This window comes from Entelurus aequoreus, linkage group LG16, assembly GCF_033978785.1.
Source record: "Entelurus aequoreus isolate RoL-2023_Sb linkage group LG16, RoL_Eaeq_v1.1, whole genome shotgun sequence".
Classification (NCBI taxonomy): domain Eukaryota; kingdom Metazoa; phylum Chordata; class Actinopteri; order Syngnathiformes; family Syngnathidae; genus Entelurus; species Entelurus aequoreus.
The window spans coordinates 19,300,554-19,372,642 of record NC_084746.1 but is presented as its reverse complement, the minus strand read 5'-3'; the positions used below and the strand labels follow the sequence as shown (position 1 = coordinate 19,372,642).

General features: G+C 40.8%; 2 protein-coding genes across 3 annotated transcripts in view; one reads left to right on the top strand and one right to left on the bottom strand.

Annotated features, from left to right (window-relative positions):
- LOC133631293 (uncharacterized) overlaps positions 1–155 on the top strand; it is a 3,997-nt gene extending 3,842 nt beyond the window's left edge. For both annotated transcript variants that reach the window (XM_062023473.1, XM_062023472.1), the window contains one exon: positions 1–155. This exon is cut by the window's left edge and continues 137 nt beyond it. In XM_062023473.1, the coding sequence (XP_061879457.1) occupies positions 1–15 (15 nt within the window). In that variant the 3' untranslated portion in view covers positions 16–155.
- Positions 156–11,764: 11,609 nt separating this feature from the next.
- LOC133631292 (polyamine-transporting ATPase 13A3-like) lies at positions 11,765–68,961 on the bottom strand. The gene is made up of 33 exons (XM_062023470.1): positions 68,911–68,961; positions 65,386–65,559; positions 63,066–63,184; positions 61,688–61,709; positions 61,605–61,626; positions 61,286–61,358; positions 61,109–61,192; positions 60,964–61,033; positions 60,729–60,863; positions 60,513–60,585; positions 60,284–60,415; positions 40,309–40,476; positions 40,074–40,231; positions 35,210–35,398; positions 35,006–35,067; positions 33,878–34,028; positions 32,595–32,672; positions 32,330–32,480; positions 32,082–32,202; positions 29,983–30,107; positions 29,741–29,898; positions 24,559–24,681; positions 24,408–24,487; positions 24,273–24,315; positions 24,020–24,129; positions 21,313–21,409; positions 18,969–19,041; positions 15,916–16,087; positions 15,370–15,527; positions 15,127–15,215; positions 14,935–15,015; positions 14,686–14,763; positions 11,765–12,174 (listed from the first exon to the last, which is right to left on the bottom strand). The coding sequence occupies exons 1-33, from the start codon at positions 68,959–68,961 to the stop codon at positions 11,995–11,997; spliced, it is 3,600 nt and encodes a 1,199-aa protein (XP_061879454.1). The 3' UTR covers positions 11,765–11,994.
- Between the last annotated feature and the right edge of the window lie 3,128 nt (positions 68,962–72,089).

The window sequence follows — 72,089 nt, the reverse complement described above, 5'->3', positions numbered from 1 at the left end:
TCTGGTGAGCAATAACTGACAAATACCGGATGGTCATTCTGTGCCACAAATTTTGGAAAAAATTCAAATTCACAAGCAATCACATATTTTCTTCAAACTTTGTCAATAACTTTTGTCATTAACTAAGGTCAATAGCTAATGTCAGGATTATGAGTAATGAGGATAAACACTGAAACATGTTAATTTTATACTGCTGTTTGTCAACAGCGCCTGAGATAATCCACAGCCTTAGCCTGCTGGAAACTATTAAGCACAACCAAGACCAGCTGATTGCGAAGGTAAACTTCTTAAGCCTTGAATAGGTCAATAATTCATAATGACATTGATTTTGATTCATTATTATTTTTTAAAGAAAGAAACAGCCTACATGGCAGCTTTGTGTGATTAGAGTAAACATTGCTACATTTTCTTGTTACATTTCACCTGTTTGCTCTTCAAATACCACTTTTAATGTTTTTTATTTATTTCGATCATATTTTTTAAAAATGTGCCCTGGGGCCATTAAAAAATGACCTGCAGGCCGCAAATGGCCCCCGGGCCGCACTTTGGACACCCCTGGCCTACATGAATACAAACATAGAATGATAGTACAAATATAATAAGAAAACAAGGTCAACCTCCCAAAGTTGGGTTATGGATATTTATTTATGTCCCCACCCCCAACCCCCCGCCGCCGTCATCCAACAGAGCCAAACAAGTACTCTGATCAAGGAACCAAATAACGATATTGTTTAAACATTTTGGATGTCTTGCACACCTATACCCTGTTCACAAATTCTTAGTTTACGCACCTTATTTTAACCACCTCCAGTAACTTTAAGTCATGTTTTTTTTTTCAAATGTAATCTCCTTAATACCTATCACATATTTTGTATTGTGTAAGCATACTTGGCTTTGGATGCTTCCTACCATAAACATAAACGTATCTGTCTTGTAATCTTGTTTGATTACAGGTGCTGTGAGTAAAAATGTGTTGACAAGGACAGCCACGGACGCTGAGGTCACCAAACACGTCATCTGGTGGTTCAACTTGGCGGGGGATCGGGCAACGAGGAGACGAGTCCCGCTTCCACCTCCTCAGGAGGAATAGAGATGTATATGTATAAATAAACAACCTTTTATTGGACTTCTTGTCATTCACCAGTTATTCATTTTCTGATATGTTAGCTGTGCATGGAGCAGCGTTTCCTTGAAGTTGTAGCCATCCATCCATCCATCTTCTTCCGCTTATCCGAGGTCGGGTCGCGGGGGCAGCAGCCTAAGCAGGGAAGCCCAGATTTTCCTCTCCCCAGCTACTTCGTCCAGCTCCTCCCGGGGGATCCCGAGGCGTTTCCAGGCCAGCCGGGAGACATAGTCGTCCCAACGTGTCCTGGGTCTTCCCCGTGGCCTCCTACCGGTTGGACGTGCCCTAAACACCTCCCGAGGGAGGCGTTCGGGTGGCCTGACCAGATGCCCGAACCACCTCATCTGGCTCCTCTCGATGTGGAGGAGCAGCGGCTTTACTTTGAGCTCCCCCCGGATGGCAGCGCTTCTCACCCTATCTCTAAGGGAGAGCCCCGCCACCCGGCGGAGGAAACTCATTTCGGCCGCCTGTACCCGTGATCTTGTCCTTTCGGTCATGACCCAAAGCTCATGACAATAGGTGAGGATGGGAACGTAGATCGACCGATAAATTGAGAGCTTTGCCTTCCGGCTCAGCTCCTTCTTCACCACAACGGACCTATACAGCGTCCGCATTACTGAAGACGCCGCACCGATTCGCCTGTCGATCTCACGATCCACTTTTCCCTCACTCGTGAACAAGACTCCTAGGTACTTGAACTCCTCCACTTGGGGCAGGGTCTCCTCCCCAACCCGGAGATGGCACTCCACCCTTTTCCGGGCAAGAACCATGGACTCGGACTTGGAGGTGCTGATTCTCATCCCAGTCGCTTCACACTCGGCTGCGAACCGATCCAGTGAGAGCTGAAGGTCCTGGCCAGATGAAGCCATCAGGACCACATCATCTGCAAAAAGCAGAGACCTAATCCTGCAGCCACCAAACCGGATCCCCTCAACGCCTTGACTGCGCCTAGAAATTCTGTCCATAAAAGTTATGAACAGAATCGGTGACAAAGGGCAGCCTTGGCAGAGTCTAACCCTCACTGGAAACGTGTCCGACTTACTGCCGGAAATGCGGACCAAGTTCTGACACTGATCGTACAGGGAGCGGACAGCCACAATCAGACAGTCCGATACCCCATACTCTCTGAGCTGTCCCCACAGGACCTCCCGAGGGACACGGTCGAATGCCTTCTCCAAGTCCACAAAGCACATGTAGACTGGTTGGGCAAACTCCCATGCACCCTCAAGGACCCTGCCGAGAGTATAGAGCTGGTCCACAGTTCCACGACCAGAACGAAAACCACACTGTTCCTCCTGAATCCGAGGTTCGACTATCCGGCGTAGCCTCCTCTCCAGTACACCCGAATAGACCTTACCGGGAAGGCTGAGGAGTGTGATCCCACGATAGTTGGAACACATCCTCCGGTTTCCCTTCTTAAAGAGAGGAACCACCACCCCGGTCTGCCAATCCAGAGGTACCGCCCCCGATGTCCACGCGATGCTGCAGAGTCTTGTCAACCAAGACAGCCCCACAGCATCCAGAGCCTTAAGGAACTCCGGGCGGATCTCATCCACCCCCGGGGCCTTGCCACCGAGGAGCTTTTTAACTACCTCAGCAACCTCAGCCCCAGAAATAGGAGAGCCCACCACAGATTCCCCAGGCACTGCTTCCTCATAGGAAGACGTGTCGGTGGGATTGAGGAGGTCTTCGAAGTATTCCCTCCACCGATCCACAACATCCGCAGTCGAGGTCAGCAGAACACCATCCGCACCATACACGGTGTTGACAGTGCACTGCTTCCCCTTCCTGAGGCGGCGGATGGTGGTCCAAAATCGCTTCGAAGCCGTCCAGAAGTCGTTTTCCATGGCCTCGCCGAACTCCTCCCATGTCCGAGTTTTTGCCTCCGCGACCGCTGAAGCCGCACACCGCTTGGCCTGTCGGTACCTGTCCACTGCCTCAGGAGTCCCATGAGCCAAAAGAACCCGATAGGACTCCTTCTTCAGCTTGACGGCATCCCTCACCGCCGGTGTCCACCAACGGGTTCTAGAATTACCGCCACGACAGGCACCAACTACCTTGCGGCCACAGCTCCAATCAGCCGCCTCGACAATAGAGGTGCGGAACATGGTCCACTCGGACTCAATGTCCAGCACCTCCCTCGTGACATGTTCAAAGTTCTTCCGGAGGTGGGAATTGAAACTCTCTCTGACAGGAGACTGTGCCAGACGTTCCCAGCAGACCCTAACAATGCGTTTGGGCCTGCCAGGTCTGTCCGGCATCCTCCCCCACCATCGCAGCCAACTCACCACCAGGTGGTGATCGGTAGAAAGCTCCGCCCCTCTCTTCACCCGAGTGTCCAAAACATGAGGCCGCAAATCCGATGACACAACTACAAAGTCGATCATGGAACTGCGGCCTAGGGTGTCCTGGTGCCAAGTGCACATATGGACACCCTTATGCTTGAACATGGTGTTCGTTATGGACAATCTGTGACGAGCACAAAAGTCCAATAACAAAACACCAGTCGGGTTCAGATCCGGGCGGCCATTCTTCCCAATCACACCTCTCCAGGTTTCACTGTCGTTGCCAACATGAGCGTTGAAGTCACCCAGTAGGACAAGGGAATCACCCGGGGGAGCACTCTCCAGTACTCCCTCGAGTGTATCCAAAAAGATTGGGTACTCTGAACTGCCGTTTGGTGCGTAAGTACAAACAACAGTCAGGACCCGTCCCCCCACCCGAAGGCGGAGGGAGGCTACCCTCTCGTCCACCGGGTTGAACTCCAACGTGCAGGCTCTGAGCCGGGGGGAAACAAGAATTGCTACCCCAGCTCGTCGCCTCTCACTGCGTGCAACGCTAGTGTGGAAGAGAGTCCAGCCCCTCCAGAGAGAACTGGTTCCAGAGCCCTTGCTGTGCGTCGAGGTGAGTCCGACTATATCCAGCCGGAACTTCTCTACCTCGCGCACAAGCTCAGGCTCCTTCCCCCCCAGCAAGGTGACGTTCCACGTCCCAAGAGCTAGCTTATGTAGCCGAGGATCGGACCGCCAAGTGCGCTGCCTTCGGCTGCTGCCCAGCTCACAATGCACCCGACCTCTATGGCCCCTCCCATGAGTGGTGAGCCCATTGGAGGGGGGACCCACGTTGCCTCTTCGGGCGGTGCCCGGCCGGGCCTGTCCCCATGGGGCCCAGGCGCTCGCCATCGTGCCCCAACTCCGGGCCTGGCTCCGGAGGGGGGCCCCGGTGACCCACGTCCGGGCGAGGGAAATCTGAATCCTTGTTGTTTCCTTTCCATAGAAGTCTTTGAGCTGCTCTTTGTCTGATCCCTCACCTAATAATAATAATAATAATAATGGATTAGATTTATATCGCGCTTTTTCTATTGTTAGATACTCAAAGCGCTCACAGAGAAGTGGGAACTCATCATTCATTCACACCTGGTGGTGGTAAGCTACATTTGTAGCCACAGCTGCCCTGGGGTAGACTGACGGAAGCGAGGCTGCCAGTTTGCGCCTACGGCCCCTCCGACCACCACCTACCATTCATTCATCATACATTTCACCGGTGTGAGCGGCACCGGGGGCAAAGGGTGAAGTGTCCTGCCCAATGACACAACGGCAGCGATTTTTGGATGGTAAGAGGCGGGGAGCGAACCTGCAACCCTCAGGTTTCTGGCCCGGTTGCTCTACCCACTACGCCACGCCGTCACCTAGGACCTGTTTGTCTTGGGAGACCCTACCAGGGGGCATGAAAGCCCCCGGACAACATAGCTCCTAGGATCATTGGGACACGCAAACTCCTCTACCACGGTAAGGTGGCAGCTCAGAGAGGAGAAGTTGTAGCCTGATAGATTTAATCTAATAAATTGTAGCCTAATAGATTAAATATGTATATTTACTTTTTAAATATATATTATATATATTTACTTTATAGAGTGAATTGACCATTTTCTGTTTCTGCCTATTGACAATATTGTTAGTTTAAAAATACAAGGCAATGCATATGTAAGCCTATATTGCTGTAGTAGGGCTTAGTGAATTTTTTAGTTTCCTATTTTATCCTACAGCAAGAACAGAAGGGATTTTGAAAATAAGATAAAGGGGTCCAAAACGGCCAGATGAGCCAGGGTTTTTATGAGTCCGTTGCTGGTCCGCGGCGGGAGGTTAGGCTTTGATCTTGGGTGCGGAGCGGATGCAGCGCGCCGTCACGGCGCACCCGCCGCGGAAATAAGGCTTTGATCATGGGTGCGGAGCGCATTCAGCGCGCCGCCACGGCGGATCCGCTACCTGCCGCCGTGACAGATACGTTCCTGAGTGCAAATGGACGCCGATGCTGGTCCGATTCGCGGTTCCGTTCCGGAAAGCGCGATACCTGCGCGGGGGATCCGCCGCGGAGTGTTTTTGCTGTGTGGGAAGACACACACTACATACACAGGCGTTTTTTTCTCTCAAGGAATTCTTAAATAAAATCATGTCTGAAGCCCAGAACACTCTACACATTTCCCCAGTTTTAGTTTAGAGATAAGGAAAGATTGGCCTGGCCCGCCAGGATCCCTCTTTATGTTTGTGAACTTTATAGTCCATACATTTAGAGTGATGTGATAATCAAACACTCTAGAAGTCTAGAATGAAAGAGTATATACGAGAATTGACAGAGTGTGTGTACCTTCAGTGCTGAATGATGAGCAGAGGCAGAGTTTGGAGCATCTTCTTTAGCTCGCTTTCCATTTTTAGGTGCCATTTGACGCCCGGTATCATGCTAATCAGCTGCCTGAAAGCGGGTGACTCCACTGTAGAAATAGCCTTTTTTGATTGAAACTTTTTGCATGTCTTCTAGCACACACCCTGCAATGTCTCTATCAATGTTGTCCTGGCTAGCAGTGCCTCGTTAAAATCCATCCGCTGTTGCTTAGGAGGTGAAGTGTGTCTCTCTTTACTAGCTTCGTCGAAGCATGTTGCTTTTGTAGCTGTTTCAGCAGATTTTAATTGCTGTTTTGGGCAGTAGATGGGATCTTTGATCCAAGACACAACTTACATTTAACTAAAATGTTATTTTCTTTGTGGTCGACAAAAGAAAAGTAGTGAGAATATCTCTATGTTAAGAAACTCGGCTTCGGCTTCGCCATGATGTTTTGGTAGTAAACACAGACACGCCCCCTCCCACACACACACATACACACACAGAGAAGCGCGCCTCTTCTCCGTCGCCTCCTCTGCAGCACTCCAATAAAACACACTCAGATCTTCTCAGTTTCTAGCCGATACTACATAAAAAATAACGTAAAATAACGCAGTAACGCATCTTGTAGTAACGGTATCTGAGTTACTGAATATAAAAAATAACGTGTTAGATTACTATTTACTGCCGAAAGTAACGGTGTTACGGTAAAGCGTTAAGTAACGTGTTAATAACGCGTTAGTCCCAACACTGGACACAACATCAAGATAGTAAATCGTAATAGTTACTAACAGTTATATTTTTACATCAAGCAATGTAACAAAAAGTATAACATCTCTATGACTAATTATTTACTTTGATTAGTATGTGTATTATAATCTTTGATTAGTATGTGTATTATAATCTTTGATAAATAAATGATAAATGGGTTATACTTGTATAGCGCTTTTCTACCTTCAAGGTACTCAAAGCGCTTTGACAGTATTTCCACATTCACCCATTCACACACACATTCACACACTGATGGCGGGAGCTGCCATGCAAGGCGCTAACCAGCAGCCATCAGGAGCAAGGGTGAAGTGTCTTGCCCAAGGACACAACGGACGTGACTAGGATGGTAGAAGGTGGGGATTGAACCCCAGTAACCAGCAACCCTCCGATTGCTGGCATGGCCACTCTACCAACTTCGCCACGCCGTCCCCATGTGTATTATAATCTTTGATCAATATGGGTATTATAATATTGGGATGTGAAACTGACCATGTCTGTTTTTAATTACACATCCTAAGAAACATGTTCTATAAAGTTAATTAATTGACTCATATTATGTTCAACATATGGTGAATGTTTATATCCAACTCGGAGAAAACAAACCACCAGGTTTAAGTAAATAATGGTTGAGAAAGAGCCTTAGTTGGACATTTGCATGTGGACTGGAATTAGTTCTCTCACGAGAAGAAGCAATAAAACCAGGCTTCGGAATGCAAAAGTTATAGCTTAGTTTGTGTGCTTTGGTGTGCCCTGTCTTTATGTCAGAGGTGTTCTCACATGCTTGCTGTCTCCAAAACAAGTCTCCTTCCCAGTCGCCTTCTTTGTACTGTCAGATCGCACCACTACTTGTCATGTACTTTATAAAAGAACATGAATAACAATACATAATTAATAAAGAAAATTACACATACATCACTTGTAAAATAGTGTTTGTTATTTGTACTTTGTACCTGATGTGACCATTGCAAAATAGAAACATCTTTAAAAAATGATGTTTAATAAAAGAACCGAGTCTGATTTGCATAGTGCTTGATCTTGTTTACCAAAAAATGTATCTCTTACTCAGACCACAAAATGATAATAACGATAATATTCATATATTTTTTTTAAATTATAGTTAAACATCTCTGTGGCTCGGTTGGTAGAGCAGCCGTGCCAGCAACTTGAGGGTTCCTGGTTTGGTCCTCGGCTTCCGCCATCCTGTGTGTGTGTGAATGTGGAAATGGTGTCAAAGCGCTTTGAGTACCTTGAAGGTAGAAAAGTACTATACAAGTATAACTTATTTACCATTTTTTAGGCATGCAATGTTACTTGTATTGTTAATTAGTAATAGCCACACCTTTTGTTCCAGCCTTTACTTTCATCATACTTTTCATTGGTAGTTGAGAAACCTAACTTAAAAGTATTTAGGTAGAATCCTTAAAGGAGACCTTTGATGATTTGAATCCACATCATCAACAAGTTAACCCTAAATTGCATTAACCTTATGATTTGACTCGTTGGCATTAGGTCATATCCAACATTTTAACAACATTTATGAGTCAGAAAAGGTTAAATTCATCTTAGGTCCCCTTTAAAGCCTAAACGCCTGAGGGAGAAATAGACATAACAAGAATGTGTACAGTTGTTGTTTTGCTAACAAATAAAATGGTTCAAGCTAAAGCTACACTGGTAAAGACGCTGCACTTGCTTCCTGTTTTTGTTACATGAACTTGTTTGTTTTTATCCATCAGTTTCTTTTGGATTGTTTTGTCTGTCAAATAAAGCCAACGTTCTATTGAGGCTTCGTGAGATGAGCCAGAGAGAGCCTAGAGACTTTAGTGCCGAGTAGAAGTTGACACTCTTGGACCCACACCTGTTGTGTTTTATCAGATCTTAACAACACCTGCAGACTAACACAAATCATTAGTATGCACACAACCTTCAGGGCAAACACGGCTGTAATGAAAAATATGTCAGTGTGTTCACAGTAAAAACAGCTCAAGTATCAAAATGTATAAAAACTGACAAATGAAAATAAATAATTAATTCCAAATAATGACCTGAGTAAAGCATAGTTACTTTGTATATAAATACACTCCTGTATTTATAAAAATTCAACATCAAAACTTTAGTTGACCAGTGACCAAATAAATAATAAACTAAACCAAACTAAATCAATGAATTATCCTGGGGTGTGCAACAGCCAGTGGCACCCTGATTTCTTGATCTTACCAAGACCTTTGGAGTGGTTTGGAGTAGGACTTTTTCTGTTCTTACCAAGACCTTTGGGGTGTTTAGGAGTAGGACATGTTTTGTTCTTATCAAGACATTTGGGGTGGTTTGGAGTAGGACCTTTTCTGTTCTTACCAAGACCTTTGGGGTAGTTTGGAGTAGGACCTTTTCTGTTCTTACCAAGACATTTGGGGTAGTTTGGAGTAGGACCTTTTCTGTTCTTACCAAGACCTTTGGGGTAGTGTGGAGTAGGACCTTTTTTGTTTTTACTGTTACATGGCTCGAAAGATGGGCCAACTCTTTCATTGTGCGACACATTTATTTTTCAGGATCAAGCTGCAAAACAATTAACACAGCGTTACAACCGGAGCTTGATGCATCTGCTTCTTTTCATATCACGTACTGACAGACTTCTTATACAAAATACAATGTCTGGAGTTGAACAATTTTACAAATATTCCAAAAATATATTTATGTATACACATACACATACATTATTATACACAAAAACCATTTTTACTGTTTTTAATCACTGTTTAATAATCTATGGATTGTATTTATCACTTATGTCATTTTATCATTACTTGTACTCAACCTACTGTTCAATGTGCGACTGTAAATCTACTGCCTTAGCACACACTAACTGTAGTTTAGCTTTGACACACATACCTGGTGTGCTTATGATCAATTTGACACTCAAAAGTTCGTTTAGCATGTCCTTGTAGCATAGATGGCATTTAACATTTTATATTCAAGTATCTCTGAGGATTTATGTCGTGAACTTACTCTTAAACTAAAGCTAACTGTATTTTGCTTCGTCACCGTGGTTACCCTCGGACCAATGTCCGCCATCTTAGAAAATACCCTGAATGTGCCTCGTTTTTAACTCATAACATTCACAAAATAGACCTTAGCTTAACATTGCTTACTCTAAAAGGTACAGAATAAATTATACTACTGCTTGTATGTGTTATATGCAAACAAGCTTACCTGCAAAACAATTAACACAGTGTTACAACCGGAGCTTGATGCATCTGTTTCTCTTCATATCACGTACTGACAGACTTCTTCTACGGCGCCAGCTACTGATACCAACGGCACCAAGCGCCCTCTGCTGGTGTAACTAAATATCGCATGCTGCATAGAAATACATAGAAAACCTTGACATCACAAAAAATTAGTCTATAAACAGTATTTAAATCGAGTTTTCTGACCTTCAAGAGTTTTTAATGGGGGGCAACTATTTTTGTCAAAATAAATCACTTAGTGCCACATTACCAAGACCTTTGTGGTGGTTTGGAGTAGGACCTTCTCTGTTCTTACCAAGACCTTTGGGGTAGTTGTGAGTAGGAACTTTTCTGTTCTTACCAAGACCTTTGGGGTGGTTTGGAGTAGGACCTTTTCTGTTGCAGCATGTCTATGTCCCAGTGCATACGCAAGGCCCATAAAAACATGGTTAAAATGGGTTGATCTGGTAGAGGAGCTTCAGGCGTCGGTGCGTCATGGTAGGAAGTCGAAGCGTTTATGGACGGCATTGACCAAACGGAGTGAATGGAGACCAGGACCCCACATCAAACTCTCATTCTCCTCAGGTGAATAGCGGAGGGTTTCCGCCTCCATCGCCTTTAACACGAGCCACGTCTCTTCGTCCAATACCTCCATGTTGTCCGGACACAGGTCATCCAAAGCGAGGAAACTAGATGCTATGTTACGGTTCAAACACCTGCCGCCTCTCATTCTGCTGTGCGCTCCGCAGAGCACACCTCGGGACACACCCACAGGCGTTCCTCTCCTGCTGCAGCTGCGCCTCCACTGCAGTCACTCTGCAATCAACGCACCTGACGCTGATGAGTCTCCTGCCTTTATAAGCCAGCGTGTCATGCGTTCCATTGCCAGAACGTAGCTACTTGTACTTATATCGTAAGCCTCACACGTCTCTCGCTTCTTTGCTCATGTGCTTCCTTGCTCTTTGTGTTTCCCCTCCGCCGTGCTCATTGTGTCTTGTTCTGTGTCATCATCCAGCAACCCTTCGTCATCCCCTGGTTTCGAGCAGTATGTCTCGTCTCCCTGGATCCCCTCTGGACTGTCTGCTGCCTTCCTGGATCTCGACCGCATGCCTGCCCTTGGACCACGATGCCTCTCTCCAGCCCCTGACCTCCTGCCTGTCCCTGGACCTCCGAGCCTGCCTTGACCTTTCTGGACTTCCGCACCGATCTCAACACATACTGTCAACACCACCTGGTAACACTCCTCATATACTCGCTACACATAATCACACCATATACATTTGGTTTAATCACACACTTCATATATGTTTATATATTTCAATAAACACGCTGCAAGCTAACGACGTCCCTGCCTCCGTGCCGTCTCCTTCTCCCACTGTATTGTTACATGCTGGCAGTCTTCTGTCATGTCAAGGTATTTGTGTCTTATTGTTCTCCAGCCTTCCCTTTTATTTTGTGCCTGCATTTTCCCTGTTGTGCCTCAGTTCACTCTTCCCCGGCGAGGGGCGGCCCTTGAAGCACACATACAGCAAATCAGTTTATGGACTAATTAAGCTAGACACAGACAGCTGTGCCTTGTTGGTTATTGCTTCTTGTCCCTTCCATGTCGCATTCGTTTGCTTGATCTCCAAGTCCAGTCATGTCTTTTCGCCCTTGTTATGATACACCTAACCTCCGTGTGTTTTACTTTTCCTCCCTGAGGTGGAGAAGATATCTGTTGCGGACTTTTCCTTTGTCCAGTGCGCCCTGGCCTTTCCCCCTGCCGACCTTTGAGGTTCCTTTTTATTGGCTATGTTATATGGTGTGCATTTTTGCCATCACCTTTTGTTAACCTTTTTGGTCTTGATTAAAGACTCTCCTTTTTTGATTCCATCTTGCCTCCTGTCTCTGCGTCTGGGGTCAACACCTTGACCAAGTCCTAACAGAGGTTGCATGTTTATGTGGTGGTCATTTCCCCAAGATGCATAAGGACGACAGGAAGCAGTGTGCAGGTAAGAAGGATGATTTATTCAAATAACAAGACAAAAGATACGGAAAAAAAGGAAAACGTGCAGATGGCACGAGAAGCTACGGCAAAGCTAGCAATAGACTAGCCAACAAGAAACAAGTAGTACCAACGTAAGTGTCGCGTGTTGCGAATAAGATTGTAAGATTTAAAAAATTGTATAAAATGGTACTTTTAAAGCGGAGGACACCCTTTGTGATTTTTACAGTAAACATTAATTAGGGGTCAGCAATGAGGTACTGAGGTGTGCTGGCATAGGTGATAGTGGACGGTGCAGGAGGCCAGTCAGTCAGCTCCTGCAGCTTCAGAGTCAGAAGTTTGTATTTCGTCTTTGGGGAACGTTTTTTGCAACATAGCATCCAGGAGAGGAAGTTCCACCCCCAAGGCCCATTCACCATCTGAGATCATGTTGGGAACGATTGAAAAACCCAAAAAGTGAGTCAGTGAGGCTTGTAAGCATACCATCGTTTGTAAAAAAAAACTCTTAAAAAGGCCAATGCTGTCATGCAAATTCTTCTTTACACCATTACATACGGTACACCTGCCCACTTAAAATAGCCAATGCACAGGAAGGTTTCTGCAAGATATTGAGGCACAGTTTTGATTGGCAGATGTTTACAATAAGATATAGAATACAATAGTTTTTTTTGACACACCTTTGGACTTTTTGATTGTTTTATCAGAGTAACTGAGTAACAATAGTAATGGTTTTAATATGTTTGAGGATACATACAGTACATGCATTTCTATAACAAGAGATAGTCATTTTGTCATTTTGTCGCTGCAGTGCTTGTGACTATAAGATGCGGAGACTGGAAGGACAGGCAAGTAAGAAGAGACTTTAACCAGAGGTGGATAGAGTACACAAAAATTGTACTCAAGTAAGAGTACTGTTACTTTATAATATGACTCAAGTAAAATTAAAAAGAAGTCATCAAAATAATTAAGTGAGAGTAAAGTTAAAGTTAACGTGCCAATGATTGTCACACACACACTAGGTGCGGTGAAATTATCCTCTGCATCTGACCCATCCCCACAGGGGAGCAGTGAGCAGCAGCGGTGGCCGCGCCCGGGAATCATTTGGTGATTTAACCCCCAATTCCAACCCTTGATGCTGAGTGCCAAGCAGGGAGGTAATGGGTCCCATTTTTATAGTCTTTGGTATGACTCGGCCCGGGTTTGAACTCACGACCTACCGATCTAGGGCGTACACTCTAACCACAAGGCCACTGAGCAGGTATGTAAAACTACTCAAATATTGAGTAACTTGTGAGTAACTTCTGATTAATTTAGTAGCTATTTTTTAATGGTTCCTGGATTACAATTGTCATTGATGTAACATGCATGTGTAAAACATAAAAATCACATACAATTTGTTGCAACATGTTTTCTCTAGTTAGAAATTGAATTGTTGTGGGCTGAAATGTATTCTACTTTATGTCTACTGACACAGATGACAGCAGATGATAAACATGTTATTTGTACTAGTTTGAAAGTAATCATTGAAGATTGGTGGTGCCTTGTTCGATGGCATGTCACTTTTTACAGTCAGTACATTTCTATGCACTAAATTAGTCTGATTTGTCAAAAAAAAAAAAAAATTCTATTTTCACAGCGACATGTAAAGTTGTAGATTCCATGCTCTTATCTCTGTGACTGATGGCCATACGCAGTGTACCTTTTGTACACATGTGGTCATTTCAGCTTGTTTAGAAATGTGAAAATGTAAATACAGTAGAATAGGAGAATGCTACATGCTAATAAGCTAGAACTAGTAACTTTCAAGCTCCAGCTCCAACAGATAACTATCAATAACTAAACATTTCCACTGCTATTTAGGGTTGCTGGTAATATATTAATGTGTTTAAAAGATTCTTGTGGTTATTCGATTCATCAGAGACATACAAAAAGTTTGCTTTTTAGTCCACTGTTTGAAAAGCTTGCGGGTGGGACGGTGGCGAAGTTGATAGAGTGGCTGTGCCAGCAATCGGAGTGTTGCTGGTTACTGGGGTTCAATTCCCACCTTCTACCTTCCTCGTCACGTCCGTTGTGTCTTTGGGCAAGACACTTCACCCTTTGCCCCTGATGGCTGCTGGTTAGCGCCTTGCATGGCAGCTCCCGCCATCAGTGTGTGAATGTGTGTGTGAATGTGTGTGTGAATGGATAAATGTGGAAATACTGTCAAAGCGCTTTGAGTACCTTGAAGGTAGAAAAGCGCTATACAAGTATAACCCATTTATCATTTATTGTCCGAATAATTTTATCAAAGTTATCACAAAACTTTGTGTTTCAATGAGTTTCCGGCGAGCAGACAAAAACTGTTTTTGATCTTACCAATCAAAAGGCTTGTAAAACTCCACTGTGTAGGATGGGGAGCGACATGAGGGTCGACAAACATTTTTGCAGCAAATGGAGACCCACCACTGGGGTCCAAATCTTTGATTTACATTACTGAGGTGTTCCTCAAAGCAACCTTTTAAGTACTCTCCTTTTTGGCTGTTACACATTGTTTCGTAATTTGATTTATGCAACTAAGGTTTTGCTGTCAGATGGGGTCAGTAGTCGTTTGTTCAACTTCTTTAGTTTCACATCCTCTATGTTTCATCATTTGGGCTATTTAACTGGTGGCCTGTGAGTTCAGTAGGAAAAAAAACATGTATGACTCGTATTTTTGAAAAAGGTCCTTAAAAACAGCAGAGCGCTTCTGTACCTCTGACAAAACAAGTAGACCAACATCAGATGTCTACTGTAGGACACTGGTTCTATTAGTCATATTTGCAAATATGACTAATAGTGAAGGGACTTGATTATCTACCTAATCAGTTTGAAGGAAAGAATAAGGCAAGACTACAAGAAAATAAAATGTTTTTTAGTAAATGGCAAAAAGAAAAATCAAACATCCTGCCAACCTGTGTTGTGTTAGCAGTTAAGGCTTTGGTGGCCAGCTTGAGTTGAACGATCTTCCACAAGGTGTCGACAATTAAAACCTGTGACAGATTTTAGTGGGAATCAGAAAACAACACTTGTTAGAGTAGCAGACCCACAAATGAACAAGAAGGATGAATGAAAATGTGATCAACTTATTTAGGAGCTTATGAAAGGATGACTGTGCTTACAGAAAAGAATACACCGTGACGTGGGCGTGAGAGTGTATGTACCTCCAGTGTGAAGGCGACAACCGTGTGTGCCATGACAATCATGAGGAGTGTAATGCGCCAGTCGTAGGGAATACACACGATCTGAGGGAAGTCACACACAATATCTGTCAATCAACTACTAGCTTCTCCCTGATGAACACATTCATTGACAAAGACTTTTACAACATGAGACCCAAAAGAATACAAGCTCACCAGCAAAGCGTTGTCTATGGCGGGAAGGGGATGCAGCATGGTGAACAAATAAAAAACATAGAGAAAGGCACAGGTCAACACAAATGGCCCTGAAATGTAAAACACAATACAGGGCACAAGGGAAACAAGTTAATTATGCACCTTACTTTAGAAAGCAGAAGTGTTGATTTTACCAGGCAAGAAATGTCTACTTTCAGGTCACAGAGAACATGTGACTATTTCAATAAACATGAGTTGTCTTACAGTTTTTATAGCTTGGTTGTCTGAAAGGTTTTCCTTTGGAGTAGACAATGGCTACAATCAAGTACTGGAAGGACGTAACGTAGAACATGGAGGTGTTTTCAAAGTTCTTGACATACACCTCTTCAAATTCAACTACAGTGCTGGTCTCATTACAGGAACTGTGACAGAGGAGAGACAGTTAGTCAACATACATTTCTCTTTCTGTGACATCCACTTTGAGTACAACACATGGCCATGTGCATTAAGTGCTTTGGTTATTGTTGTGTGGGCTATGTAGTAGAGTGGAACCTTGATTTACAACTCAACTAACTCAAAATATTTCTATGGACTTATTTTCTTATACCCAAGACATTTTGACAACTATTTCCAACACTCACGGAGCTGAAAGGCCTTAGAAGGCCCTCGGAGCCAGAGAGAATGCTGATTTTGACTGCATAAATTACTGATTTAGCTCTCAACTGGCTTTTGCTCAATGCAGAACTGTGGTGTGGGATTGAGGAGTGTTGTTTTGTTTATTGGTCTAGTCAGTAAAACAGATCTACTCACACTGGCTCCAGCGTGTCATACCAGCTCTGCTGTTGGACTAAGAAGAAAGTCAGAAGCTGGAAGAGCAGGCAGTTGAGCATCTGAGATAAAACTGAGAAGACAACTGGGCCAGACTTAAGATTTGTTGGTGGGGTACGTTGCACCAGCTTCTTCCTTGCAGGGTTCATACTCACTAGGTATACAAAAAAAAGTTAGTTGAAGAATTATGTAATTCAGTCGTGCAAACACTAACCAACTTTATGTTATTGGAACAAAACAAAACATTAATTTAGCCTTGTACAATTGACAATACACACACTTACTCTTATGATCCAGCAAAAACTTTTCATTTTTTTACTCCCAACACTTTAAACATTTTAACTTCAGATCTATCTATTGACATATGTTTTGAAATATTTTCATTGTCTGATGGCCTTTTTGAGAAAAATAAGAACGTTTTTTTTTTTTTAAATGAGAATATACAAAATATGCAATATTTCTAAAAAATAAGTTGTACATTGGAATATTTGAGTTTGGGTAATTACATCCTCGAAAAGGTCATTAATTCATGACAATATTGATTTTGATGCCAATATATATATATATATATATATATATATATATATATATATATATATATATATATATATATATATATATATATATATATATATGTACATACATATATACATGTATATACATATATACACATATATCACATATATATATGTATACATACATATATATATATATATATATATATATATATATATATATATATATATATATATATGTATGTATACATACACAATATATACATATACATATATACAGTATATATACGCACACACATACATATCTAAAAATACATACCCGGTATATATATATATATATATATATATATATATATATATATATATATATATATATATATATATATATATATATATATATATATATATATATATATATATATATATATATATATATATATATATATATATATATATATATATATATATATATATATACAGTATATTACGCACACACATACATATCTAAACATACATATATATATATATATATATATATATATATATATATATATATATATATATATATATATATATATATATATATGTATATATATATATTAGAGATGCGCGGTCTGCGGACACACCCGCGGAGTCCGCGGGTAATCCGCGGGTCGAGCGGATGAATGACGAAAAAAATAGATTTTAAATAGATTCGGGCGGGTGGCAGTTGAACCAATTCGGAAATATATATACATAGTAAATGTATAAAGAGAATCCTATGTGTCCCAGCAACAACTGAGTGCCGCAAGTGAGCGCTCCTTCAGCGCAGCAGGGCTCATTAGAGGCCAGGCGCTCTCGCCTGAATCCTGGCACTGTAGATACCATTTTATTCCTGCATAGTGCTAAAAAAAAAAGTAAGTAGACATACGGTTGGATATGTTAAACGAATTAGTCTACGTTACCTAGGCTATACCAAATAAGCCCATGTCTAACCTATATTGAGTTCGGTCAGCTAAATAATTTGGATGGTTACGTGTTGTTTGGGCGCACTACAATGCAAAGGAATTAAGGCAATTGCGTTGTTCATTGTGTTTTTTTTCTATTGGAGATATACTACTGTGTGTTAATTATTTGGCCTCGCTTTCAAGTGAAGCGCATCTCCGATTGGCTACAATGTAAAGCTGTTTAGCTTGCTTTGTTCGTCGCGACCGTCTATTTTCATTATAATTCAATTATTATTATTTATTTAATTTATTTTTGTTTAAATAGGGATGACATACATATATTCTTTAACCTCACTAATGCCTTGCATCGTCTATATTAGATATATAACAACGGGCCGGTGGCGGGTGGGTGTGGTTTTGATAAAATGTTGGTTCAGGTGGATGGCGGGTGAATGACGACTTTTGTGATGCGGTTGCGGATTAAATAATTGCCTATCCGCGCACCTCTAATACATATATATGTGTGTTTATGAATTTATATACATATATCAATCAATCAATCAATCAATCAATCAATCAATCAATCAATCAATCAATCAATCAATGTTTATTTATATAGCCCTAAATATGAATGTGTATATATATATATATATATATATATATATATATATATATATATATATATATATATATATATATATATATATATATATATATATATATATATATATATATATATATATGTATATATAAATATATATATATATATATATATATATATATATATATATATATATATATATATATATATATATATATATATATATATATATATATATATATATATATATATATATATATATATATATGTATGTATACATACACAATATATACATATACATATATCAAAAGTCAAGTCAAAGTCAAAGTCAGCTTTATTGTCAAACAACTGTTTGTACAGGACATACAGGTGGACGAAATTACGTTCCTCTCACAACCACGGTGTCTATAAATATAAAGTGTAAAAGAAGAATAAAAAAGACAACAATTTAAATTTTATATATACAGTATATATACGCACACATATACATATCTAAACATACATATATATATAAATACATATATATGTGTGTTTATGAATGTATATACATATATGAATGTATATATATATATATATATATATATATATATATATATATATATATATATATATATATATATATATATATATATATATATATATATATATAGTAGATCATTTTAATTTGATCAATTTAATGACAGTTTAAGTCATTTGCGCTCAGCATGGTTTTCTGGTGCTATCTGGTGGTTAAGGGTAGCAATTACACCGAAACAATATGTTTTTGTTTTTTCCATTGGCTACAATGAGATTAATTTGGTATTGTTGGAAAAAGCATGCCCGTCTCTGAAAGAATATGATTGGATTCTGATCCTGATCAAAAACACAAAACAGTTTTAAAGCATGTGGAAACATTTTCTAGCGAATGGTCATATCTCATAAGGAATATCTCATAAGAAATATATTTAATGTCCGCTAACGTCATAGTTTCTTTGGTGTATTAATGTTACTCACTTGTAAAAGGCAAACATAGACTCATACCAATGGCCATACAAATGAACTGGAAGCTTCCAAAGCTGCTTAACACCTGAAAAAACACATGATGACACAATGTTCACATTACACCGTATTGTACAGGAGGTGTGTCAGAAAAGTTCCAGGACTGGTGTCAAACAAACTGTACTTCTAATACAAAATAAAAAATGTTCCTCTTGCATGAAGGCCAGGCTTTCCTGCCATGCCTTCATGCAGACCTGGAGGGATAATTCCAGGGGGATCCGCCAGAACTCGCACTAGAAAAATGAGCTTGAGAAAAGGGGCTGAGGGGGTCACACGGCACTCGGTCAGGGGACTAGAGAGGTTGCTCCACCATGGCAATGTTCTACTCGACCAGGAACTGGCATGTTGTCATGTGAAGCAGCCACGAGTGGACACTCTCACATTGAAGAATGCAATCAATAGTACTGGAACTTTTCTGACACACCTAAGAGTTACTTGTTCCCGGATTTGTTTTGACTGGTCTGAGTACTGCTTTTCTTCTGAAACAAGCCAAACAAACGGGACCACATTAATTTTAGATAAGTGTCCTTTTTTGTGTGTGTTTTAGAGGCGTAATCAAGCTTAATGTGTCCAATTGAATGTCATAATAGCTTCAAACACATCAGTGTCTTTTTCAAGCACGTGACGTGACATTAGACCAGGTCTACGCAAATTAAGGCCCGGGGGCCACATGCGGCCCGTTAAGCTTTTCAATCTGGCCCGCCGGACATTTCCAAATAATTGTTTTAAATCTTTAAGATGGAAACTGTAGCTGCCATTATGATGTGCAGTGATGTTTTGAAATTACCTTAAATATTCAACTATAGAAATTATTTCAATGGTTGGAATCTGCGTTTTTGCATGATATACTAGTTACTATGGTAATCTAAGTCACAGCAACTCAGACAAGGCACCAAGCAGTTTCCACAGAGTGTTTCCAGAGCGGCCAGCCTGAAATGCAGGTTTCAGGGCCAAAAGCGGAAGGAGATTTTTAAAACAAAATTCTAAAGCTTAGTGATATCTAATATCTATCAGATTGTAAGTGGGGTTTTTTTTTACCCTTCGCGTTCATATTTCGCTGTGTTGGTTGCATTTTTGTTGCATTTCGCTTGATTGCAAAATATGTCAATCGAGAGGGAGTGTGATGTTCATATGTTGTGAATAGAGATGTCCGATAATATCGGACTGCCGATATTATCGGCCGATAAATGCTTTAAAATGTAATTTCGAATATTATCGGCATCGGTTTCAAAATTATCGGTATCGGTTTCAAAAAGTAAAATGTATGACTTTTTAAAACGCCGCTGTGTACACGGATGTAGGGAGAAGTACAGAGCGCCAATAAACCTTAAAGGCACTGTCGTTGCGTGCCGGCCCAATCACATAATATCTACGGCTTTTAACACACACAAGTGAATGCCATGCATACTTTGTCAACAGCCATACAGGTCACACTGAGGGTGACCGTATAAACAACTTTAACACTGTTACAAATATGCGCCACACTGTGAACCCACACCAAACAAGAATGACAAACACATTTCGGGAGAACATCCGCACCGTAACACAACATAAACACAACAGAACAAATACCCAGAACCCCTTACAGCAATAACTCTTCCGGGACGCTAAAATATACACCCCCCTCTACATCCACCACCCCCCAAACCCACCCACCTCAAGCTGCTCATGCTCATGCATGTCCCAAATTCCAAGCTGCTGTTTTGAGGCATGTTAAAAAAAAAAAATGCACTTTGTGACTTCAATAATAAATATGGCAGTGCCATGTTGGCATTTTTTTCCATAACTTGAGTTGATTCATTTTGGAAAACCTTGTTACATTGTTTAATGCATCCAGCGGGGCATCACAACAAAATTAGGCATAATTTTTTTAATGTTTTAAGGCGGTTTGTCATAACATACCTTATCGTGAAGTTTTGTATTAGTGTTCCTAAAAATAGATATACCGGCCCCCAGACACATTTTTTTCTCAAAATTTGTCCCCTGAGTCAAAATAATTGCCCAGGCCTGTATTAGACGGTTGGATGATGGTTGGATATTACCATTCATCTCATTAAACTAGATTTATTTTCAAAAAGTAAAACACTTATCTTTGATAAATAATTAAATATTTCAGAAATGTCTTAGCTTTTTAAAACAAAACAAATTCAATTTTGTTTTTCAAATTTCCTCAGTCTTGTAATTGGTTGAATTTAATCTGAATTCAAACAACTTTTGCATGATACCTCAACTTATTCTGCCACCTTAGACAGCTACAACCGTGAGACAAGAGTGTTGTCCATCAATGGAAAATAATTACCCAGTAGAGAAGAAGCATGCCGCAGGTCACAATGATGCTGGACAGGGCCAAGAATTTGAACACACAGAAAGATGTTACAAGAGCAGCACGGCCCTTCCTGTGGACAGACAGAAAAACACAACATGACCATTATGAGTAAGCCAAGTATTGGTTTGTTTTCTTCCTACTCTGACTTGTTTGGGCTCAATTGTTGAGCGTACAAAACCCAAAACCAGTGAAGTTGGCACGTTGTGTAATTCGCAGTGTTGGGTTAGTTACAGAAAACCAGTAACTAGTTACAGTTACAAGTTACTTTCTTTCAAAAGTAACTCAGTTACTAACTCAGTTACTTACACCAAAAAGTAATGTGTTACTGTGAAAAGTAACTATTTAGTTACTTATTTTTTAAGCTCCCATTAATACCCTTTTAGCCTTCATTTCAGTACTGTTATTGCACTGGAGAATAATACAATCTGTTGATCAACTTGACTTTTTGATTGATTGAAACTTTTATTAGTAGATTGCACAGTACAGTACATATTCCGTACAATTGACCACTAAATAAGTTTTTCAACTTGTTTAAGTCAGGGTCCACGTAAAAACATAGATAGTGAAATAAAGCCTGACATCTGGAGTGATGCTGCTGTCTTCCACACTTGGAGCCATGGATTGTACAATCCTTGTTTTCAATGGCATAATCATTGACACAGGTGAAGTTTCAGTGCTCAGTAGAGATGTAACTGTTTTGAGGGGTTTAAGCACCTGGAGGACCTCCTCTGCCACTCTCACATCATCATCAGTGTGCCGAACCAAAGACACGCCCCCCCCCCCCACCCCCCACCCCCTCCTCCCTACACCCACACCCAGACACATACAGAGCGTGCCTCTTTTCTTCTCTCCCGCTTGTGACAGAGGAAGAATCAGAATAACGACACCGCAACTCTGCAATAAAACACACTCAGATCTTCTGTTTCAAACCGATACTATCAATTAATCAATCAATCAATGTTTATTTATATAGCCCTAAATCACAAACATAAAAAATAACGTAAAATAACGCAGTAACGCATCATGTAGTAACGGTAACTAGAGTTACTGTATATAAAAAATAACGTGTTAGATTACTAGTTACCGACGAAACTAACGGTGCTACAGTAACACTGGCTAATTCGTAAATAAAAACAGTATACAATGATTTGCAAATACTTTTCAACTTATATTCAATTGAATTGACTGCAAAGACAAGATATTTAATGTTCGAACTGAGAAACGTATTTTTTTTTTGCTAATAATCATTAACTTAGAATTTAATGGCAGCAACACTTTGCAAAAAAGTTGGCACAGGGGCATTTTTACCACTGTGTTACAAGGCCTTTCCTTTTAACAACACTCAGTAAAAGTTTGGGAACTGAGGAGACCAATTTTTGAAGCTTTTCAGGTGGAATTCTTTCCCATTCTTGCTTGATGTACAGCTTAAATTGTTCAACAGTCCAGTGTCTCCGTTGTGGTATTTTAGGCTTCATGTTGCGCCACACATTTTCAATGAGAAACCGGTCTGGACTACTCTTTTACTATGAAGCCTTGCTGTTGTAACACGTGGCTGGGCATTGTCTTGCTGAAATAAGCATGGGCGTCCATGATAACGTTGCTTGGATGGCAACATGTGTTGCTACAAAACCTGTATGTACCTTTCAGCATTAATGGTGCTTTCACAGATGTGTAAGTTACCCATGCCTTGGGCACTAATACACCCCCATACCATCACAGATGCTTGCTTTTGAACTTTGCGCCTAAAACAATCCGGATGGTCTTTTCCTCTTAGTTCCGGAGGACACAACGTCCAATGTTTCCAAAAACAATTAGAAATGTGGACTCGTCAGACAACAGAACACTTTTCCACTTTGCATCAGTCTATCTTAGATGAGCTCGGACCCAGCAAAGCCGGCTGCGTTTTTGGGTGTTGTTGATAAATGGATTTCGCTTTGCATAGTAGAGTTTTAATTTGCATTTACAGATGTAGCGATAAATTGTAGTTACTGACCGTGGTTTTCTGAAGTGTTCCTGAGCCCATGTGGTGATATCCTTTACACACTGATGTCGCTTTTTGATGCAGTACCGCCTGAGGGATCGAAGGTCACAGGCTTAGCCGCTTAGGTGCAGTGATTTCTCCAGATTCTCTGAGCCTTTTGATGATGGTGAAATCCCTAAATTCCTTGCAATAGTTTGTTGAGAAATGTTGTTCTTAAACTGTTCGACAATTTGCTCAAGTGGTGACTCTCGCCCCATCCTTGTCTGTGAATGACTTCATGGAAGCTGCTTTTATACCCAGTCATGGCACCCACCTTATTTTCCAAATAAGTGTTTGATGAGTATTCCTCAACTTTCTCAGTCTTTTTTGCCACTTGTGCCAGCTTTTTTGAAAGATGTTGTAGGCCTCAAATTCCAAATGAGCTAATATCTGCAAAAAATTAAGTTTTTCAGTTCGAATGATAAGTATCTTGTCTTTGCAGTCTATTCAATTGAATATAGGTTGAAAAGGATTAGCAAATCATTGTATTCTGTTTTTATTTACGGTTTACACAACGTGCCAACTTCCCTGGTTTTGGCTTTTGTACAACTATTACGGTGGCCTGTAAGGGATAACAAAGAGTTTACCCTGGACTGTTTGATACAGAAATCAACCTGAGCCAATGGTTCAGGGAGTTTTAGAAGTGCCTATATTGTATACTTGATGAGGTTGGTAACGCAGGAGATGTTTGGAATGGCGGAGGTGAAGGGAGAAGCCACAGAGGCCTCCAGTTCAGACAGAGAGATCCCAACGTGAGCTTTCTTCAGGGCCTGAAAGAGAGAGAGAAATCAGTATAAATGAGGCACATCTGTTCAAGTTTTTCAAATGGTTGATTTATGGATTGTTGTTAAAACCCTTTCTGGAGGCTTGCCAAGGTGTCTCCAAGCATGATTTGAACATACTCTGTACTCACCCCACAATCGTTAGCGCCATCCCCGCACATCCCTACAATGTAGCTGCAAGGTAAACAAAGACAAACTGATATTATTGTGCTCTGAAAGGTGAAGACGGTGGACATAGCGCATCAAAATAAAGAAATACAACGGACTCCATGCTCTGTAGGCCTTGTACCAGCTGAGTCTTCTGGTCCGGAGTCATTCGAGCAAACACAGTGGCTCTCAGAAGAAACTGCATGGAGGTGAGACAAAATGTTTGCCATACTGGACACAGACACCAAAAGCTAATCCGTGTCTCAGTACCTTGGGGAGAAGTTGTGGAAAATGTTCATTGATGACAGCGAAGGCTGGACCACTCACAGCGAAGTGATATCCCACTGTGTCTTCTTCTTGCATTCCCTCGTCGGCAAAAATAACCCTGGGTGTCTGAATGGGAGCAAAACCAGTATGACGGTGAAAAGTCTGCTTAGAAAACTTTCATTGGAGGCTGTCAGAGGGGGGGGGGGGGGGGGGGGGGTGCGAGGCATCAACCATCACTCACTGAACAGATTTATGGTCGTCTCGTAGAAATGTTGAAATAGCTCTGAGCTTCCAGCAGGAAATAGTTTAGCATGACCATATTCCATCTTCATCTGCTCAAGTTGATGTCATAATCAAGTTGTGTCAATTAGGAGAAGATTTGCAGCAAGTTGTTTAAAATGTTTAAGTTGAATCAACGTTTTCAACGTAAAAGTTGATTCAACTTTCAATTCATTGTTTTGAACCTTGAGTCCAAATTGATATTTGTCCTCAACAAAGATGATAGGCATGCAGTAGAAGAAAAAAGTAAACATTTTAACAAGCTTGTCATTTCGACCTTTGGCACATGTTAAGACACAAAAAGTTACAATTCAGTGTATGTAAAAGTACAGTTAGAGCAATACAAATTGCCCTCATGTCACACAGAAATGACAATGTTTACTTCATGCACAGTTTGAGTGTTGCTGTCCCAAATTGGTTACTTCCCTTTACCAGAAAGGACGATCATCCACGTCCTCTTCATTTATTTGATAATTTCAACCACGCCGCCTGAAGCGCTGATTGGTTGGTTAACGTTGCCGCTATATCGTGAATGACCGAAGAAGTTGCCTTGATCATGTGCGGTATGAAGTTTCAACAACTTGTTGATACAGTAGTCCAAGTCTTTCAAAGGCAAGACTAAAAAAACATTTTGACTGTATCTCGACGCTTTATATATATATATATATATATATATATATATATATATATATATATATATATATATATATATATATATATATATATATATATATATATATATATATATATATATATATATATATATATATAAAGCGTCGAGATACAGTCAAAATGTTTTTATATATATATATATATATATATATATATATATATATATATATATATATATATATATATATATATATATATATATATATATATATATATACATCATAATTTTGATTTAAACAAAAATACGTTTTGTATGTCTATTTATGGAAAAAAAAAAAGGCATTTACTTGATCACTTTATAGCAAATAAAAACTATTGCACTATTATTGTTTCTTTATTTACCAATCAGTATGGCGGACACAACAACGTAATGTCATGTTACAACTTGTATCTCATAATCCTCACAGCATGGAAAGGTATGGTGAACTTTCATGTTCATTTTGTAGAAACTCTGCGTTATGATGATTATATATATATTTATATAATTCTGCCTTTTGGCAAGGCCGATGTTGCACTACAATCAGTTTACTTCACATATCCTTAGTGATATTAGCAATTATAACCATACTTGCCAACCCTCCCGTTTTTAGCGGGAGAATCCCGGTATTCAGCACCTCTCCCGACAACCTCCCTTCTCCCGACAAACTCCCGGTATTCAGCCGGAGCTGGAGGCCACGCCCCCTCCAGCTCAATGCGGACCTGAGTGGGGACAGCCGTTCTCACGTCCGCTTTCCCAGCAGCTTGCCTGCCCAATGACGTCATAACATCTACGGCTTTTAGAGAGTAGAGTGCACAACAAGCAGAGAGAGTTCTTGGTTTCTTATGTGGGTTTATTGTTAGGGAGTTTCATTAACGTCCTCCCAGCGCGGTAACAACACACAACAACAGCAGTCACGTATAGTCTACTGTAAAGCAGTTCGTCTGCCGTAAACAGCAATGTTGTGACACTCTTAAACAGGACAATACTGCCACCTACCGGATAGCCTGCAGAACACTGAAATTCAAGAATGTCTTTTATTTATATGTATAATAAAATAAAAAATAAAAATAAAATATATATATAGCTAGAATTCACTGAAAGTGAAGTATTTCATACATATATATATATATATATATATATATATATATATATATATATATATATATATATATATATATATATATATATATATATATATATATATATATATATATATATGTGAAATACTTGATTTGGTGAATTCTAGCTGTAAATATACTCTCCTCTTAACCACGCCCTTGGCCACGCCCCAAACACGCCCCCGCCCCAAACACGCCCCCCCTCCCCCCCCGACCACGCCGCCCCCCCTCCCCCCACCTCCCGATATTGGAGGTCTCAAGGTTGGCAAGTATGATTATAACTATTATCAGATGTCATGTCAAGGACATACATTAGCATTGTAAACACGACAAGATCAGTTTCACTATTTTAGTAAATAGTGAACCGTATTTTTCGGACTATAAGTCAACGTTTTTTTCATAGTTTGGCCGTGGGTGTGACGTATACTCCGGAGCGACTTATGTGTGAAATTATTAACATATTACCATAAAATATTAAACAATATTATTTATCTCATTCGCGTGAGCGACGAAGAAAATGTCCGCAATCATCACACACACGTCAGCAATCGTCACTCACACGCCAACCAATAAGAATTTGGTGGGGGCAGGTCATGGCAGAAGTGCATTGTGGGTTTTGGAATGCTAACTGCTATACGCTATACGCTACTGCCGGAGCTATTAAAATGGATCAACATTGGCGGTAACTTATAAAAACTGAGAAGGACTGAACTAAAATGGCACCGAAAAGGAAATCATATACTGCAGATTACAAGCTGGACGTAGTGAAATATGCAGCAGAAAACGGCAATCGAGCAGCAGAAAGAATGGACGCTAGCGGGGCATACCAGGAGCGACACAGAGGAGGAAGATTTCATGGGATTTAGCGATCGGGAGTGACAGATTGTTTGGTAAACGTATAGCATGTTCTATATGTTATAGTTATTTGAATGACTCTTACCATAATATGTTACGTTAACATACCAGGCACGTTCTCAGTTGGTTATTTGTGCGTCATATGGCGTACACTTATTCAGCCTGTTGTTCACTATTCTTTATTTATTTTAAATTGCCTTTCTAATGTCTATTCTTGGTGTTGCATTTTATCAAATAAATTTCCCCCAAAAATGCGATTCATACTCCAGTGCGACTTATATATGTTTTTTTTTCTTCTTTATTGTGCATTTTCGGCCGGTGCGACGTATACTCCGGAGCGAATTTAATGCAAAGTCATGACAATGGTCCATTTTTGAAAACCACTGTAAAAAATTTATTGATTTAACATTTTATTTGCACGAGTGTAAAACTGCACCAAATCCTGCTGTCAGCTGTTACATTTTGGTCCCTGTTACACTGTGAAGACACACTAAATATGCACTTCCTCAAAATTGTACTTTTGTGTGTGTTGTCTCTCTTTTAAATCATTCCCAGTAGTATTATTTTTGTTCGTGTTGTATATATTTTTATGTAATAGTTCAATTTTCAAATGCAACTTTAGTTGGTCGTTGAGAATACTCATACGCAAACACAGACACAAAACATACAAAACAGAGACACAACACACACAAACCCAAATTCAGTTTTAAGCCTGGGGTAGTAAAGAAAACAATACAAATATCTTCAGGGGTAACAAAATAAACATTAGAGCAGTCTAAGTGATGGGAAATGAGTTGAAAGTCAAATTGAAAAAGTCGGTATTGAGCCTGCTTTTAAAGACTGAAATATTTCGGAGCCTCCAAAAGGCTATTCCAAGGATGTGAGCTAAACTGACAAAACCAAGCTTACCTGTGGGGTTTTTTGTGGGTATTTAGAAGCATTTAAAAAAGACTGATGCTAGGAGACATTAAGGCCCCTGTTGTCAGCGTACCTTCTTGTTCCTTAAAATATGTCAACTGTTGCCAGTGTACCTTCTCGTTCCTTAAAATATGTCAACTGTTGCCAGCGTACCTTCTTGTTCCTTAAAATATGTCAACTGTTGCCAGCGTACCTTCTTGTTCCTTAAAATATGTCAACTGTTGTCTACCTTCTTGTTCCTTAAAATATGTCAACTGTTGCCAGCGTACCTTCTTGTTCCTTAAAATATGCCAACTGTTGTCTACCTTTATGTTCCTTAAAATATGTCAACTGTTGTCAGCGTACCGTCTTGTTCCTTAAAATATGTCAACTGTTGTCAGCGTACCTTCTTGTTCCTTAAAATATGTCAACTGTTGTCAACGTACCTTCTTGTTCCTTATAATATGTCAAATGTTGTCTACCTTAATGTTCCTTAAAATATGTCAACTGTGTTCAACGTACATTCTTATTCCTTAAAATATGTCAACTGTTGTCAATGTACATTATTGTTCTTTAAAATATGTCAACTGTTGTCAGCATACCTTCTTGTTCCTTAAAATATGTCAACCGTTGTCTACCTTCTTGTTTCTTAAAATATGTCAACTGTTGTCTACCTTCTTGTTTCTTAAAAACATGTCAACTGTTGTCAGCGTACCTTCTTGTTCCTTAAAATATGTCAACCGTTGTCTACCTTCTTGTTTCTTAAAATATGTCAACTGTTGTCAGCGTACATTCTTGTTCCTTAAAATATGTTAACTATTGTCAACGTACCTTCTTGTTCCTTAAAATATGTCAACTGTTGTCTACCTTCTTGTTTCTTAAAATATGTAAACTGTTGTCAGCGTACCTTCTTGTTCCTTAAAATATGTAAACTGTTGTCAGCGTACATTCTTGTTCCTTAAAATATGTCAACTGTTGTCAGCGTACCTTCTTGTTCCTTAAAATATATCAACTATTGTCTACCTTTATGTTCCTTAAAATATGTCAACTATTGTCAACGTACCTTCTTGTTCCTTAAAATATGTCAAATGTTGTCTACCTTAATGTTCCTTAAGATACTGTATGTCAACTGTTGTCAACGTATATTCTTATTCCTTAAAATATGTCAACTGTTGTCAATGTACATTATTGTTCTTTAAAATATGTCAACTGTTGTCAGCGTACCTTCTTGTTCCTTAAAATATGTCAACTGTTGTAAGCGTACCTTCTTGTTACTTAAAATATGTCAACTGTTGTCAGCGTACCTTCTTGTTCCTTAAAATATGTCAACTGTTGTAAGCGTACCTTCTTGTTACTTAAAATATGTCAACTGTTGTCAGCGTACCTTCTCGTTTCTCACAACATGGTTGTCAGAATAGCGCCATGTGATACTCGCAGGGTTCTCATCATTTGGAGGCACAGCATCAGCAATGATAACGTTCTCATGGGCTTGAACCATCACACAGTCTCGGGCCACTGATATCGCTGTCAACATGTTGTCACCTAACGGCACACAACAGCCAATGAAACTTTAGACGTGACAAGGAACGAACTGAGCTGGCAATAATTTGGTTGATTTTTGGTTACCTGTGACCATCAAAGTCCGAATGTTGGCTTGTCGTAAGTCAAGCAACACCCCAGTCGTCTGTTCTTTGATTTTATTCTGCATGACGATCAAGCCAAGGAAGTCCATGTTGGTCTCTAACTGCTCTCTGTAGGGCCAACACACACACACACACACACACACACACACACACACACACACACACACACACACACACACACACACACACACCAAATTATGATTTCCTTTGTATATCATACTTATAGTTACACGTGCATCTAAATAAATCTGTTTGTCATTTTTTTTTTTTTTATGAGCTACTAGGTATATTTTTAAACAACTGTGAACGTTACTAAGAAATAAATAAATAAATATTTCACCCAGTTTTGGGGGGCTGGTTCGTCACGCCTGTCCCTGGTTGAAAGATTTATTTTGCAGTCCTTTCCTCGTTTTTGTTTTGCTTTGCTTTTTTGTGCCTTATGCTTCTTAAGTCCGCTCGGTTTTTGTGCACTTCCCTGCTGCACATATTTGGATTTTTTTGCGATAACTGCACTGTCCCTAATAAAGAGGCCGCCTCTGCATGCTGGGGTTCAGACAAACACCATACCGTTACATTTAGTTGCACTATTGAACTACTGGTTGAAGTGAATGTTTAAAAGATACTATCGTTCATTGGGAGGCACCTGTTGACAGTACTGATCTAAAATATAAAGATCCTATAATCTACAATTCTTCATCCATCTAGGAGGGATGTAAAAGTGTTGTAGATTCTGCGTTACTGCAGTTTCAAAATCCTCTCAATAACGCCGTAACGAGTGACGATGTCAAACGAAAACTTGGTGAGTGTAGTTTTTTTTCGGCCACTTTTGCTTTGGCAGGTTTGAAAATGAACGACTTCCCCCAGAATCCTCTGCCCAGCGCTGGATGCAATGTAGGGGAGTGCAGTACCGTACAGGGGAGAGAAAGGGGAAGCAGGAAGTGAAGTGTGTTCCACTTCGTAGCATCCATCCACCCATTTTCTACCGCTTCTCCTTTTTCTGGGTTGCAAGGGGGCTGGAGCCTATCCCAGCTGCATGCAGGCAAAAGGCAGGGTAGACTCTGGATAAGTGGCACTTTGTAGCAGATAAGAGGAATTAGGTTTTTTCAAAATCCTATCCATAACTTTAGGAGTTATGTTGCTAACAAACCCTGGCAAAAACATAACCTCTGTGGTGAAGGTAACGCGAGCCACGTTCCTCTCAAGTGTCTATGTTATGCCAGGGTTGCATGGTTATGCGCTGGTTGTTTCCCCAAGATGCAGAAGGGATATCAGGAAACCGAGTGCAAGTAAAAAAAAATTTGTATTCTAATAATCAAGCCAAAAATACAGAATGGTGCCAATGTCATGGGAGGCTATGGTAAAGGCTTAACCAAAGACTGGTCAAAAACAGGAGCAAGAAGTAAGGATAACCATGGTAACTGTTGTGTGTAGCAAACAAAACAGCCAGGCAGAATGTGGCGAAAGGCAGGAATAAATAGTTCTCTGATTAGTGACCGGGAGCAGGTGAGCGTCCCGACCACTAATCAGAGTCAAGTGACAATAATCAGCACCCATGGCAACAACGAAACCAAATCCGGGTGCAGACACAGGAAATACTAAACTAAGCAAAACATGATCCGGGCAACGGATCATCACAGTCCAAGGCAAAACAGACTTGGAAAAGCATATTCCACAATAAAATCACACGTGGCCCTAATACGGTGACATTTTGATATCATTACATCTCTACTATCATGTGGTCAACATGCTCTTGGGTCCTCTGTAGTGGACATTTGTTTCTGGTCTTTTGTCAGTCACACGATGGCTGACATCAATTCACTTGAAAATACTCAGCAAGTGGCGTTCATGATGATCATTTCTCCTTCAGCAAATAGTTTGATCTGACAAAAGACAATATTTGCTTAACATTTAAATAGAGCAAATTCCCTTTTGAAGTGAAGTTGTTGGAGCACCACTGTGTAAATATGTGCATTTTATATCCACAAAATAATATTGCCCGAGGAAAACTTGGTGCAACACTTTGAAAAAGTCTGGGAGGGCTGTCCCTGTAATGATGTCCAAAGAACTCTGTTGAACGCTCACCGACTGAGGTTTTGGACTTCAGGCCAGGAGAGTATGGACTCCAGTTGGTGATGTGCCAGCGCAATGACGCGGAAACCCTGTCGGGTGTAAGTCTCCAGTGTCTCTGTGAAACTCTGCGGGACTGTGGACACAAACATGGCAGCTCAGTCTGACATTTGTGAGTTGCTGATTGAGGTACGACTAGACATGTATGGTGGTAGACAACTACAATGTATCCTACTTGGACATGCTGTGGACACGTGTCTGACCTGTGTGTGGCTTGCAGAGGTTAACCACGGTCTCTGGGGCTCCTTTAAGATAGACGTCAAAGTGTTTTTGTCCCAGTTGTCTGACCACCACACTCATCCTCTGCAGCGTCGAGGAGAAGGGGAAGTGGAGCACAATGCCAAGCTCTCCCCCCTTCAAGGTTGAATGTCAAAAGTATATTATTTGTAAATATGCATTTCCACAAGAGGCCTAAATGATCAAGTCAAAAACATGCTGGTCACTCAATAAAATTAGTCACAGGGTCACCTTCTGTGGATGTTTCACAACAGTGGAAATGTTGTCATCGTGAAGGGCAGGTTGTTCTTCTGCTGGTTCCTCAAGGATCTCAACACAAATAACAGAACAAACATATTGGATGAATAGGAAGCCCATTCTTGCAGAGTCCGGAGACATTCATGAGCAGGGTGATGCTGCGTTACTTTGATTCTTGATTTGATCGCATTTTGAATAAGTTTTTTCCATGGGAAATTGTCGAAATATAAATATTAATTGTTGTAAACATTTTTGTAAAGTAATAGTTGTTCTGCTACGGCCGTGCAAGCAAAGCTTGAGGTGTGACCCCAAAATGTATGGACAGATAAAGCGACATGCAGGTGAAGGTAATTTATTGGAAGGAGTGGTTGCAACTGTCGACCACGGGCGAAGCAAGGGAGGCAGAAACAGTGTGGAGCAGAAATAAACACACCACTTACAGCATGCACTCTATAATAATGAACTAGTGTCATCCACGGGGCAACAAAACTCCTGATTAGTGATCAGAGGCAGATGAGTCACCTGATCACTAATCAAGAGCAGGTGTGGAGAATCAGTGCTCAAGCCAAAGGTAAAGTGGCTGACAACAGGGAAAACAGGACGTGGAACAAAAACTGAGAGCGCAAGAACTAATTGTGCGTTCCATTTGTTCTGCAAAGTTGGAATTTCCGAGTTCCTAATCGGAATTTTAACTGGCACGCCCCTCAAAGTCGGATTTACGTCTTGGAAAGTCGGAGCTTTCTCACCACCCCCAAGTTGGTTCCAAAGATGGCCGCTCTGGTTGTAAACAACAATGTTTGCTTCTATAGTTTACCTATGCATGTATACCAAGACACAAGTCCAAGCTGTAAGCAGTCAGGACATGGACCTTCTCACAAGTCATGTAAGTGTAAAAATAAGTCTAAAGTTGCACAGGACAGACTGGCACTTGTGTTTGTTGGATGAAGTGTACGTGTCCTAGGATGTTTGTTAGATGAAGTGTACAAGTCCTAGGATGTTTGTTAGATGAAGTGTATGTATCCTTGGATGTTTGCTAGATGAAGTGTACAAGTCCGAGGATGTTTGTTAGATGAAGTGTACATGTCCAAGAGTGTTTTTTAGAAGAAGTGTACGTGTCCGAAGATGTTTGTTGATGAAGTGTACGTGTCCAAGGATGTTTGTTAGATGAAGTGTACGTGTCCAATGATATTTGTTAGATGAAGTGTATGTGTCCTACAATGTTTGTTCGTTGAAGTGTACGTGTCCAAGGATGTTCCGTGTCAATATGTCAAGCTCACCCAGCCGGTGGCGTTGAACACCTTGAGGTCTAGAGGGTCTCCACAGAGTTTGTCCTCTATGCGGACCAGTGAGTGGCAGGTTGCCATGCAGGCGACAAACGACGTCTTTGCCAGAGTTTCTGTAGTCACCTCAGTCTCTGGAGATGAAAACCTGAGTGGGACAAGGAGGAAGTCTCTTACAGGTCATGTGATGCATTTCTATTTCATCCGAGCACCCTTAAAGAAGTCAAATTATGATTTTTGTTTCTACATTTCCAAAAGCTTCCAACGTGGCTTGTTGATTCAAATGTTGCATGGATGATGTTTTACAGACCATCTTCAAGTCGCTTTATGACCGTCTCTTCAGGATGCACCATTTTGTGGGCGGTCTTACATGCCTCCACTTCGACAACGTCTTCTCCCCGCCAGCCAATTTGGAGTTTTTTGCACTTCCATAGCAAGCTTATTGACAATTATACATTGAACTACACGCTACTTTGTATTAGAAATTGGAAGAGCGGAGTATACATGTGCATGTACGAGCCAGTTTGGCCCACATCAAGAGGAAGGAGGAAAAGAAGGAGCTTATTGACTACAGCTTCAGGATACAATGACAGATCTTCGAGGAAAACTTTACCATATATGGAAATATCCTGTGAGATCACAAGTCAGATCTAGTTTTAGACTTAGATTGATCAGATCTGTTGCCAAAACAAAAGAATAGGTAGTTGCACAGGTGAGCTGGAGCCAATCCCAGCTGACTTCAGGCAAAAAGGTGAGGTACGCAGGACTGGTCATCAGCCAAAGGCAGGGCACGTATAGACAAATCAAGCTAACACTCCTCCCTTGGACAATTAGAGCCTAATCCACAAAGTTTTGCGCGTATTTTATCAATCCTTAAACTGTTTTGCATCTATATTTAGCATATTAGGAATACATGTGCTAACTGGCACCGTTTGCACAAACGACTGCACAGCGGTTATTGTGAGCAGACGATTACTGCAGTGAAAAATGATGGACGGGTAAAATCTTCTGTCTGTGTGCGCGTTAACTAAGTAGTTGCCATGGTTATAGACCTCCACTGACATTATTTGTTCAGCCTATGAGGAAACCGATCAGTGACAAACCCAAATGTAAAAAGACACTTACATGCCATCCTTAGCTCTCTGAATACCCCACAGGTTCAAACTGTCCTCAGTCAGAGTCCCAGTCTGAAGTCAAGCAAGTGACAAGACAAATGGAGTCAAGGTCTGCTAAATAGCTAACACATCAGTTTGCAATCAAAAACCAGAACTGGATGCGACTGTAGTCTTTTATTGTGAGATGTGTTCAGGAAAGATTGATCCAACTCACCTTGTCAAAACAGATCAGGTTCAACTGACCAGAGATGTTGATTCTCTGCGGACTGGTACAAAAGATACCGACTCGCTTCATGCGGCGCTGTGCATTCAAAAGACCGGCAGTCAAGGCCACAGGTAGTATGGGGGTTACTGCGATAGTGACGATGCCAAGCGAAGCAAAGATGACAATCTCAGGAGCAGCCTGGATGGGATGCAGACGGGACAATCGATGCTACACATAGCTGTCGTTCTGGATTCTTACACATTTCAGGCAACCCTCTTGTTGAAGGGAACTGCACTTTTTTTGGAATGTTGCCTATCGTTCACAATCATTATGTAAGACAAGACAACAAATCTATTTTTTTTTAATGCATTCTAACTCGTAAAAAAAAGTCTGCTTACAATGGAGCAAATTCTGCACATTAATCCCTCTAAATAACAATCCAAAAAGACCACATTTGAATTTGAATATTAACAAGTATTAAAGGCCTACTGAAACCCACTACTACCGACCACGCAGTCTGATAGATTATATATCAATGATGAAATCTTAACATTGCAACACATGCCAATACGGCCGGGTTAGATTACTAAAGTGCAATTTTAAATTTCGCGCAAAATATCCTGCTGAAAATATCCTGCTGAAAATATCTCGGTATGATGACGCCTGCGCGTGACATCACGGATTGTAGAGGACATTTTGGGACAGCATTGTGGCCAGCTATTAAGTCGTCTGTTTTCATCGCAAAATTCCCCAGTATTCTGGACATCTGTGTTGGTGAATCTTTTGCAATTTGTTCAATGAACAATGGAAAAACCAAAGAAGAAAGCTGTAGGTGGGAAGCGATGTATTTCGGCCGGCTGCAGCAACACAAACACGTAGCCGGTGTTTCATTGTTTACATTCCCGAAAGATGATAGTCAAGCTTTACCATTGGCTTCCAAACATTTGATCGCTTGCCCGTACGTGCGGGTCGCTATGTGCATGTCACTTACGTAACTTTGGGGACTTTGGGGAAATATATGTGCTGTATGAACTTTGGGGAGGTGAACGGTACTTTGGGCTGTGGAATTGAGTGTGTTGTGTGGGTGTTTGATTTGTCAATACAAATCAAACATATAACCCGCCAATGCGGGTTATATGGACGGGAGGGGGGAGGTGTTTGTTATGTGGGACTAATTTGTGGCATATTAAATATAAGCCTGGTTGTGTTGTGGCTAATAGAGTATATATATGTCTTGTGTTTATTTACTGTTTTAGTCATTCTCAGCTGAATATCAGGTCCCACCCGCCTCTCACAGCATCTTCCCTATCTGAATCGCTTCCACTGCCCTCTAATCCTTCACTTTCACTTTCCTCATCCACGAATCTTTCATCCTGGCTCAAATTAATGGGAAAATCGTCGCTTTCTCGGTCCGAATCGCTCTCACTGCTGGTGGCCATGATTGTAAACAATGTGCAGATGTGAGGAGCTCCACAACCGGTGACGTCACGCGCATATCGTCTGCTACTTCCGGTACAGGCAAGGCTTTTTTATCAGCAACCAAAAGTTGCGAACTTTATCGTCGATGTTCCCTAATAAATCCTTTCAGCAAAAATATGGCAATATCGCGAAATGATCAAGTATGACACATAGAATGGACCTGCTATCCCCGTTTAAATAAGAAAATCGCATTTCAGTAGGCCTTTAAGGCAGCAATCTATCCATTTACCGCCTCTTATCCGAGTCCGGGTCGCGGGGGCAGCAGTCTAAGCAGCGATGCCCAGGCTTCCATGTCCTCGGCCACCTCCTCTAGTTCTACAGGGGGGTAGGCGAGGCGTTCCCAGGCCAGCTGTGAGACATAGACCCTCCAACGTGTCCTAGGTCTACCCCGAGATCTCCTCCCCGCTGCACATGCCCCTGACACACCTCACCAGGGAGGCGTCCAGGAGGCATCTGTAGTAGATGCTCGAGCCATCTCAGCTGGCTCCTCTCGACATGAAGGAGCAGCGGCTCTACTCTGAGTCCCTCCCGGATGACCGAGCTCCTCACCCTATCTCTGACAGTGATCCCAGACATCCTGCGGAGAAAACTAATTTCTGCCGCTTGTATTCGCGACCTTGTCCTTTTGGTCATTACCCAAAGCTCGTGACCATAGATGAGGGCAGGACGTAGACTAATCTGAAAATCGAGAGCTTCGCCTTCTGGCTCAGCTCCTTCTTTACCACAACAGACTGGTGCAGTGACTGCATCACTGCAGACGCCGCACTAATCCGTCTGTCAAACTCGCGTTCCATTCTTCCCTCACTCGGGAACAAAACCCCAAGATACTGGAACTCCTCCACTTGAGGCAGAACTTCAATCCCGACCCGATGGGTGCAGTCCACCCTTTTCTGACTTAGAACCATGGCCTCAGATTTGGAGGTGCTGATCCTCATCCCAGCAGCTTCACACTCGGCTGCAAACCGCCCTAGCGAACACTGAAGGTCCCAGCATATAGCAAAGTCCAAACCCTATCAAGGAGTTTGATTCCAGAGCCTATGCCGTGCGTTGAGGTGAGCCCGACAATATCTAGACGGTATCTCTCAACCTCAGGCACAATCTCAGGCTCCTTCCCCGCCAAAGAGATGACGTTCCATGTCCCGACAACCAGATCTGGCAACCGAGGACCGGGTCGCCGAGGCCTTTGCCTTCGACTGCTACCCAGTCCATATAGCACCGGACTCTCATGGATCCCCCTGCAGGTGGTGGGTCTGCGGGGGGCAGTCCCAAGTCTCTCTTTTGGGTTGTGCCCATAGGGGCTCCGTGGAGAAAGTCTCGCCCACCAGGCGCTCGCTGACGAGCTCCTGCCCTGGGCCTGGCTCCAGAGTGGGGCCCCGGTGTCCTTCGCCCAGGCGAGGTGCGGTTCCTCGATTTTCCTTTCTTCATAAAAGTCTTTTGAATCGCTCTTCGTCTGACCCATCACCTTGGACCAGTTAGCCTTGGGAAACCCTACCAGGGGCATGTAGCCCCCAACAACATAGCTCGTTGGATCATTTGGCAACTCAAACTCGTTAAGGTGGTGGAGGAGGTGTATTAGTGATATTGTTATTATAAGCGCTAAGGCAGATGAACTATTTATAGCGGCGCTGTGGTCAGAGGGAGCTAACTAGCTTGGGTGGCTTTGTTGACATTACCAACCGGTGAGCTGCTTTACCGCCTTGGTGCTCATCAAAGTTTTTTCTAGATAATAAATAATGTTTTTCACCTTGATAGTATAAGGATGAGGACATCCTCCGACGAGTTGGTCAACTCTGGCAAATTATTTACACCCGGAAATGGCATCACAGTGAAAGCAGACATTGTACTGTAAGTGATGTTTTATTATGTTTGTTGGCTCTCATAAAGTCTGCAGTGAGGAATAATCAGTGATGAAGGAAAAAAAGCAAATGACGTGATGCGTTTTTTAAATTAATGCGCCGCTGTACGCCTAAAATGATCAAAATACATTATGAATGTGCCTGTCACTTACATGTTTAAAAAAAACCTAATAAAGGTTTAGAGCGCTTGATAGGCAGAATAGAGCGACTCCCACAGGCTGCATTGTAAGCAAACTTAAACCCTAACCCGCATTTATTTACTAATTAGAATGCATTTTTAAAAAAAAGAAAAACGTGAGTGCTTGTCTTACATAAGGATTTGGAATTTGGAATGGCGAAATTCCAAAGAAAGTGCAGTTGCCTTTAAGGGAAGGATGACATTCGAATATAACAAAGCCATATTGATTTACTGTCCACCGAATATACCCCCTTCCAATTCAACAAGGTCTGGTTCGTTAAAAAGACCTTAGCCATTATTTCCCAGCAAAATGGGTTCTTGCTCTGCTTCCACCACTGACTGTAGCTGCAACGTTTCATACACCTTGGCTGGAAATTGATTTATAGTACCTTAGGGAACTATTATTATTATTATCATAGTTATCATTAAGGTTGTTCAGATCAACATGTTTGGGCTCGGATCTCAAGAGTTAGAGTTAGGAAGTTATTCTTACTGCTACACTTTGGTGGTGGAGCGGGGACTAAATTTAATCTATTTCAGAATGAAGCCATTGTCTTGCTGCTGTCTCCCACATTCAACATGTACAAAAGTAACGGTGTATATACTGTTGAGTATATAGCAAAAACAAAACTATGGTCTGGAGGGTACAGAACAGCTCCATTTCTTAAAGAAAGGTAAAACAAAAGTAGCGAACCAAAATAAAAATTGATTGATAGATAACGTGACAACATTGGACAAGCAGAAATGCACAAATCCATTTTTGTTTACAGAGTAAGTCACTGCTTCTTCTTCTTCTGTTTACGGTATGTGCTGCGCATATCAAAATAAAGTACTCTGATTTAAGGTGTGATGCATAAAATCGCACATCGTAATCAAATAATTTTTTCCGGGGTCCATGTACACAGTAACGTTCTAATCCGAATGATGATCAGATTAAATACATTTTGCCTAGACAGAAAGTGTCACATGAATGTCAAGCCTACGGATGGGTAGAATTCAGGAATTCAGACAATCCCTGGGCCGTCCAATCTTTTTCACCAAGGGCCACACTACTACAAAAAAAAATTACAATTGAAGGATGCTCTATACTTTTTTGTAACAAGTTCAAATTAATCATATGTAGGTAAATACATTGTTTAAAAAACCAGTCTTCATTTAATTTGTGTTACAGGTGACAAAGAAAATATGTTGTAAAGTATTAGTAGTGTGATGTATATCATGTATTATTACAATATGCCCTCTGGCCTAGTGAACTTCCTCCAGGACTATGATATAAGGACTTTGTATATATACAGTTTATACATGGCAGAAAACTGTTGGACATGCAACAATGCTAACAATATGTGACATTGGGACATACCCCACGTGTGACATGGAGGACAACAGAGTAGATGCAGCCAATCACCGCCAACCCCCCCATACACATCATGAAATGCATAGCATCACGATGCAGTTTGAAGTCGGTGGGTTTAGGGTGGAGGATGGAGTGCACAAGCTGACCTTTTTCTGTGCTAAAACCTGTAAGAGGATGTCATAGATAGATAGAGGATGATGAACTTCTTTTCAAGAATCTCACCTGGGTAGGTAGTTGGTACCTGTTCTGACTACGACCACTTTCACCAGCTCATCCGCCCCAGGACGGCTCTGGATAACATGTGAGCCACAGAAGAGTGTGTGTTGCTTGTGTTCCTCTGTATTGTAGATCCTGTCCGCCTCCTCTCCTGAACTGGGAACACTGGTCTTAGTAACTGGAGCACTCTCCCCTGAAGAGCCAAACGCAGACAAAGAACAACTTGGAGAGAAACGCAGTCTCCACATGAGTGAACGTTCACGTTGTACTTTAATTATGGGAACCGGTCCTTAGGCATTCATAAAATAGTTATCATTATTATTTTCATCATTATTTACCATTTTGCAAGACATTTTCATTGTGTGACTTATTGAAAATATACGTCAAAACGCATGAGAAGGAATGGTGTACACGCACTCATCATGCAATGTCAAATGACTTCATTGCATCGGTCACCCAAGGGGGTGTCCCCCCATCTGTGGTCACTCCCGGCAGGACGTGGTGCAGGCTACATGTGCATGCAGGTATATATGTACATATGTACAAAACCCAAAACCAGTGAAGTTGGCACATTATGTAATTCGTAAATAAAAACAGAATACAATGATTTGCAAATCCTTTTCAACTTATATTCAATTGAATACACTGCAAAGACAAGATACCTAATGTTCGAATTGAGAAACTTGATTTTTTTTTGCACATAATCACTAACTTAGAATTTAATGGCAGCAACAGATAGCAAAAAAGTTGGCATATGGGCATTTTTACCACTGTGTTACATGGCCTTTCCTTTTAACAACACTCAGTAAATGTTTGGGAACTGAGGAGACCAATTTTTGAAACTTTTCAGGTGGAAATCTTTCCCATTCTTGCTTGATGTACAGCTTAAGTTGTTCAACAGTCCGGGATCTCCGTTGTGGTATTTTAGGCTTCATACTACGGCACACATTTTCAATGGGAGACAGGTCTGGACTACAGGCAGGCCAGTCTAGTACCCACACTCTTTTACTATGAAGCAACGCTGTTGTGACACGTGCAGAATGAGGCTTGGCATTGTCTTGCTGAAATAAGCAGCGGCGTCCATTAAAAAGAGGTTTCTTGGATGGCAACGCATGTTGCTCCAAAACCTATATGTACCTTTCAGCATTAATGGTGCCTTCACAGATGTGTAAGTTACCCATGCCTTGGGCATTAATACACCCCCTTACCATCACAGATGATGGCTTTTGAACTTTGCGCCTATAACAGTCCGGATGGTTCTTTTCCTCTTTGTTCCGGAGGACACGACGTCTACAGTTTCCAAAAACAATTTGAAATGTGTACTCGTCCCACCACAGAACACGTTTACACTTTGCATCAGTCAATCTTAGATGACCTCGGGCCTAGTAAAGCCGGTGTTTCTGGGTGTTGTTGATAAATGGCTTTCGCTTTGGTTAGTAGAGTTTTAACTTGCACTTGCAGATGTAGCGACCAACTGCAGTTACTGACAGTGGTTTTCTGAAGTCTTCCTGAGCCCATGTGGTGATATCCTTTACACACTGATGTTGGTTTTTGATGCAGTACCACCTGAGGGATCCAAGGTCACGGGCATTCAATGTTACATGCAGTGATTTCTCCAGATTCTCTGAACCTTTTTATGGTATTACGAACCTTTGATGGTGAAATCCCTAAATTCCTTGCAATAGCTCATTGAGAAATGTTATTCTTAAACTGTTCGACAATTTGCGCACGCATTTGTTCACAAAATGGTGACCCTCGCCACATCCTTGTTTCGGAATGACTGAGCATTTCATGGAAGCTGCTTTTATACCAGATCATGGCAACCACCTGTTCCCAATGAGCCTGTTTGCCTGTGGGATGTTCCAAATAAGTGTTTGATGAGCATTCCTCAACTTTCTCAGTCTTTTTTGCCACTTGTGCCAGCTTTTTTGAAACATGTTGCATGCCTCAAATTCCAAATTTGCAAAAAATAACAAAGTTTTCCAGTTCGAATGTTAAGTATCTTGTCTTTGCAGTCTATTCAATTGAATATAGGTTGAAAAGGATTTGCAAATAATTGTATTCTGTTTTTATTTACGATTTACACAACGTGCAAACTTCACTGGTTTTGGGGTTTGCACATAGGTGCACGTGGTACCTCAACTTAGTACTTATTGTTTTGAAATAGGAGCTGTCTCTCGGCTAATGCATACGCTTTAAATTGGAAGCAAAGATTTGCGTTACAAGCATTCCTGCTATTAGTTTGAGCATTACATGTCACATTGGATCTCGTAAGATCCACCCAAAACATCTTGTCTTACTCGCTAGCATGAGAAGACGAAGCGGAGAATATTCACTGCGTCAAACATGCAACAAAGTGTCAAAGTGAGTCTAACGGAGACCAAGAATGTTAAAATAATATCGAAGCGGTGGCCATTTATCCATGAAAAAATAGAGAAGCTGCTGATAGTGTAGTTGACGGAGAAAGCAGCTTGAAGGAGATAATGTAGACGTCTACTCTCCAAGTAATACATTTGATAAAACTACTGTAGTTATTAGTACATTCTACATAATTAGAGTATTGTCTTTATACAATATTAGTTATATAAATGTGTAGTTTCGTTTTTCAAAGGCATGTTACATAAAATGGTGGCACCAATTAAAATTATTTCAGTGGGATACCAGATGGTGGTGCGATGAGAAACGTATGTTGTTTGTCTTTTACATCATGTCATTTACGTCATTATGTTCATTACAGTCTTTTTCTTCATGTTGGTCAATTCTGTCATCTTCATCGTTATCTTCTTCATGTTGGTCAATTCTGTCATCTTCATCGATATCTTCTTCGTGTTGGTCAATTCTGTCATTTTCATCGTTATCATCATTGAGAGAAAGTACCTGTTTTCTGTTTGATATGCAGCAACAAAGACACAACAAGTGCAATTGGGCAGTCTGACGCGTCATCAATGTCTGTCACCCACTTGCTTAGCCTGTCGCGGAGTTTGGATGGAACTTTGGAATTCAGACTCCGTCACAGAACCAATTAGGCTCGTAAGTTCACGTAGGCTGTATGCGTTTCTAGCTGTCTGCTCTCACGTACATCCCCTGGCAAAAATGGTGGAATCCCCAGACTTGGAGGATGTTCATTCAGTTGCTTCATCTCGTAAAAAAATAAGATAACAGACAGGAAATAAAACTATGGTCATTTCAAACTTTAAGAAACACACACAAAAATCAAGAAAATAAACAGTGGTAGTCAGTTACAGTTCCATTTTTTAAATTATTTTTTAGAGTGAAAAAATGATGGAATCACGAAAAACAAAAAACAGTGCAACACACCACCTCTGGCTTTTAAAACAGCTTGCAGTCTCTGAAGCATGGACTTAATCAGTGACAAACAGTACTCTGCATCAATCTTGCTCTGAGTGCTGCTGTCAGATCCACCATTTTCTTTCATTCCGACCATAGATGTTTAATTGGATTGAAATTCGGACTGTTTGTGGGCAATGACATTGACCTTAAGGATCTGTCTTCAAGGAAAGTCTTCAGATTTTGCTCCATGCCAAAATGTGCTATCTTAAACAAAGATGTCATCATCCCCAAACATCCTTTCAATTATTTGAATAAGAAATATTTTGAAAATGTCAATGTGAACGTGTGCATTCATTGAAGATGTAATTAAAGTTAAAGTTAAAGTACCAATGATTATCACACACACACTAGGTGTGGCGAAAATATTCTCTGGATTTGACCCATCACCCTTGATCACCCCCTGTGAGGTGAGGGGAGCAGTGATGACAGCCATCTCCCTGACAGTCAGCCCCATATCATCAATGACTGTGGAAATGTATTTTCTTCAGGCAGTCGTCTTCATAAATCTTAAGTTCCAGCATCATCACCTTGCCCAATGCAGAGTTGCGTCACATTTATCACAGACTATGACTTTCGTCCAGTCATCCATAGTCCACCATTGCTTTTCCTTGGCCAATCGGACCCTTGTTTTTTCCTGTTTAGGTGTTAATGACTGCTTTTGTTTAGCTTTTCTGTATTTAAATCCCATTTCCTTTAAGCACTTTCTTACAGTTCAGTCACAGAGAGTGACTCCAGGTTTGAAATATTTGTTCACCATGTGTTTTGCTGTGCATTTTCTATTTTCAAGACATTTTGCTTTAAGTTTGCTGTCTCGACGCTACGATGTTTCACTCGGTCTACCAGTATGCTTGCCTTTTACAACCTTCCCATGTTGTTGGTACTTGGTCCAGATTTTACACACAGCTGACTGTGAACAGTCATCATCTTTTGAAACATTGTGTGATGATTTACTTTCTTGAAGAAGTTGGACAATGTGTAGCTCCTTTCGATACACGGCAACACAGGAAAGTTATTTTTTGTAAAACGGGCATTTATTGACGACTCCTTCCTGCTGTATACACCATCCACGCCAACACACCAACACGCCGTGAGAACTTGTTGGCTGCTTGTAACGAAAAGAGGTTCTAATAAACACTTGCTTGAAGTTTTGCACACATCAAAGAATACACTTAAATATTTCGAGGAGCTGAAGAGAACGTGCTCAAGCACCCTCCCCTCTTGCACGTTCTTCCTTGTTTACAGTCCGTGGGGTCGCAACATCACAACAATCGTCCCGCTTTGCAACACAATTAACACAATATATTTGCATTCTCCTCAGGAGATTTTACGATCACACATTTTGTAATAATATTTTATAACTCTGCATCATGAACTTATTTATTAATATTTATTTATTTATGACACATATTTAAAGCATGCAAACTCTCTCAGCAACAGCTACACTCACACCAAATCACTCATTGACCTGAAATGTGGGATTTTCCCTTTTTATCAATGTGTGTGCATGACTGTTTATGAATAGGTCTTTCTAGATTAATCAGTCTTGTGTGAGGTTTGCCCTGGTCAAAAGAAGTCTCACTGAGCACCAGTTTCAGCTTGCGCACCATGCCATCTCTTCCAGGCTGAGCTTCGACTACTCTTGCAAGCTTCCATTCATATCTTGGGGTACACTCGTCCTTTAAAATCACAATGTCGTTCACTGGGGAGTTCCTTGATAGGCTGTGCCATTTCTGTCCCTGTTGTTGGTTTAGCAGATATTGTCGCTTCCATCTATGTCAGAATTCATTCGCCAAGAACTGCACTTTTCTCAATCTCTTGTGCAGATACAGATCCTCTTTACAGAACTGGCCAGCAGTTGGCAGTATTACTGCAGATTTCATGGTGAGAATAAGGTTTGGCGTAAGAGGCTCTGGAGCTGTTGGATCGTAAAGATGCTCGACACTCAAAGGTCGGCTGTTGATAATAGCCATTGTTTCATACATGAGCATCTTCAAGCTTGTGGTGTCGAGTCTGTTTGTCCAGTTGTCAAGCATGGTCGTCAGGATGCTTTTAATTGTCCGAATTTGGCGCTACCAGACTCCACCCATATGATTTGCTGATGGGATGTTCACAATGAACTCACAACTAACTGCTCTTTGGCGCTCTTGATCTATGCCCTTGAGTAGCTCTGCAAATTCTCTTTTAGCACCCATAAAATGTGTTCCCTGATCACACCTCAGTTGTCGTACGGGGCCTCTGATGGCTATGAATGTTCTGAGAGGGTCATGTCATCTAGGGTCTCTATATGGACTGCTCTAGAGCATAAGTAGGTGAAGATCAACCCATATCTTTTAAGTTATTTTCTTCCTTCCTTTACAAGAAGTGGACCAAACAGTCGAGTCCGCATTAGGTACATGGAGGACTTGTCAGAGTTCTCTCCTTTGGGAGATCTGCCATTTGTTTAACTTCTGTGGTTCTACCTTGCACTTGTAAATGTGTGAGGAGACCAGTGGCGTGCAGTCACTAGAGGCAGGGGGGGCGGGGCCTCACCTGCCATCATGGAAAGAAAAAAAATGTAAAAAGAAAAAAATAATAATTAAATTGTTATATGTATCCAGTGATTATACTAAAGTTATTTTCCATTTAACTTCACCAGTTTTAGATTATTTTTATTTTTATTTTCACATTTGCCATTCAAATACTGAGAAGAGACGGTGTGGTGATCAGCAGCCAGTTGAGGCACGTCACTGATTTGTGCCTCAACATGGATTGTGCACAATGACTCGGCTAACTGCTGAGCTGCTGTGCAGTGAGACTGTATTGCTATATGAATTATATCAGCTAACTAAACTATGGCATAGTTTAGTTAGCTGAGGTATATAATGTACAGTGTATTTTGTCAAAAACGGTATGTGTGTAACGTATTTCTTGTGCTGAGCATTTTCTTTATGTCATTAGCAAAGGCTTACTCTTATGTGAGCTTGATGATGAAGATCAATCAATCAATCAATCAATGTTTATTTATATAGCCCTAAATCACAAGTGTCTCAAAGGGCTGCACAAGCCACAACGACATCCTCGGTACAGAGCCCACATACGGGCAAGGAAAAACTCACCCCAGTGGGACGTCGGTGAATGACTATGAGAAACCTTGGAGAGGACCGCATATGTGGGTGACCCCCCCCCCCTCCTCTAGGGGAGACCGAAAGCAATGGATGTCGAGTGGGTCTGACATAATATTGTGAAAGTCCAGTCCACAGTGGATCCAACACATCAGCGAGAGTCCAGTCCATAGTGGGGCCAGCAGGAAACCGTCCCGAGCGGAGACGGGTCAGCAGCGCAGAGATGTCCCCAACCGATGCACAGGCTAGTGGTCCACCCTGGGTCCCGACTCTGGACAGCCAGCACTTCATCCATGGCCACCAGACCTATGCAACTCCCCCTCCAAAGGGACAGGGGAGAAGAGGAGAGAAGAAAAGAAATGGCAGATCAACTGGTCTAAAAAGGGGGGTCTATTTAAAGGCTAGAATATACAAATGAGTTTCAAGATGGGACTTAAATGCTTCTACTGAGGTAGCATCTCTAACTGTTACCGGGAGGGCATTCCAGAGTACTGGAGCCCGAATAGAAAACGCTCTATAGCCCGCAGACCTTTTTTTGGCTCTGGGAATCACTAATAAGCCGGAGTTCTTTGAACGCAGATTTCTTGTCGGGACATATGCTACAATACAATCGGCGAGATAGGCTGGAGCTAAACCGTGTAGTATTTTATACGTAAGTAGTAAAACCTTAAAGTTGCATCTTAAGTGCACAGGAAGCCAGTGCAAGTGAGCCAGTATAGGCGTAATATGATCAAACTTTCTTGTTTTTGTCAAAAGTCTAGCAGCCGCATTTTGTACCAACTGTAATCTTTTAATGCTAGACATAGGGAGACCCGAAAATAATACGTTACAGTAATCGAGACGAGACGTAACGAACGCATGAATAATTATCTCAGCGTCGCTAGTGGACAAGATGGAACGAATTTTAGCGATATTACGGAGATGAAAGAAGGCTGTTTTAGTAACACTCTTAATGTGTGACTCAAACGAGAGAGTTGGGTCGAAGATAATACCTAGATTCTTTACCGAGTCGCCTTGTTTAATTGTTTGGTTGTCAAATGTTAAGGTGGTATTATTAAATAGATGTCGGTGTCTAGCAGGACCGATAATCAGCATTTCCGTTTTCTTAGCGTTGAGTTGCAAAAAGTTAGCGGACATCCATTGTTTAATTTCATTAAGACACGCCTCCAGCTGACTACAATCCGGCGTGTTGGTCAGCTTTAGGGGCATGTCGAGTTGGGTGTCATCAGCATAACAGTGAAAGCTAACACCGTATTTGCGTATGATGTCACCCAGCGGCAGCATGTAAATACTAAAGAGTGCAGGGCCAAGAACCGAACCCTGGGGGACTCCGCACGTTACCTTGACATAGTCCGAGGTCACATTGTTATGGGAGACGCACTGCATCCTGTCAGTAAGATAAGAGTTAAACTAAGACAAGGCTAAGTCTGACATACCAATACGTGTTTTGATACGCTCTAATAAAATATTATGATCGACGGTATCGAAAGCGGCGCTAAGATCAAGAAGCAGCAACATAGATGACGCATCAGAATCCATCGTTAGCAATAGATCATTAGAAGAGCTCTGCTTCATGCCTCTCTTCAAGGTTTGTAGTTTGGTCTGTCCCTACTTGACCTCCACTTCGTCTCCTGACGCATTTCTTCAGTCTGGCGACAGCTTTCACAGCTCTTGACCAATCTGAGAACTTGCTGAGACGGCTGATCAATGGGTTTGTGGTTTCGGCTTTGACGGAATGAACATGGACTTTACGCAGTTCTGGGTCAGCGTCGTCCACCTCTACTATTGCTTCTTTGACTGACAGACTTGGTTGCCAAAGGAAGTCTGGTCCCTTCAACCAACATGAGTCCTTCAATTGGGATGCACTGGCTCCACTAGACGCAAGGTCTGCTGGGTTGTCTTCAGAATTGACATGGTGCCATTGTGCAAGGTTGGTACTGGATTTGATTCGCTGTAAGCGGTTCGCAACGAATGTATGGAATCTCTTGGCATCATTGTTCACGTAGCCTAGAACTACTTTGGGGTCAGTCTAGTAATATTTGTGTAGAGCTTCGATCTCAAGTTCTCTTTTGATGGAATCACCATTGCGCACAGATGTTACTGCAGATGATAGCTCGAGTCTTGGGATTGTGGTCAGCTTTGTTGGGACCACCCTTACCTTTCCCATGATGAGTGAACAGCTGACCTGCCCAGTTTCACTTATGATCCGAAGGTATGAGCAGGCACTATAGCCAATGCAAATTGTATCCGAAAAGTTGTACAGCTCGTATTGTGAGGTCTTTCCAAACTCATCAGGTAAGTAGCTTCTTGGGATTCTCAAGGATGCCAACTCAGGTAAGTCTCTCAGCCCTGACTGCCACCGTGGGAGGATGTGTTCTGAAAGAGCTTCGTCCCAGGTTACCTTCTCGCTACACAGTGTCTGGAGAATCTGCTTACCAAGCAGTATGAATGGCGCCACAAAGCCAAGTGGGTCGAAGACAGAGGCACTCAAAGCGCTTCACAGAAAAGTGAGAACCCATCATTCATTCACACCTGGTGGTGGTAAGCTACTTTCATAGCCACAGCTGCCCTGGGGTAGACTGACGGAAGCGTGGTTGCCAGTTTGCGCCTACGGCCCCTCCGACCACCACCTATCATTCATCATTCATTCACCAGTGCAAGCGGCACCGGGGGAAAGGGTGAAGTGTCCTGCCCAAGGACACAACAGCAGGGATTTGGATGGTAAGAGGTGGGGAGCGAACTTGCAACCCACAGGTTTCTGACACGGCAGCTCTACCCACTACGCCTTGCCGCCCCGATAGTTGAGATCACTCCTCTTCTAGTAAGTGGTTTGTCCTTTACAAGAATTCTGAATTGAAACTTGTCTGCTTCAACACACCACTGGACACCAAGGGCTCGTTCGATGTGTTCTCCTAGTGCAGGGGTCGGCAACCCGTGGCTACGGAGCCGCATGCGGCTCTTTGACCACTCTGATGCGGCTCAGCTGCATACTTGCCGACCCTCCCAATTTTTCCCAGGAGACTTACGGATCTCAGTGCCTCTCCTAGAAATCTCCCGGGGCAAATATTCTCCGATTTTCACCCAAACAACTAAATTAAGGGCGTGCCGTGATGGCACTGCATTAATTGTCCTCTACAACCTGCACAAACAGCGTGCCACATGTCGTATGTAGCTTTTACTTGCACACGTAGGAGACAGCAAGGCATACTTAGTCAACAGCCACACAGCTTACACTGACGGTAGCCGTATAAAACAACTTGAACACTGTTACGTTACAAATATGCGCCACACTGTGAACCCACACCAAACAAGAATGACAAACACATTTCTGGAGAACATCCGCACCTTAACACAACATAAACACAACAGAACAAATACCCAGAATTCCATGCAGCCCTAACTCTTCCGGTCTACATTATACACCCCGCTACCACCAAACCCCCCCACAAATCTGCAAGTTCTCTCAGTTCACATCCATCTTTAGATCTTATTTTTGGCCACGCATGCAGCTTATCTTTGAAGGACTTCCCAATTACGTAAGGGTCTCCAAAACGCTTCTCTAGCAGCTTCCATGTAGTGTCATATGCTGCCTCTGTGCCAATCAGGAAGAGTCCTTCAACAGCCTTCTTTGCAGCACCGCTTAGAAACTTTCTCAAGTAGTAGAGTTTTTCATTTTTTGGAATACCTTTTCTGTCAATCAGTATCTGAAATGACAATTTCCAGTCGTTGTATTTTATAAGATCTTTCGTAAATACTGTAGGTTCAGGTGTGGCGTCAGCGAGAGCAGTTGCTAAATCAAGACTTTGCACCTGCGAATTTGGTGGAACTGTGGGACTGATTTAACATTGGGATGACTGGGATTATGACTTGGCACTTGAGCTTGTTGAGGAATGAATGAAGGACTTGTTGCATTGAGGTTTTGTGCCTTACCGGGTTGTTTGATGTTATGTAGTAAACTAATGATTTCGGACTTGTCACTGAGTTTGTCGTACACCTTGGCTCGGGCCTTAGACTTCCTCCAAGCGCTCAAGCTTTCGGAGCTGACTTTGCATTGCCTGTTGTCTGGCTAGAGATTCAGCCTCAAATTGTGCAGCACGTAGCTTCTCTTCAGCCTCCAGTCTTTGAAGTTCAGTGAGTTCCTTGTCTTGCTCTTGTAGCACTGACAAAACCTCTTTGGCCACGGCTGCTTTGGCTACAACTTCATCTCTCTTGACTGAATGGTTACTTAAGTGAGTGTTGTGTTCCGAACGAAGGTATAAAGACTTTAATGATGGACTTGATGAATTTAGAATGGAGCCGACGTCTGGCCACTGTTCTTCATTCACTGCAGCATCACCGTCAATGAGTTGTTGTGCTCTTTTAATCATGAACTCAGACATCGATACACATGCATCCATTTTATGTCGCACATCTGCATCAGGAGCTTGTATTTGACGGAATTCCTCATATACTGCCTTAACCTCTGCACGTGTGACTTGTACAAACCCCGTTTCCATATGAGTTGGTAAATTGTGTTAGATGTAAATATAAACGGAATACAATGATTTGCAAATCCTTTTCAACCCATATTCAATTGAATGCACTACAAAGACAAGATATTTGATGTTCAAACTCATAAACTTTTTTTTTTTTTTGCAAATAATAATTAACTTAGAATTTCATGGCTGCAACACGTGCCAAAGTAGTTGGGAAAGAGCATGTTCACCACTGTGTTACATCACCTTTTCTTTTAAACGTTTGGGAACTGAGGAGACACATTTTTTAAGCTTCTCAGGTGGAATTCTTTCCCATTCTTGCTTGATGTACAGCTTAAGTTGTTCAACAGTCCGGGGGTCTCCGTTGTGGTATTTTAGGTTTCATAATGCGCCACACATTTTCAATGGGAGACAGGTCTGGACTACAGGCAGGCCAGTCTAGTACCCGCACTCTTTTACTATGAAGCCACGTTGATGTAACACGTGGCTTGGCATTGTCTTATTTATTTATTATTTATTTATTAGCCTTTATTTAACCAGGTAAAATCCCATTGAGATCAAAGATCTCTTTTCCAAGGGAGACCTGGCCAAGAGGGCAGCAGCAAGGTTACATTAAAAACAGTAAACAAATACATAAAACATCACATTTACGACATTAAAACTTGCTCACATAACACATGTGCATACAGACAAGGTAGACTGCAGTCCTTTCACAGAAGATTTTTCTTCCATGGTAACGTTGCTTGGATGGCAACATATGTTGCTCCAAAACCTGTATGTACCTTTCAGCATTAATGGTGCCTTCACAGATGTGTAAGTTACCCATGCCTTGGGCACTAATACACCCCCATACCATCACAGATGCTGGCTTTTCAACTTTGCGCCTATAACAATCTGGATGGTTCTTTTCCTCTTTGGTCCGGAGGACACGACGTCCACAGTTTCCAAAAACAATTTGAAATGTGGACTCGTCAGACCACAGAACACTTTTCCACTTTGTATCAGTCCGTCTTAGATGAGCTCAGGCCCAGCGAAGCTGACGGCGTTTCTGGGTGTTGTTGATAAACGGTTTTCGCCTTGCATTGGAGAGTTTTAACTTGCACTTACAGCTGTAGCGACCAACTGTAGTTACTGACAGTGGGTTTCTGAAGTGTTCCTGAGCACATGTGGTGATATCCTTTACACACTGATGTCGCTTGTTGATGCAGTACTGCCTGAGGGATCGAAGGTCACGGGCTTAGCTGTTTACGTGCAGTGATTTCTCCTGATTCTCTGAACGCTTTGATGATATTATGGACCGTAGATGGTGAAATCCCTAAATTCCTTGCAATAGCTGGTTGAGAAAGGTTTTTCTTAAACTGTTCAACAATTTGCTCACGCATTTGTTGACAAAGTGGTGACCCTCGACCCATCTTTGTTTGTGAATGACTGAGCATTTCATGGAATCTACTTTTATACCCAATCATGGCACCCACCTGTTCCCAATTTGCCTGTTCACCTGTGGGATGTTCCAAATAAGTGATGAGCATTCCTCAACTTTATCAGTATTTACTGCCACCTTTCCTAACTTCTTTGTCACGTGTTGCTGGCATCAAATTCTAAAGTTAATGATTATTTGCACAAAAAAAAATGTGTATCAGTTTGAACATCAAATATGTTGTCTTTGTAGCATATTCAACTGAATACTGGTTGAAAATGATTTGCAAATCATTGTATTCCGTTTATATTTACATCTAACACAATTTCCCAACTCACATGGAAACGGGGTTTGTAGATGATCCATCATCTTGTTTAATTCTTCCTCTGAGATTTCATCACTCATCAACTCTTTGGCTACTTTCGCATTATACTGACATTTCTCATATGCAAGTTTGTATCTGCGATGTACGCCTTTCAATTTTTCTTCTTGAAGTCCCTTCCCTTTTTCCGTCAAGGTTTGATTTCTTCCGTTCTTTGAGTGTCTTCTCCTTCTACAGCTTGGGCATTAACCTCAGGCTGAGCTAATGACTTTGTGTGCTGTTCAGTATTCTTTAAGTTTGTGTCAGACATATTGAGATGATATGAGGCTTGTCAAATGACAATGTTTTTAGATGATGAAGGGTTAATCCAATTTGGTAGTAGGCTAATAATTTTAAATACCAACAGTTCTTTAAAGGCCTACTGAAACCCACTACTACCGACCACGCAGTCTGATAGTTTATATATCAATGATGAAATCTTAACATTATAACACATGCCAATACGGCCGGGTTAACTTATAAAGTGACATTTTAAATTTGCCGCTAAACTTCCGGTTCGAAACGCCTCTGCGGATGACGTATGCGCGTGACGTAGCCCGGCGAACACGGGTATGCCTTCCACATTGAAGCCGATACGAAAAAGCTCTGTTTTCATTTCATAATTCCACAGTATTCTGGACATCTGTGTTCGTGAATCTGTTTCAATCATGTTCATTGCATTATGGAGAAGGAAGCCAAGCAAGCAAAGAAGAAAGTTGTCGGTGCGAAATGGACGTATTTTTCGAACGTAGTCAGCCACAACAGTACACAGCCGGCGCTTCTTTGTTTACATTCCCGAAAGATGCAGTCAAGATGGAAGAACTCGGATAACAGAGACTCTAACCAGGAGGACTTTTGATTTGGATACACAGACGCCTGTAGAGAACTGGGACAACACAGACTCTTACCAGGATTACTTTGATTTGGATGACAAAGACGCAGACGTGCTACTGTGAGTATGCAGCTTTGGCTTTTTTTTGCGTATGTACGTAACTTTTTTTAAATATATAAGCTTTATGAACCTTGGGTTAGGTGAACGGTCTTTTGGGCTGAGTGATTGTGTGTGTTGATCATGTGTTTGAATTGTATTGGCGTGTTCTATGGAGCTAGGAGCTAGCAGAGGAGCTAGGAGCTAGCATAACACGTACCGTACCGTACGTGCGCGTCACGTACGTAACTTTTTAAAAATATATAAGCTTTATGAACCTTGGGTTAGGTGAACGGTCTTTTGGGCTGAGTGATTGTGTGTGTTGATCAGGTGTTTGAATTGTATTGGCGTGTTCTATGGAGCTAGGAGCTAGCAGAGGAGCTAGGAGCTAGCATAACAAACACGCAGGTGTTATTATGCAGGATTAATTTGTGGCATATTAAATATAAGCCTGGTTGTGTTGTGGCTAATAGAGTATATATATGTCTTGTGTTTATTTACTGTTGTAGTCATTCCCAGCTGAATATCAGGTACCGTGAGTATGCAGCCTTGGCTGCTAAACATTCGATAACTTGACCGTATGTGCGCGTCACGTACGTAACTTTTTAAAAATATATAAGCTTTATGAACCTTGGGTTAGGTAAACTGTCTTTTGGGCTGAGTGATTGTGTGTGTTGATCAGGTGTTTGAATTGTATTGGCGTGTTCTATGGAGCTAGGAGCTAGCAGAGGAGCTAGGAGCTAGCATAACAAACACGCAGGTGTTTTTATGCAGGATTAATTTGTGGCATATTAAATATAAGCCTGGTTGTGTTGTGGCTAATAGAGTATATATATGTCTTGTGTTTATTTACTGTTGTAGTCATTCCCAGCTGAATATCAGGTCACCCTCGGCTCTCACAGCATCTTCCCTATCTGAATAGCTTCAACTCCCCACTAGTCCTTCACTTGCACTTTACTCATCCACAAATCTTTCATCCTCGCTCAAATTAATGGGGAAATTGTCGCTTTCTCGGTCCGAATCTCTCTCACTTCATGCGGCCATCATTGTAAACAATAGGGAACTTTGCGTATATGTTCAACTGACTACGTCACGCTACTTCCGGTAGGTGCAAGCCTTTTTTTTATCAGATACCAAAAGTTGCAATCTTTATCGTCGTTGTTCTATACTAAATCCTTTCAGCAAAAATATGGCAATATCGCGAAATGATCAAGTATGACACATAGAATAGATCTGCTATCCCCGTTTAAATAAAAAAAATTCATTTCAGTAGGCCTTTAAGTACGTAGACTACCTTTTAAACTCGAATGCTGTTTACTTGCTTGTTTATGTTGTAAATGCTTCCTAAAAGCTTGTGCAGACAGTTATAAATAAAGAGGAAGTACTTGGGCCTATTTTTAATTATTAATTAACATTCAGGGTTTTTTAAATTGTATTTTATGTAAATATAATCACCAGTAGGTCTATATAGTTAACTTAATATGCACTTTGCTTAATTAACAGACAAATGCAAATCTTGGTTTAACTCATAAAAATGCCTGAGACACCTGGTGGAATAAACTGAAATTACACAATCTCCCTGTTAAATGATGCATTTGAAACCTAAACCCTTCTTATTTAGCCTTGCTGCTTCACTAATAATTTGCAGTTAAACACAAACAGTACAATAATGTCAGCAAGTGAACATAATACTATTTTAAAACATTCATACAAAGCATCGTTTGCAAAGTGATAAACCTGAGTCCTTGTGAATTCCAGAAGCACGCCTCTTCTGGTGGAGCTCTTTGGACACGGCCTGAAACTCGACTTGATTGACAGGCAGGCTAATTTCCATTGCTCGCATGCGCTTATGATCCCGTGTCTCTTCTACCCGCGTAGGCAGTCGAGGTCTCACTGTAGCTCCTTTCGATACACGGCAACACAGGAAAGTTATTTTTTGTAAAACGGGCGTTTATTGACGACTCCTTCTTGCTGTATACACCATCCACGCCAACACGCTGTGAGAACTCGTTGGCTGCTTGTAACGAAAAGAGGCTCTAATAAACACTTGCTTGAAGTTTTGCACAAATCAAAGAATACGCTTAAATCTTTCGAGGAACTGAAGACGACGTGCTCAAGCACCCTCCCCTCTTGCATGTTTTTCCTTGTTTACAGTCCGTGGGGTCGCAACATCACAACAATCGTTCCGCTTTGCAACACAATTAAAGGCCTACTGAAACCAACTACTACCGACCACGCAGTCTGATAGTTTATTTATCAATGATGAAATCTTAACATTGCAACACATGCCAATACGGCCGGGTTAACTTATAAAGTGCAATTTAAAATTTGCCGTGAAACTTCCGGTTGAAAACGTCTATGTAAGATGACATATGCGTGTGACGTCAATGGTTGAAACGGAAGTATTCGGAGACCATTGTATCCAATACAAAAAGCTCTGTTTTCATCGCAAAATTCCACAGTATTCTGGACATCTGTGTTGTTGAATCTTTTGCAATTTGTTTAATGAACAATGAAGACTGCAAAGAAGAAAGCTGTAGGTGGGATCGGTGAATTAGCGGCGGACTACAGCAACACAACCAGGAGGACTTTGAGATGGATAGCAGATGCGCTATCCGACACTAGCCGCCGACCGCATTGGTGATCAGGTGAAGTCCTTCGTCGCTCCGTCGATCGCTGGAACGCAGGTGAGCACGGGTGTTGATGAGCAGATGAGGGCTGGCTGGTGTAGGTGGATAGATAATGTTTTTAGCATAGCTCTGTGAGGTCCCGTAGCTAAGTTAGCTTCAATGGCGTCGTTAGCAACAGCATTGTTAAGCTTCGCCAGGCTGGAAAGCATTAACCGTGTAGTTACAGGTCCATGGTTTAATAGTTATTGTTGATTTTCTGTCTATCCTTCGTGTCAGGGGTTTATTTCTTTTGTTTCTATCTGCAGTTAAGCCCGATGCTATCACGTTAGCTCTGTAGCTAAAGTGCTTCGCCGATGTATTGTCGTGGAGATAAAAGTCACTGTGAATGTCCATTTCGCGTTCTCGACTCTCATTTTCAAGAGGATATAGTATCCAAGGTGGTTTAAAATACAAATCCGTGATCCACAATAGAAAAAGGAGAAAGTGTGGAATCCAATGAACCCTTGTACCTAAGTTACGGTCAGAGCGAAAAAAGATATGTCCTGCACTGCACTCTAGTCCTTCACTCTCACGTACCTCATCCACAAATCTTTCATCCTCGCTCAAATTAATGGGGTAATCGTCGCTTTCTCGGTCCGAATCGCTCTCGCTGCTGGTGTAAACAATGGGGAAATGTGAGGAGCCTTTCAACCTGTGACGTCACGCTACTTCCGGTACAGGCGAGGCTTTTTTTATCAGCGACCAAAAGTTGCGAACTTTATCGTCGATGTTCTCTACTAAATCCTTTAAGCAAAAACATGGCAATATCGCGAAATGATCAAGTATGACACATCGAATGGATCTGCTATCCCCGTTTAAATAAAAAAAATTAATTTCAGTAGGCCTTTAACACAATATATTTACATTCTCCTCAGGAGATTTTACAATGACACATTTAACACAATATATTTCCATTCTCCTCAGGAGATTTTACTATCACACATTTTGTAATAATATTTTTGTAATAATATTTTATAACTCTGCATAATGAACTTATTTATTAATATTTATTTATTTATGACACATATTTAAAGCATGCAAACTCTCTCAGCAACAGCTACACTATGATTGATTGAAACTTTTATTAGTAGATTGCACAGTACAATACATATTCCGTACAATTGACCACTAAATGGTAACACCCGAATAAGTTTTCAATTTCTTTAAGTCGGGGTCCACTTTAATCAATTCATGGTAAATTAATGCTCTCCATTGTTTCTATTAACATTTCTCGTGTTGGCGCCATGATTCATGTTAATCCACATAGTGCAATAGCTAATGAACAGATTTGATCTGATGCGGGTGTTAACTTTAAAAATTAAAATTTACTGCGTGATTCCACATTTCTTTCCTCCCATATTTGTTTTACTCTGCTTGTTCTAAAAATTAAACTGTTACTTACTACCACAATGTATTTCTTGTAATTTATTTTAGTGTTTCTTACAGCCAGAAAGTTGCCATTTGAAATGACTTTATTTTTGTGCCTTGTCTCTTGCAGTATCTCCTTTTGTTCTATACAATTCAACAACTGAATGAACATTCTCCAAGTCTGGTGATTCCATCATTCCCCTCGCATTTCAACCAACCCTTTATATCACAGTATATCATCTCAAGTGAAAATGGGCATGATTTATTTTCATTGAAAATTAGGCCAAAATGCAGTTTCCAACTTTATAACAAGCCAAACACCCCTACAAAATGAAAACTGGGGTATTCACGTGTGTAAGCGATACTGTATGTAGTAATCTGAGTCGTTAAATTAGTTGCCAGTATGTACGCTTGTATGTAGTAATCTGAGTCGTTGATTTAGTTGCCTGTATGTACGCATGTATGTAGTAATCTGAGTTGTTGAGTTAGTTGCCTGTATGTAAGCATGTATGTAGTAATCTGGATAGTTGAGTTAGTTGCCTGTATGTACACATGTATGTAGTAATCTGAGTCATTGAGTTAGTTGCCTGTATGTACACATGTATGTAGTAATCTGAGTTGTTGAGTTAGTTGCCTGTATGTACGCATGTATGTAGTAATCTGAGTCGTTGAGTTTGTTGCCTGTATGTACGCATTTATGTAGTAATCTGATTAGTTGAGTTAGTTGCCTTCATGTATGCATGTATGTAGTAATCTGAGTCGTTGGTTAGTTGCCTGTATGTATGCATGTTTGTAGTAATCTGAGTCGTTGAGTTGGTTGCCTGTAAATAAGCATGTATGTAGTAATCTGAGTCATTGAGTTAGTTTCCTGTATGTACGCATGTATGTAGTAATCTGAGTCTATGAGTTAGTTGCCTGAATGTGCGCATGTATGTATTAATCTGAGTCTTTGAGTTAATTGCCTGTATGTATGCTTGTATATAGTAATCTGAGTTGTTGAGTTAGTTGCCTGTACGTACGCATGTATGTAGTAATCTGAGTTGTTGAGTTAGTTGCCTGTATGTAAGCATGTATGTAGTAATCTGAGTCGTTGAGTTAGTTGCCTGTATTTATGCATGTATGTAGTAATCTGAGTCGTTAAATTAGTTGCCAGTATGTACACTTGAATGTAGTAATCTGAGTGTATGAGTTAGTTGCCTGTAAATACGCATGTATGTAGTAATCTGAGTCGTTCAGTTAGTTGCCTTTATGTACATATGTTTGTATTAATCTGAGTCGTTGAGTTAGTTGCCTGTATGTATGCAAGTATGTAGTAATCTGAGTCGTTGAGTTAGTTGCCTTTATGTACGCATGTATGTAATAATTGAATTATTTGAGTTAGTTGCCTTCATGTATGCATGTATGTAGTAATCTGAGTCGTTGAGTTAGTTGCCTGTATTTATGCATGTATGTAGTAATCTGAGTCGTTAAATTAGTTGCCAGTATGTACACTTGGATGAAGTAATCTGAGTGTATGAGTTAGTTGCCTGTAAATACGCATGTATGTAGTAATCTGAGTCGTTCAGTTAGTTGCCTTTATGTACACATGTTTGTATTAATCTGAGTCGTTGAGTTAGTTGCCTGTATGTATGCAAGTATGTAGTAATCTGAGTCGTTGAGTTAGTTGCCTTTATGTACGCATGTATGTAATAATTGAATTAGTTGAGTTAGTTGCCTTCATGTACGCATGTATGTAATAATTGAATTATTTGAGTTAGTTGCCTTCATGTATGCATGTATGTAGTAATCTGAGTCGTTGAGTTGGTTGCCTTCATGTATGCATGTATGTAGTAATCTGAGTCGTTGAGTTGGTTGCCTGTATGTATGCATGTTTGTAGTAATATGAGTCGTTGAGTTAGTTGCCTGTATGTACACATGTATGTATTCATCTGAGTCTTTGAGTTATATTCCTGTATGTATGCATGTATGTAGTAATCTGAGTCTTTGAGTTAGTTGCCTGTATGTACGCATGTAAGTAGTAATCTGAGTCTTTGAGTTAGTTTCCTGTATGTACGCATGTATTTAGTAATCTGAGTCGTTGAGTTGGTTTCCTGCATGTACGCATGTATGTATTATCTGAGTCTTTGAGTTAGTTTCCTGTATGTATGCATGTATTTAGTAATCTTAGTCGTTGAGTTAGTTTCATGTACTGTATGTATGCATGTATGTATTAATCTGAGTCGTTACATTAGTTGCCTGTATGTACACATGTATGTAGTAATCTGAGACATTGAGTTAGTTACCTGTATGTACGCATGTAGAAAGGGGTAAAAAGCACAAGGAAAGCCAACCTGTCAACATGCTCTCATCAACAGTGCAGGCGCCCCGGATGAGCACAGCCTCACAAGGCATCATCATCCCGTTTGTTGGAATCGTGATAACATCACCTGGCACAAGCTCTGTGGACATCATCTGTTCAACGTCTGAAAGGTTGAAAAGAGGACATGGACAATTGCCACACTCTTAGCAATGATTGCATTGGATGTGATTAAAACCATTTTTTTTGGAATGAACACATGCCTTCATTTCTTCTGCACACGAAAACTTGAAGCATGCTGTGTGCTAGCACCATGTCACGCAGTCTCACATGGTGCTAGAATGAGGCAAAACCTTTTATTTATTCATTAATTTACTTTATTTATATATATACCCTGCATGAATACTTGCCAAATTATAACTTTAATGTGCAGCTGTTATAAAATAAAACTTGGATGTAATTCAAATGGCTTTACTCACCTTTCTAACGGTGTAGAGCGAGAAGGCTAATAAAACAGAAGACACTAAAAGCATGGATAAACCAAATTCATAATGTTTCTCAAGACACCACACAATAACAGCGAAGAGCTGGAAGATGTAAAATGGATTCAAGACCTTGGGGGAGAAAGAAAAGCAAATAATTAGTGTAAAAACAAAACAAATGGACTAAACTAACCTCATCTCACTATTTGTTTTGGGTTAATGTTTTCTCTACCTCATTTATGAAGATCTTAAATAAAGGCGGCATTTTCACATCGATCAAATTCTTGCCAAAAAACAAAGCTCTGTTGAAAACACGCATATTTATGAACCTGTGTGAGTAGGTAGAACATCAAAAGTAGACATTATTATGTTGGCACCTGTACTCCTGCAGGGCTCTCGTGAGTCCACAGCTGTGGTTGGTGTGAATGTCTGCACAGCTCACATTGGTGTCCTCCAAGCCTCTAAACACATTTTAAAAATGTATTTCTGCTGACTTTAAACATCCATGAATCAAAAAGGCATAGCATGGTGTTTTTGAATGGAGACATTTGTACTTGTATGCTTCAAAGTTCTGTGTTTCTTCATTCCAGTAGTACTTGATGTTGTGGTGGGTGAAGTAGTGGACCTGTGAGGAGCAGACGGAGGAACCAGAGTCAGTCGTTTGCTTCAGATTTGTTTTATAAAATGACGGAAGAAAACAGGAGCATACAGAGTTTGCAAATCTAAATCACCGGAAAATGTGCAACCCTGGTTAAATCGGACCTACTAGGTTGGACATTATAGCTGAGGACCTTGTAATGTATACCCAGGGATGTTTTTTTTACTTTGGAGTAGGGAACAATGGGGTTAGTTGTCACATTGTTTACTCTAAATGTGCATCTCTCTCACGCCCCAACTTATTGTAACAAAGAGGTAATAAACCATCATGGAGATGCAGGTTGTCACACAGTAAGGACCCGTTTACTCTGCACACCACATCTGATTGTTTTGTCCTCAAGTGACACAGATGGGATTTTGTTGCCAGTCTGAACGCTCCAACGTGCTTCAGATCTGATTGTTTAGCATCAGATTCAGGACACATCAGGAGGTAGTCCTGAATCCGATTAGAATCTGATCTTTTCAAAACTGAAGCACCGAGTAGTGACTATTCAATTGTGTGCTGCAATGCGCTGCAACGAAGTGAAGTTTATATTTTAGGGGTGTCAAAAAAATATCTATTTTCGAATGGAGTTTTAGCAAACTGGAGCAAACTGGCCCCCCTTGGATTCAGCACGCCACTATGCAACTGGTTGCTTGACTTCCTCACAGACAGACCCCAGTCTCTGAGAGTGGGCGACAACACCTCCAGTGCCATTTCCCTGAGCATCGGCTCCACCCAGGGCTGCGTCCTGATGCGGATGACACAACAGTAGTGGGCCTCATCCGGGACAAAAACGACTTGGATTACAGGGAGTAGTTGAAACATCTGGTTGACTGGTGCAGAACCAATCAGTAGAGACTCCTCCAACCCCCTCCCCCAAGGACTGTTTTCACTGCTGGACTCTGGAAAGAGGTTCCGCAGTCTCCGTAGCAGAACCTCAAGGTTTTGTAACAGCTTCTTCCCTCAGGCCATAAAACTCTCGAAAGCATCATAATAATCCCCTCAATTCTCCCAAAAAACTGATTAACTCACTGGACTATAAAGACAATATAACAAACATCCATAAGCGTGGATGCATATGCAAAAGTGCAATATATGTATATGTACAGTAATCTATTTATATCTGCACCTTCTTTTGTAAATGCAAACACTCTGCACTCTATTGCTCTTTTACCCTGCACTACAACGAGCTAACACAACAAAATGTTGTTCTTATCTGTACTGTAAAGTACAAATTTGAATGACAATAAAAGGAAGTCTAAGTCTAATCGCGATTCCATGGCCTGCTTTTTGCATGCAGGCGGAAAACTAAATGATTGAATCGTTCGTACACAGAGACATGGTAAACCAAAAAAGTTGGCAAAGTTGACTTCCATTGTATTTACAATTTGTAATAAAAAACTATTTGTAATAAAAAACATAAAAATTCCTCTCACTTCAAGTTCCACTATCTTACTCCAGAGAAGACGATATAGGTGAGCTCTAATCCCAGTTGTGTAAATTTCCATACCACAGTTTGAAAGGCAACTCCCTCCGGTGGTAAGATGTAATGAGTATGACCAGTCCGATAATCAACCTGGTTCTCCCTGATTCTCCATTATCCATTTTAAAACTCACAATAAATTGATCAGAAACCATAGACAAACAACATTAAAAATGTGTTACCATTCACAGAGTGACGTACCTTAACCAACTCTCGATGGTAGAGTTCTCCTTTTTGTAAGCAAGATGTAAACTCTACATCATCAAAGGGGGTCTTCCCTGGAGCCAAAATAACTCGTACTTTGATACGAAACCATCGCCTGAAGTCATCCTGTGACAACAACAAAACACAACAAATGTATATAATCGTTATCAAACATGCATGTTTGTATCATCAATATGAAAGGTATTTCTCAAATCTTTGTAAAGAATAGTTGGACAGTTTCAGTTTGCAGCAACAAAATCTTAATACATTTCCACAAAACCGCAAAACTTTTAATTTGATTTGTTTTTTCCAAATACCTTGAAATCAGTGATTGGGACATGATTTTCTACATTTTTGTCCCTGCGGCGTCCATTGTAATATCATATTGATGTAGTTAATGGCTCATTTGAGTATGCTCAAATACACATCACACACGTTCTTACCAGTTTTGCAGAGGCATTAAAGGCCTACTGAAATGAATTTTTTTTATTTAAACGGGGATAGCAGATCTATTCTATGTGTCATACTTGATCATTTCGCGATATTGCCATATTTTTGCTGAAAGGATTTAGTATAGAACAACGACGATAAAGATTGCAACTTTTGGTATCTGATAAAAAAAAGGCTTGCACCTACCGGAAGTAGCGTGACGTAGTCAGTTGAACATATACGCAAAGTTCCCTATTGTTTACAATGATGGCCGCATGAAGTGAGAGAGATTCGGACCGAGAAAGCGACAATTTCCCCATTAATTTGAGCGAGGATGAAAGATTTGTGGATGAGTAAAGTGCAAGTGAAGGACTAGTGGGGAGTTGAAGCTATTCAGATAGGGAAGATGCTGTGAGAGCCGGGGGTGACCTGATATTCAGCTGGGAATGACTACAACAGTAAATAAACACAAGACATATATATACTCTATTAGCCACAACACAACCAGGCTTATATTTAATATGCCACAAATTAATCCTGCATAAAAACACCTGCGTGTTTGTTATGCTAGCTCCTAGCTCCTCTGCTAGCTCCTAGCTCCATAGAACACGCCAATACAATTCAAACACCTGATCAACACACACAATCACTCAGCCCAAAAGACCGTTTACCTAACCCAAGGTTCATAAAGCTTATATATTTTTAAAAAGTTACGTACGTGACGCGCACATACGGTCAAGTTATGAATGTTTAGCAGCCAAGGCTGCATACTCACGGTACCTGATATTCAGCTGGGAATGACTACAACAGTAAATAAACACAAGACATATATATACTCTATTAGCCACAACACAACCAGGCTTATATTTAATATGCCACAAATTAATCCTGCATAATAACACCTGCGTGTTTGTTATGCTAGCTCCTAGCTCCTCTGCTAGCTCCTAGCTCCATAGAACACGCCAATACAATTCAAACACCCGATCAACACACACAATCACTCAGCCCAAAAGACCGTTCACCTAACCCAAGGTTCATAAAGCTTATATATTTTTAAAAAGTTACGTACGTGACGCGCACGTACGGTACGGTACGTGTTATGCTAGCTCCTAGCTCCTCTGCTAGCTCCTAGCTCCATAGAACACGCCAATACAATTCAAACACATGATCAACACACACAATCACTCAGCCCAAAAGACCGTTCACCTAACCCAAGGTTCATAAAGCTTATATATTTAAAAAAAAGTTACGTACATACGCAAAAAAAAGCCAAAGCTGCATACTCACAGTAGCACGTCTGCGTCTTTGTCATCCAAATCAAAGTAATCCTGGTAAGAGTCTGTGTTGTCCCAGTTCTCTACAGGCGTCTGTGTATCCAAATCAAAAGTCCTCCTGGTTAGAGTCTCTGTTATCCGAGTTCTTCCATCTTGACTGCATCTTTCGGGAATGTAAACAAAGAAGCGCCGGCTGTGTACTGTTGTGGCTGACTACGTTCGAAAAATACGTCCATTTCGCACCGACAACTTTCTTCTTTGCTTGCTCGGCTTCCTTCTCCATAATGCAATGAACATGATTGAAACAGATTCACGAACACAGATGTCCAGAATACTGTGGAATTATGAAATGAAAACAGAGCTTTTTCGTATCGGCTTCAATGTGGAAGGCATACCCGTGTTCGTCGGGCTACGTCACACGCATACGTCATCCTCAGAGGCGTTTCGAACCGGAAGTTTAGCGGCAAATTTAAAATGTCACTTTATAAGTTAACCCGGCCGTATTGGCATGTGTTATAATGTTAAGATTTCATCATTGATATATAAACTATCAGACTGCGTGGTCGGTAGTAGTGGCTTTCAGTAGGCCTTTAAGACCTACACAAAGTGTTTGGCAGACCATACCGTGGTCCTGAGCAGCAGCCTTTGTGCCTCCTTCAGTGAGCTGTGTGTACATGTGGCCTTGACCCCCCACTGAGGCAGCCAGTAGAGCAGCAGCAGAAGAAGACCACCAGAGCAAACAGCACCAACACCCACCAGGAGGATTTTCCACCAACAAGGCCTGTACCCCCACACCTCCTGCACGGACCAGACAACAAAATCAATGTTTTACTCTCAAGAACATCGTCAGCCGTTCGGGGTTTCCCAAGGGTCATTTTTCAGTCCACTTTGGTGTTCATTTTGTTGACTAAAAATGAAGAGAAGACATATGGACACACTTCACCTCTGAGTCAACAAAACAACTTGTAAACCCTGTAGCTCGATTTTCTTCGGCAAAGATACTACAAACTTGAAGCCCCATCCGCTGACTAAATGGTAAATGGTAAATGGGTTGTACTTGTGTAGCGCTTTTCTGCCTTTTTAAGGAACTCAAAGCGCTTTGACACTATTTCCACATTCACCCATTCACACACACACATTCACACACTGATGGCGGGAGCTGCCATGCACGGCGCTAACCAGGCCTATCAGGAGCAAGGGTGAAGTGTCTTGCTCAAGGACACAACGGACGTGACTAGGATGGTAGAAGGTGGGGATTGAACCAGTAACCCTCAGATTGCTGGCACGGCCACTCTCCCAACTTCGCCACGCCGTCCCCTAACCGCCGACTAACCATCGGGACATCTTTGCAAAAGTAAGTAGGCCAAAGCTAATATTTGGAAATGACTCATACACATACTTGCCAACCCTCCCGTTTTTAGCGGGAGACTCCCGGTATTCAGCGTCTCTCCCGATAACCTCCCGGCAGAAATTTTCTCCCGACAAACTCCCGGTATTCAGCCGGAGCTGGAGGCCACGCCCCCTTCAGCTCAATGCGGACGAGTGGGGACAGCCTGTTCTCACGTCCGCTTTCCCACAATATAAACAGCTTGCCTGCCCAATGACGTCATAACTGTAGTATGATCGAGGGCGAGTTCTTGGTTTCTTATGTGGGTTTATTGTTAGGCAGTTTCATTAACATCCTCCCAGCGCGGTAACAACACACAACAACAGCAGTCACGTTAAGTCTACCGTAAAGCAGTTCGTCTGCCATAAACAGCAATGTTGTGACACTCTTAAACAGGACAATACTGCCATCTACTGGATAGTCTCCAGAACACTGAAATTCAAGTATTTATTTTATTTATATGTATAATAAAATAAATATATGTATATATATATATATATATATATATATATATATATATATATATATATATATATATATATATATATATATATATATATATATATATATATATAGCTAGAATTCACTGAAAGTCAAGTATTTCATATATATATATATATATATATATATATATATATATATATATATATATATATATATATATATATATATATATATATATATATATACATATATATATATATATATATATATATATATATATAATATATATAGCTAGAATTCACTGAAAGTGAAGTATTTCATACATATATATATATATATATATATATATATATATATATATATATATATATATATATATATATATATATATATATATATATATATATGAAATACTTGATTTGGTGAATTCTAGCTTGAATATATTCCCCTCGTAACCACGCCCCCGCCCCACCCACGACCACGCCCCCAACCCCCCACCTCCCGGTATCGGAGGTCTCAAGGTTGGCAAGTATGCTCATACTGTACTGTTACTATTAAAGATGAAAAAGCAGGAGCAAGACAGCTTACTCTACCACATGTCAGAAAATAAATACTTAATTAAAAACAAAGTACTTTTGTAGTAGGCAGTGATGCCACGAGCTGAGCCGAGCTTACCTGCCAATACATACACCTGTACAGTGCACTTTAGTGATGTCCTCGGCACACTGTACAGTTATTAATTGCACAACTTGGCAAGCCAAAAGAGCAGATTTGTCATGTTTCAAGCTAACACACAAAGAAAGATAGCCATGTCAGACATATATACATTAGTTTATAACACTGCTTGCTGTATTTACAACCAGCAAGTGGCCAAGATGATGCCAATTATTGTGCACACTCGATGTAGTTCTACACAATAAAACTAGTTTATTTCTTCACATGACCATAAAAATGCACAGATATTTTCATGCACTGCACACTGGGGTTGAGTGCTTTTTTTTTTAACAAACTATAGATCAGTGATATTTTTGTTTGGTCATAATTGTCTAAATAAATGGTAGACTTACTTGATAAAATGTACCCATTACATTTTAATGATGGAACAGAAAATAGTGACAATGTTATTGAACACAATATTACAAATATGATTTCTCTAAGTTATGCACTCTAAATTGCCAACAATCCATGATACAACTTAGTGTATGTAAATAATGTAACACTGAACTTTAGCAGTTCTCATTACATTCTTAATGTATCAATCAATCAATCAATCAATGTTTATTTATATAGCCCTAAATCACAAGTGTGTCAAAGGGCTGCACAAGCCACAACGTCTTGAATGTAAGGTTTGAGTGACAAATACATGTTTATGTTCCATTTCCATTATTTTCTATTGAATAAATATATTTATTTCATTACATGTGTAAGCACTGCGCAAAATTAAATTTTGAACTGCGCTCAGAGCAAGTGAATACGTTGTACCCCGCCATCCACCTACCCCTACCCAGCTCCTTTGCTAAATAAAATGTCAGACGATCTGCTCCGTTGCATACTACACTCTATTCAACGCATGTTTGGAAATTAACTAAAAAATTCTGAGTCTTTTATTAGTCTTTTAGTCTGAATAGGTTTTGAAATAATGTGATGCACCATATTCAGATTGCATCTGCTAGTTTATGCAGTGTTGATTTATTACCTTGTACAGTAATTGTAATAACCTTAATAAAAGTGGTATCTATAGAACTTCCAAGATGCATTATCCTTTATATTCTATCTTTTAGTCGACAAAATGTACTGTATTTTTAGTCAACTAAATTGTTGAGGAATTTTGTCGACTAAAACTAAATCAATTTAGATGACTAAGGTATGACTAAAACTAAAAAACATTTTTGTCAAAAGACTATGACTAAAACTGCTGTCAAAATGAACACTGGTCCACTTCTTTTGAAGACACATTTCAGTGCCAGTGACAATCAAAAATGATACAGAGCAACATGTCCTTATTGAGCTAATTGGGACAGGCTAATTAAAAAGCTAAAGTTAAAGTACCAATGATTGTCACACACACATTAGGTGTGGTGAGATTATCCTCTGCATTTGAGACCCATCACCCTCACCCCCTGGGAGCTGAGGGGAGCAGTGAGCAGCAGCGGTGGCCGCGCCCGGGAATGATTTTTGATGATTTAACCCCCAATTCCAACCCTTGATGCTGATTGCCAAGCAGGGAGGTAATGAGTCCCATTTTTATAGTCTTTGGTATGACTCGGCCGGGGTTTGAACTCACGACCTACCAATCTCAGGGCGGACACTCTAATTACCATCTCATCCTCCTGGCCTTGGTTGATGACCTTCGCTTGACGGGTGTTCATGCTGACCAAAGAAGTCACACTAGAGGGCAAACACAGGAGAAAATGTTTTTGTACCATGTATTCACCTGGGACATTCTCATCTTGTAAAGTCAAGAACAAACACTGTAACATACATAAAAATGCACTTTTCCAGCTTGTAGTGCATTTAACCAAATTGAAATGTACTTTCTTGTTGAACAAACAAGGTGTCTTTAGATTGTTGGGAATCTCTAAATTAATCACAAAATTATTGAGATTTGCGAATCAACTCTAATGCCCAGAGGAGACACTTTGTCTCCACAGTAAAAGTATACCGCGAAAGAGAAAAATATTTGATTTTCTCAATACAGCGTCCTTCAGCTGCTGAGAGTTAATGAGATGAGGAAACATGTAGCAGGCGATGTGTCGTGAACGTTGCCACAACTTGTTTATAAAGTATTTAGTTTGTTTACTGGGATGTTCACTCGTTCTTTATCAGTGTTCCAATAACATCAATACTGGCTAAAATGTTTTGTCATCTCATCGAATTGAAGAAGGCTGTGAAAATTGTTTATTCGATGTGTGAGGTATCACTCCTCTTTATTTTTGGTGGCCCAACTGTTGTACTGAACCACGAGGAGGCGTTGGAGAAGAACAAAGCTTGTTTATTAGACTTCATCTTCATTAGCCAAACTGCATTGTGTTTTTTTTATATCAAAAAGTCAACACCATGTTTTTTTTTACATTACTTGTGGTTTTTTTCATGTCACAAAGGTATTACTTAAAAAAACATTAATGTGACACGGCATTTTGTTAATGTTTGATTGTGTATAGATAATTCCTATACGACATATTTCTGCTCAAACTATTTATGGATCTGTCCCGATACAGTATTTACATGTACATATGAATGTACATATCTAAAAAATAATAATAATAATAACAATAATAAATAAATAAAAAACTCCCTCTATCATAATGTAAAAATAGAGATAAAGGTATCATGTAATGACAAAAAGCTGACAAGTTGATATTGTTAAAGAATAAAAAAACATAATATTTGTCTTTAGATATATGGATAACGTTTATTTATAGCCTTTTTTATTACGTTCACACCCCAACACTGCTTTACCTAACAATCAGTAATCATGATTTCAATATTGAAAACAGTATTCTTAATTATTACTTTGGCCATAATTGGCAGCCCTAGATCTCACACATGAACACTAAGTACAGAAAAGTAGAGTTACCTCTTATAATAATGTTTGCCTTGGTGCCCTTCTAACTGTCTTTTGTGCCCTAAAATATGAGCCCTCCTTTAAGGCGACACTTACATTGACCTTAAAAAGTTAAAATTTGAGGCCTGGATATTTATTGTTCTTTTATACGATGAATTAGTCACTGCCAAAAATGTTATTTCTGGACCCCCAGTATTCCCTCTCATCATCGAAACCAAGGATGCCCAAAGTGGGGCCCGTTATGTCATTTCGTTTGGCCCGCCAAGGTGTGGCTTCCAAATTTTTAGACATATTCATACTGACCTGACCTTCTTCAAGCAGCACAATCATTGATTGCATGTCCGCAAGGCTATGCTGTAAAAAGTCTGTAGATTTCTGAAAATCTTAATTTGCCCTCGTGGATTATTAAAGTATTTCTGATTCTGATTCTGATTCTGATTTGACTCTAAAAACCTGACAGCTCAGTTGCCAGAAATTTCGCATAAAATCATCAGTGATACCATTTTTTCCAATTGCTGCAATGCACTGTAAAAAGAGGGAACGTACATTTTATTGTTAAAAAGTAGCAGCTCAGCAACAGTTGTACAGTTTTTCATTTTGCAGAAATTTAGTGTAAAAAAACCCAAAAAAAACCCACCGTAAATAGTTGGGTAAGATTTTGGTGACTAAGCTGACAGTTTTCTTATCATAAAAGCTATATATGTTTAGGTTTTTTTTACAGACTAACTAGTTACATTTGAATTTTAGAACCCCTGCTTTACGGTAAAGTAGACTTTTTGAGGCTAAGTGGAAAAGGGTAGTCTTGGTCCCCCTGTTTCACCCACGTCCTATAATGTTCAGCATCTAACATACGTCTAATCTGTCTGAGTAAAGTTGGAAAGTCATCAGACAAAATATCCAGGAGGAGCTGGTTACAGAAAAACTCTGAAGAAAATGACCCTTTTGAATGTTTTGAGGTTAAAAATGGACATAAAGATGCAAAGTTGCATGTTAACTGAATTAGGCACACATTCTGTGTGTCAATTTCTACTACCTTTTATTTATATATGACGTTATGAGGCTACATTTCTCTCTCGTGGTGCTGTCGCATGCACTGCTGTCTAAACTGCGAACCCCAAGAACTAATTTAAGAACTGTTTTTACCTTATTTTACTTATCTTTTTAGCTCTTAAAGGTGAACTGCACTTTTTGGGGAATTTTTTCTATCGTTCACAATCATGAAAGACTGAGGGATGTTTTTTTTTCCCTTTTAAATATCAAATAAATGCGATCAATAGTCTGCTTACAATAGAGGCTATAGGAGCCGTGCAATTCCGCCTATAAAGCCCTTAAACACATGCAAACACTTCCATTAAAGTTTTATATAGATGATGTAAGTATATATGTAATGTAGTAACATTTATAATAACATTTAATATTTATGAATTTTGATCATTTTAAGCATATCAATCAATCAATCAATGTTTATTTATATAGCCCTAAATCACAAGTGTCTCAAAGGGCTGTACAAGCCACAACGACATCCTCGGTACAGAGCCCACATACGGGCAAGGAAAAACTCACCCCAGTGGGACGTCGGTGAATGACTATGAGAAACCTTGGAGAGGACCGCATATGTGGGTAACCCCCCCCCTCTAGGGGAGACCGAAAGCAACGGATGTCGAGTGGGTCTGACATAACATTGTGAAAGTCCAGTCCACAGTGGATCCAACACATCAGCGGGAGTCCAGTCCACAGCGGGGCCAACAGGAAACCATCCCGAGCGGAGACGGGTCAGCAGCGCAGAGATGTCCCCAACCGATGCACAGGCTAGTGGTCCACCCGGGGTCCCGGCTCTGGACAGCCAGCACTTCATCCATGGCCACCGGACCTATGCGACTCCCCCTCGCAAGGGACAGGGGAGAAGAGGAGAGAAGAAAAGAAACGGCAGAT

Excerpts from the sequence above, each read along its gene's own strand:
- LOC133631292 (XM_062023470.1), bottom strand. The coding sequence starts at position 68,961 with ATGAACACCCGTCAAGCGAAGGTCATCAACCAAGGCCAGGAGGATGAG. Across the intron at positions 60,864-60,963 it reads TTAAGATCTTCATAAATGAG|GTCTTGAATCCATTTTACAT; the intron begins GTAGAGAAAACA and ends TTCTCCCCCAAG. Across the intron at positions 21,410-24,019 it reads TGCGTTACCAACCTCATCAA|GAAGGGCCGTGCTGCTCTTG; the intron begins GTATACAATATA and ends GTCTGTCCACAG.